This window comes from Vidua macroura, chromosome 11, assembly GCF_024509145.1.
Source record: "Vidua macroura isolate BioBank_ID:100142 chromosome 11, ASM2450914v1, whole genome shotgun sequence".
In the NCBI taxonomy this organism is placed as follows: Eukaryota; Metazoa; Chordata; class Aves; order Passeriformes; family Viduidae; genus Vidua; species Vidua macroura.
Window position 1 is genome coordinate 2,813,022 of NC_071581.1, and position 60,948 is coordinate 2,873,969.

Below are 60,948 nucleotides of genomic sequence, written 5' to 3' on the forward strand. Positions count from 1 at the left end.
AGGCACTTCATTTCCCAAGTCATCAAAGCTGCTTGTATTCAGGGAAAGACTCAGTGATCGTCCCATTCTCTGTTGCTAATGGAATTCAGCACATTTTTTTCATGGCATTGCTTTTCATGGCATTTTTCCATGTCACAGCTTTGGAAATGAGATCAGAATCAGGCCTCAACATTCTTTTCCCTCCCCTGCATTTACTCACAGCAGTAATTAATGTGAACCAGGCAAAGGTTTCCTCTCACGTTAAAAACATCAAGTGTGTGTCAGTCAGTCTCTGCCTGCTCATGTACCCGGCCATGGGGTGAAATGATCTTTATTCAACAATTAATGTCATAAAAGAATATGACATACACAGTAAATTGCTTTGCTGCAAAGCCTTTCTTTCACACTCAGCCCTTTCTTTCATATCTTTACAAGGGTTATAAATTTGCATCACTCCTCTGTTCAAGTACACCAGCTCCACCAGAATCATTCAGATGAATCTACAGCCTTCTAAGGTAACAGCAGAACGTAGCTAGGCAACAAAAAAGAATATAGTATTTTCCAGGAAGGAGGATTTTTCTGTATGATCTCATACAGATGCAGTGCTTTTTTGCCATATAAGAAGAAAATGGTTCATTGGAGAAATGACTCTGTCATCCTGGCACCATCAAGCCATGTTGATGTATAGGCTTCCCTTGATTAGCTGTGACAGAAAATAACAATGCAGTCTATACTGTTCCTGTTTATTTCTCCATATCTATTACATATTTGTGAGGTTTTTCTACAAAGACTAAAGCCAAAAAAGATTTTACGGCAGATTTCATTAACCATCACCCAGATTAAAATGGAATGCCTCAATAATTACCAAGTCAGCTGAAATAAATTGTATCTCAGTTCAGCTGAAACTGTGTCAGTTAAAAAAAAAAAAAAAAAAAAAAAAAAAAAAAAAAAAAAAAAAAAGAAAGAAAGAAAAAAAAAAAAAGAAAAAGAAAGGTTTTATGAATGGAAAAGACATCTTGTTGTAAGAACAGTCCATCACTGTATGTAGGGACAGAGCTGCTGTGGATGGTATACACTGATTTTTTGCTTGTGAAGATTTGGTCAAGTGCAAGTGGAAAAACCGATATGATCCAGCAGGATCATGCCTTAAAGCCCGGGATGAGGGTGATGAGCCCGGCCAAAGGGGCCGGCAGAGGTGCCCGGGCGGTGTCTGTGCCTCGGGGCTGTCCGTGCCCTGCAGGAGCCGCGAGGCCGGGCGGGACCCGCTCCCCGCTGCCAACCTGCGGCTCCCGGCCGAGAGCGCAGCTCCACCTGCCGGGGACCCATCCCCGTCCCCATATCCCCATTCCCATTTCCCCATTTCCCCACCCCCGTCCCCATTTCCCCCTCCCCATTTGCCCATTCCCATTTCCCCACCCCCATTCCCATTTCCCCATCCCCGTCCCCATTTCCCCATCCCCATTTCCCCACCCCCATTCCCATTTCCCCATCCCCGTCCCCATTTCCCCATCCCCATTTCCTCACCCCCATTCCCATTTCCCCATCCCCGTCCCCATTTCCCCATCCCCATTTCCCCATCCCCATTTCCCCGTCCCCGTCCCCTTTTGCCCACATTCCCTGCTCTCGGCTGGCCGGGCGTGTTCAGTCTGTCCGTGCCGTCCCACAGCGAGCCTGCGGCACTGCCGAGCGGGGTTTGCCAGGCTGGGCTGGCCCGGAGAGCTGCGGGAAGCCCGGACAAATCCCGTCCCGGAGCGTCCCGAGCTGTGCTGGCTCCGCCGCCCGGGCTCCGTGCGGGGCTGCTGTGGCGAGCGCTTTTCCTGATCCAGACCCGACTGCTGCTGATCGGGACCATTGCATCACAGCCTTGGCAGCTCTCCTCTCCTTGGCATCTTGTTTTATTTGTGTATTCCAGAGCCTGCTCCGTGGGCCGGCTTTCATTCTTCCCAGCTGGACCAAGGCGCGGTTTGAGTCTCGCCCATCCTGTCGAAGCAGGGATTGCCCAGGGAGCCGCGCCAGCCGGGAGAGAAAACACAATTCCTTTGCAGGCAGGGAAAGAAAGGCTCGAGCAGGATTAAGAGGCTGAAGCCTCCAGTCAGAGGAAGGTGCACCGGCTTCATGACGCTCCCAGCAAAATTCCTGCAGTTTTAAGGATTCCCAGAATATATTGCAAGGGCTAATCTAATATGATGCATTACCTGATATGTACAGAATTTGCATCTAAGCTGCAGTGTTTATTTATTCAGCCATAAAATGCAGAAAACCAGTTAATTGTGCAACTTGGTAAGTGCACAAGTGCTTCTCCTGTGCAGCCGAGTGCTTAAACTACAGATGAACTGAACTGTGTGCACCCAAACGACACTTGCACTTAAAGGAAGGCAGATATGACTGAAATTGAAGTTGATACAAGGTTTACCTTTTGCTTGAAAAAATAAATTCACTCTCTTGTTTTACTAGGAATGGTCCAATATTGTCCTTACAAACAAAGATAAATGTGATAAAACTTCATCACTTCTGTGTTAAAAATATAATCCAGGGTATGACCTCAGTTAAAGATCTTAAGTTTTCAGGATCAGACCTAAAATGATAAGTGGAAAGGGGAAGAAATTTTTTAAGCAACAGCTCCTGTTTCAGGCTCCTAGTCAATTTTGTCATTAGTAAGAAGCATTACTAAAGAATTTGACAGGCTCTTTACAATGTTGACTTCTGTTTCAAAAAACCCAGTACATAAATGTGTTGTTATGAAAATACATCAGTACAAATTTGAAGAGAAACAATTTATGTGACTCAGTCCTAATTATTTTCTTTCTGCCTAAAAAGCAATTTCTTTTTTCTTTTTTTTTTTTTTTAAGTTGGCTGTACTGTTAGTGAAACCGTTTTCTGATTTTCAGTAATAAAAAATAGTTTTGATATATTAAAACTGTTAGGGGAAAAGAATGGAATCTGTTGGCATTGACTGTTTTTCTCTGCAAGCATTTCAGATTACGTGGATGATTTATTTGCCACTTTGCAAGGGAAATAAAAAGTATTTTGCTGCTTGGATACCTTCATAACCCTTAGGCAGAGCATGTGCCAGCTCTCCCTTTAGCAAAGTGGGGAAATCAAACTTTAAGGGTTAAGCAAGCTCCTACCTCCTGAGGTTATTTCAGTCAAAGCCACATGTGGCACATCTGATGGGAACCCAGATGGAGCTAATTTGAGTAGATTAGGGGAAAAAGTGCTATGACAAACCATCATCTCCAGGTTACACCAAAATGACAGGGCGGGTCAGCTCCAGGAGGGTTTGGCAGTGATGCCTCGCCAGTCACTCAGGTTCTGCTCGGCTCAGCAGGGACACAGCTGTGCCCAAACCCTTTGGCCACTGCACTTGGAGCTGGCCAGTGGGCTCTTTGTCAACCCAAAGCACGGGGTTTCTGGGGCTAGGGGCTGTCCTGACCCTCCTGCCGCGCGTGACCCGCGCGCGGTGGGGCAGCGATGCCCTGCAGCAGCACGGGGCACTCCGCGATGTGCCACAGCCCAGCCAGGGAGGGCACGGGGCTGGGGCTGTGCCAGGAGCCTCCCCTCCAGGCAGGCAGCCTGCAGGGAAGGAGGAAAGCAGAGGGCGGGGAGCTGCTCGGCACGAGGGGATGGGAGCTCACATCTTCCCTGCCATCAGAAGGACAGAGCCCCGTGTGAGGGCAGTGGCAGCACAGGGAGGTGGGGCACATCCCTGCCACTTCTCTCTCTCTTCCCAAAGGTCCCTGGCAGCAGCTGCTCCTCATTCCCAGGTCATATTTTTCCCACTGATTTAGTGGAAATTACCTTCTGGCCTGTTCTCTCCCTCCTGTCCTGCTCTGGAAGCTGAGCCACAGCAGGAAGCAGAGTCTGTCTTAGCTCCTGCTCAAGAACCTTGCTGAATGAAGGGTGCAAGTGCTGCCATGAGGTGCTGCAAGGCACCAAACTGATGAGACAGCTGGTAAGAGACCCTGAGCAGTGGTAGGATTAAACTGGGAGAGCAGGGTTTCATCCATCCTAAGAATCAGGATGTCTTCATCACTGCAGACAGTGCTGTTCCCTAGATCCACGAAAGAGAAGTTAAGGAATGGAGAGAACTTGTGTGCAGCAGAATGCAAAAGCTCTTTAGAGGTAGGACATATAATAAATGTGTGAATTGATAATAAGAGATAAGTAAAAAGGTCTCAGAGCGTGACAGAATGTCTTCTGCAGATACTGCAGTGGGTTGGACAAAACGAGGGCTCTCTGCTATTTGTATTTTTGTAAAAGTGCCCTGTATATTTAGCATTTTGTGGAATGAAAATTTTGTGTGCTATTAAATGTTGCTGTCAAATGGCTGTGAGACCGGCAAACTCAAACCCACCTCAACTTTCCCTACTTTGGTTCTCTTTGCTGTTACTTAGTAACATCAGAGAGATTTTACTACAAACTTTTCTTTTGCCTATGGAAAAACGTTGACTCTGCCACTTCTTCAGTCTGTATTTATGCCAAACAGTGCATTTTGGTAAAGGAAGGGAAAGCGGTCCAGTTCTCAGCTTGACAGGCCAAAGGGAAATGCTTTTAATAGCTGTAAAAAATTTTGTAAAACACAGAGTTTATAAATCAAAGCTCCAGAGAGAGATCTTTATCAAAGCCCTCTACTGACGCAGATACATCACTCTTGAGCATGGCCAGAATACTGAAATAGCTTTTATTAATTAACATTTCCAGTGCGTGGCACACACTGCTCCACCCCAGGGCCAAAAGGAGTAATGCCATGCAAGGGTGAAGCTCTTCCATGGACAGTTCAGCTGCATCTTTGGACACAAAGCTGCTGAGCTGCTTCCCTGCCACTGCTGAAGCTGGGGAGGCAGGGGCTGCAGCAGGTTCAGACGCTGGCACCAGCAGGGACACGGTGGGAGCAGTGGGGCAGCAGAGGGCTCAGCCTGTGGGCTCAAACACCCTCCAGAGCAGGAACAGCACAGACAGCTGTCCTGGGACACACTGGCACTAGGGAATGCCATCCAGCTGCCCTGGGACACACTGGCACTGGGGAATGCCATCCAGCTGCCCTGGGACACACTGACACTGGGGAATGCCATCCAGCCACCCCTGGGACACACTGGCACTGGGGAATGCCCACTGGCACTGGGGAATGCCATCCAGCTGCCCTGGGACACACTGGCACTGGGGAATGCCCACTGGCACTGGGGAATGCCATCCAGCCACCCCTGGAAGACTCTGCCCAGAGCTCAGGAATGCAAAGCAGATGTCTGCTCCTGGCATTTTTCCTGGACTTAATGAGGCTGTATTCAACACAGCTGCTCCAAAGGGTCATAGTTTCTCATGGAATGTGTCCTATTACAAAGAATTCCAGAGGCTAAATTTAGGGGTGGCATTCTGGAATAATAAACATTTGAAAAGAATTATTTCTTATAAATTAGTGTTTTCTTCTCCCACTTTGTCTCCATGCAATAGGAACCAGCTAATGATCTCCAAAAGCAGGATGGAAGGTTTCCACCAGAACTGGTGGTACATTATCAGCAAGTACAGAGCTGAGGGAGCCTGGACTGGAGGGCCTGGGCCTTCAGCAAAGCCACTGTGGTTGGTTCTATCATAAATACAACATCCACATCACTTAAAACAAACACACCAGATCTGAAGTAATCAGATTCTCCATCCCTAAATAGCCGAAGTCAGACCTCTGCTTTGAAAACCCACAGCAGATTCCTCTTACAGAAAAGTCATCCCTCAACTATTAACTATAAATGTAAACCATCAAACACATTCTGCTGCTTCTCTGAGAAGGTAAACGGTCCAAAGTGCATCCCCAGGGCTGCTGTGCAGTGTGCTTCATAAGGCAAGTGCCAACATCCCAATAAATTATTTAACACTAGTATTATATAGTGATGAAAGCCAAGCAGAGAGCTTCAGCAAAGCACCATTTACTGATCCCTTGTCTGTTTGGAGTGCAGGTTGAAGCAATCTGTTGGCAGCTTAGTCATCCTCCTGTTTTCCCCTTGGCACATACTTGCATTTCTTTCTTCCCCAAAATCTGGAGGCAAAGTTTATTTTCTTTGTAAAAAGCCACTAAAAAACAGAAAACAAAATCAAACCACCCAAGCGTGGTGCCTGGGAGGTGCCTGCATGCATTACCATGCCTGGAGTTTCATCTGTGGTGCAAATGCTGGCAATGTCAGAACTAATCAGTTCAGTGATTCAATAAGAGAGGCAGAGCAAAGCTAGGTTGTTCTGTTCCTTGCCCAATATTAATATTACATAAATACTGTCTTTAGTTGCAGTTTCATTCATACATCCCAGCAGTGCTGCCCATTCAAAGGCTGCTGAGCCAAATGAGCAGAGTTGGCTTTCTGCAGCCTGTGCAGACAGGGAGGCTCAGCTCTCAACTGGGAAGGTCTGGCTTTGTTCCCCTCCTGCTTTGCTGTGTGACTTTGGATGTCACACTTGGAGCACTGGCTGGACTGCTAGGCTGAGCTTTCCACAATGGCCATAAGCTTCACCCTTTTCAAACAGCACCTGAGACCCTCCCAGGGAAAATGCTACTGGAGTACAAAGCACTGCCATCAAACTGGTGAGCACAACCTGTATTTTTAGAAAGTGTATTTCTTATTTTCCAGATAACTGATGGCAAAGAAGACAACATTGCAATGGGTGCATGTACCAAAATACCCAACAGGATTTCTCAACAGGTTGTTATTTTTCTGTGTGGTCCAGGACTAGAGACATCCTTTACAAAACTTCAAATTAATTCTTAATGAGTTTTTCTATTGTGAATGTCTGCCAAAGACAACAGTTTAGTGAATGCCACAGTTCCCAAACCAGAAGCATAGGTTGGGTTTTAGCATTAAATCTCAAAGCATTTAGAGCAAAACTTGTGCTTTAGCTGTCAAACACTGCCAGGACAGTCTTTCAGCAGAGCCTGCTGGGCTGTTCATGCCCACTGTGAGAACTGGTAATGTTCTCACTGTGAGAACTGGTAATGACTCTTGTATTGCAGGTGCACAAATAACACCTCCTTCAAAGATACTGCATTTCCTACCACAATGAAGCGTAATTTAAAAATAAATCACGTTTTACACAGGTCTAAAGAGCCCTCCACATTTGGCTAATCTAAGGTAAGATAATTAAAATCAGACATGTGATTTGGAAGTGTGGACACTTACTGCTAAATGTCCTCCAATTCTGCACACACCAGCTTGTACAACTTGTGATGTCTGAAAGTGAAACTGTATTAACAGTCTGAAACTGTCACAGGAGTGTAAAGATTTTAACTAAAAGTTACCTTGGTGTACTTGTGAAGTGCAGTGTGCCAAATCCACTTCTAAAATGCAGCTTATACCTTATTTTTATTAGTGAGAAACCAGTTAAAAACAGGTTGAAAAAAATGATTAATGGAAAATTGTACCTATGCAATGTCTCATACAATTTAAAAGCCAATTTTTATTATATTTTTGTAGCTGTCTGTAAGCTAACTTGCCACACAGTGTTTTTTAAAAGAGCAAAGAAACATTTCTTCAAGAGAATTTAAGTGATTTTATTTTTCTCACAGTTTTATGTAAATTGTAACATCAACACACATATAGAAAATTGGTTTAGTAGATCAGAACACCAGTGATTTCCTCACCAGGCAGTTATGACCGAGCAGACAAACACTGATTCACCACTTCCAGCAGGTGAGAGTTTTCCAAAGCAGCTGCCACACGCTCTTTATCAGCGAGCTGTTTATTAACTGTGCAGGAAAAAACCCACCAGAAACCACTCAGGCCACCGGGACTCGATGTCTTCACGCTGAGCCACACCATGCAGTTGCCATGGTGCTGCAGGGTGGGTGCCCAGGGCAGCCCCAAGCTGCTGTCTCAGGGCAGAGCCTCTCTGTCACAGCAGCTGTGCAGGAGCTGCCTGGGATTCAGCAGCAGGAGCTGCTCCACGGGCGTGACACAAAAAATCCCCGTTTCCTCCCCTGCTCCGAGTGCTCAGGCAAATCCCCAGTGAGTGACTGAGAGCACAGGCTGCCTGAGGAGACGTTCACAGAGCACTGCAGCACAATCTAAGTGACACTCCATGTTCCTGTTGTGGAACAGCCCCCAGAACCTGACCACAGAAAGTCCCAGACGCTGAGCAGCTGCTCTGCAGCTGTGGGAATCTCTCCCCTCGCTAATTTTCAAGATTAAAACAAGTATGAAGACCACACAAGAGAGGACCAAAAGCCTTACCTGCGTGCTCAGAGGCATGTGTTCCTGGCGTTATATGAACATCCAGCTGAAAAAGCAGCACAAAACAAACAGAGGATGAGCTCAACAAAACATTGGAAGATTAAGTTCAAACTAATAAAAATGAAATAGTAACAAAAAGAAGAGAGAAAGGACATTCTTGCCACTATCAGTTACTCTATATAACAGAATAAAACAGAAGTCTACAACTGCAGAGTATTCTGCATTTGCACATGCTTAAACCTGCTTCAGACAAGGGTGAGAGCTCCTCTCGTGCAGTGCAGCAGAGCAGTGACTGCCTCAGAAGCCCCTGGCCCACGACAACAGCACCAGGACCTCGGCAACCCCCCGAGCTGCGTGCCGGTATCACCCACTGCCCTCTCTGCTTCCTGCAGCGTCCCTCCCACGAAAAATAGAAAAACTCCACTTATTTTTCACTGCAAGCTGCTTAGCCTTTTTTTTTTTTTTTTAATGTTTCCAAACACAGCCCTGCTCTTTTGCTTTGACTCCTCACCTTGAACCTCTCGGGCAGCGAGCGGAGCAGCTTGACCTTGATGGAGAGGCCGATGAGGGTGGCCATGCTGCAGTGCGGGATGGTGGGCGTGAACTCCACCGACACCGTGCTCTCGGCGTCGTTCACCTGCGGGGCACCCCCAGCACCTGAGCCAAGCGCCACTGCTAGGCTCAGGTGCTGCTACAAATATAGTTAAATACCAAAAAATACTAGAGAGCGATTTAAATGGTATAAATTATTAATATATGAATGTGGTGTTAAATATATTAAATATTATATTAAAATATTATATTGTGGTAGTATTATAATTGAATTTGATTATATATAATTATAATAATTATTTCTTATACAATATTATTAAATATTGTAATTATTATAGTAATTCTAATATTATTGGAATAAGTATTCTAAATACCTTTAAATATTATCTATTTAAAAAATATTTATTTATTATATCGTCAAATATTATGATATTATGATATTATATTAATTATATTATATTATATTATATTATATTATATTATATTATATTATATTATATTATATTATATTATATTATATATTATCGGACGGCTGAGGCAGCCCAGCCCGGCGGGATCTCACTTTCACTCGCACTTGCTCGACGACGTTCAGCTCCTCCAGGGTGAGCGGGTGCTCGGGGTCATTGATGGAGCGGATGAGATGTGCGGGTTAAGGAAAGCGGCGCTGCCCGCCCCGGCCCGCCCCGCCCTGCCCGGCCCGGCCCCGCCCGCCGCTCCCGCAGGATATCGAAGATCTCCCGGTCGTCGATGGGGTCGGGCAGCTCGTCGTCCTCCTCGCGGGCGGTCACGGGGCGCTCCCCGGAGCGGCGGTAGATGAGGGGATTTGCGTTCTCCAGCGGAGCCGCGCCCGCGCCCGGGCCCACCATGGCGGCACCGGCAACGGCACCGGCACCGGAACCGGAACCAGCCCGGAGCGCGATCGGCGCCGCACGGGGCGGGAGCGGGGCGGGAGCGGGGCGAGCCCGGGGAGTGCCCGGGGAGTGCCCGGCTCCGCGGGCGCGTCCCGGAGCGGGGCGGGCTGCTGGGCTTCCCCGGAGCCGGGCGGGGCTGCTGGGCTTCCCCGGAGCCCGGATCGGACGGAGCAGCCGGCTGGACGCCAATGGAGTCGGCGGCGCGGTGCCCGCCAGGGCTCCGGGCTGGGCCTGCGCTGCCAAGGATGCTCCGATGCAAGTTGTTTATGTCATCTGTTCCCTGCTTTGAAAAGTCAAACAAAAGAACCCCACGCAAATTTAACCTGGAGTGGCAGAGTGTAGCAATGACATGCTTTGGCTTCATACACCCCTCTAAAAGGGGATTAAGGTATTAAAGTATTAACTATTTTGATTCGGTTTTCTTCTTTTTCTATTGTTACTTCTTAGTTACTTGTAATCTCTCGTCCCGGTTGTTGCGGGGCGGAGGGCGGATTAGGAGTTTTTGTTGCTTTGTTTTGCTCGTCGTGGTGTTTTGGTGATACTTTTGTTGTTTTAAGGGGGTTTTAGAGAACTGTACGGTATTTAAGCTCTGGAGTCTGTTCAGACTTGCCCTGTTTTCGCTGACAGCCGGTGAATGAGCTGCGACTGGGCCCTTGCTGGGACCGGGGAACGCGAGGTGGAGGCGATCGGGGCTGCGCCGGTGATCAGGGGCTGTATCGATAAGCAGGGGCTGTATCGATAACCAGGGGCTGTGCCGATAACCAGGGGCTGTGCCGGCTCTCGGGCTGTATCGATAACCAGGGGCTGTATCGATAACCAGGGGCTGTGCCGGTGATCAGGGGCTGTATCGATAAGCAGGGGCTGTATCGATAACCAGGGGCTGTGCCGGTGATCAGGGGCTGTATCGATAAGCAGGGGCTGTATCGATAACCAGGGGCTGTGCCGGCTCTCGGGCTGTATCGATAACCAGGGGCTGTGCCGGCTCTCGGGCTGTATCGATAACCAGGGGCTGTGCCGGTGATCAGGGGCTGTATCGATAACCAGGGGCTGTGCCGGTGATCAGGGGCTGTATCGATAACCAGGGGCTGTGCCGGTGATCAGGGGCTGTATCGATAACCAGGGGCTGTGCCGGTGATCAGGGGCTGTATCGATAACCAGGGGCTGTGCCGGTGATCAGGGGCTGTATCGATAAGCAGGGGCTGTATCGATAACCAGGGGCTGTGCCGGCTCTCGGGCTGTGTCCGTCTCCTGTTTGCATTTGGCGCTCTGGAGGCGTTCCCTGCAGGTCACACTCGCAGTTCAGCCGCGCTCCGTGCCCTGAGTGTCCTCGCTGGGACCTTTGTCCCCTTCTGTTCCGCATAAAAGCGGAAGGAGTCCCCGGGAGCCCGACCGGGGGTGAAAATGTCTCCTGCGAGCCCGATCGCGTCGCTTTGCGCCTTGTTTTGTAGCGTAGCGTTCCTCGTGTGCGGAGCAGAAGGTGAGCCCCGCGACTCCTTGTTGTCGCTGCTGCCGGGGAAGCCACTGCACCAACTTCCAGTGATTTTTACGAAGGCGGTAAATCTCTTGTGCTTTGGTTACCAATCTGCAAAAATGCCTTCATGATGCAAAAATTACTGATTTGGAAATGATTTAATGAAAATAAAGTTTTCTGCCTTTTTTAAAAAAGTAGAAAGTAGCAACATTTCTGAATTCTCTAAACAAAATATTTTTAAGATCTTGGTGAATGATAAATTTAGGAAACGTTAATGGTTTTGCTGTTTGCTCTGAAATTTGCTCTTGCATGGTGACAAAATCCTGCCCTTCATGGCTCCAGGTGTAACTGGCAGGAGGGTTTGGCAGGGAATGTCTGTCACTGCACCAAAGCAAAATGAAAACTGAACAAAATTGTAAGGAATAAATTGAAATGTTCTGAATTAAACAGTCAGTTAAAAATACTTAATGGAAAAGTCTGTGAGATAATTTTGAAGATGCAATTTAATTTATTATTTTTTTATCTTTTGTGTTACTTAGGACAGAGTGGTGCTGAGCCAGAAGTGACAATTGCATTCGGACGGCTCAAAGGAACACAGACAAGCGTGAAGGGCACAGACAAGCTTGTAAACGTTTTCCTTGGAATTCCTTTTGCAAAAGCCCCTCTTGGATCCTTGAGGTTTTCTCCACCTGAACCACCTGAACCCTGGACTGGTGTGAGAGATGCAACTTCTTACCCACCGCTGTGAGAGCAGTTCATTTGTGGCCAGAACCTGCCTGTGCTGGTCAGAGTTGTGTTCATTGGGGTGCCTGCTTCTGCTCAGGAGTTGATATTTGGTGGTGGATACACTGCCAGTACTGGAGTATTTCTAGTACAGGTGTGGAGATGTGCTTTTACAGGCTGCACCTCTCACTGAATATAGATAACACAAAATTCAAGCACCCTGTGGGGATTCAGCCGGGGGCAAAAGAAGTGTGTTTTCTCTACCCTTGTTACCTTGATGCTGTTGCAGGTTTAGTACTAATAATTGTGCTTTTTTTGTTGTTTTTATGGTGAAGCTGTCCTCAAGATCTGTCCCTGTTGAAAACAGCAGAAAAAAACTTTAAAGAAAAGCACCTTGCATTCCAAACTTCTGAGGACTGTTTGTATCTCAGTGTTTACAGCCCTGCTGGCTCAAGCAAGAAGGACAAGTTACCTGTATGTAAACCATCGAACAAGCTTGTGTTTTATAAAGCTTGCAAGTAAAGATTGCTCCTAAGAGAGTTAATTGCTTTTGAAAATGTGATGAAATAATATTAGCATGTAAAATTCCAAGACCACCAATCTGAAATTCAGCAGCCATCGTGCTTCAGTGATTTGGTGTTCCTAATTCTCTGACGTTGTTTTCCTTTTTCAAGTGAAATCTGCAAACCAGTGCATAAAGGCGTGTCTCACCCTTTTGTTTCCAAGGTAATGGTGTGGATCCATGGAGGCAATTTTATATTTGGTGGTGCTGCTCGGTATGATGGCTCTGCACTGTCTGCCTACGAGAATGTTGTGGTGGTATTAATTCAGTACAGACTGGGACTCCTTGGATACTTCAAGTAAGAACACCTATTTCACTTTTTACAAAGTACTTGCTGTCATGTTTAAAGCATGGGTAGTTCTGTTTGCCAAATGTGCTGAACTTCTATATAAGCTTCCCACTGTTAGAGTAGTTTAAATGTACAAAATTCACCGACATTAGGACTTCAGAACACCAAGAAATGTCTGTACATTCCATCTGCATGGTCATGTGATTGCAGCCTGCTATCAGATCATAGCTGGGCTTATTTGGTGCTGGACAGGAAATTTTTTTCTGGCCTTTGCTTCCATCCTCTGCTGTGTAAAGCAAAAACTCAGGTAGAGCAAAGGCCAGGGATCTACCTGAGCTGGGGTGAGCAGAGAGTGGAGGGAGTCAGGGGCTGAGGTGACCATGAGGGGCTGTAGGTCACTTTGCACCAAACACAGATTGCTGAGATGGCCTCTGTTGTGCTACTGTCACTGCTGCTGAGGGGTGGCTCTGCTGCTTTCCTTTCAGCACTGGTGACGAGCACGCCCGCGGGAACTGGGCGTACCTGGATCAAGTCGCTGCTCTGCGGTGGGTCCAAGGAAATATTGAGCACTTTGGTGGGGACCCAGCATCTGTCACTCTCTTTGGGATATCTGCAGGATCTTGCTCTGTTTTTGCACATGTAGGTATATAGTAGATAAAAATAAAAGTCTTTAAAAACTTAATTAAAGGAAAATTTCATGCTTAATCTGGTTTTTGACAGTAAGTTTAACAGCACATTGGGCTAAATGTGGAGATTTAGCAAATAAAGATGTGTAATTCCCAACTGAATCCAGGAGTTACTAGACTATAACTAGCATAAAGTTGTAAGGTAAGGATGTTAATGTAGAATAAATAATTTTGTTCTTCCCTTCTTGGCAGGTGTTATCTCCTTTATCTAAGGGTCTCTTTCATAAAGCAATATCAGAGAGTGGAATTCTAATTCCCCCCAGGAAAAATTTACATCTTTCAACAGATCTTGAGGTAAGCTCATCTTTTTTGCATTTTAAAGTCTTTATAGCCTAAAAAAGGCTTTTTCTATGGATAGAAGGATGCTAAATATCTATCTAGGATATATAAAGGATACTGAAGGATAAAGAATATATAAGGATATCTAAGGGATACTTCTATGTGATAATTTGTTTAAAAAAGAAAAGGGGAAAATGTCATTGTAAACTGTGCAACAAAGTTGATCCAGTTTATTGTTGCAGCACACCTGTTTAATTTTGGTCTGTTTGGTGTTAGAAATAGATTGGACAGCTGTATGATTGTAACAGCTGTGGGCTGACAAAGGCATTTTCAGTCACACAAATGCCAAGCTAGGCAAATGTCCGTTTTTATATCCACTGTACTCTACACAGTAACTGTGGCATTTATTATGGAAAATTTAACAAGACTCCAGAAGAAGAATTCAGTTTTTTATTGACCTACAGTCTTTTAGGGAGGGCCTTTATGTGAAGTAAATTAGTTAAATATAAAACAACAAAAAACCACCAAACTTAAAATAAAATCACTTTCTGTAAGTGCCTTTTAATATCTTTTTCTGTGATGGCAGATAGAAGTAATGTAAATGTTTCTGAGTTTTCTTTCCTCATTTGGTTTATGCTACAAGCTTGTATTATCTCTACAGCAAAGTTTGAAAAGACAGTGAGTGAGTGGAAATACAGCAAAAAAGTGAAGTACACCAGAATGATTTCACTTTGTGATCAAACTGTAGCATTTCTAGTAAAATAAAATACTCAAAGATCTATCAAGCTCACTTAAATCTGCCACTAACAAGCTATTAACAGCAGCATTTATAATGATTTTATAACAGTGCTTGTCTTTGTTGATAATTTTCAGAAAATTGCCAGTATCTTCAAGTGTGAGACAAGCAGTTCCCTCTCCCTGCTGAACTGCTTGAGGAAGCAGGAAGCAGAGCACATAGTCCTTAAAAGCAAGGTAGGTAACATGGCAACAGAACTTTTTAATGGCTCACTTGCAAAACTTTAGCTCAGCCTCTGATCAGAGTTCATTGATGGTCCGTTCCAAAGTTGATTTTTCTTATCTTTTGTCAAAATACTCCCTAAATGTTGAAGTAATTTCACACATCAGTTCTTTCTGGAAGTTTGGCAGTCCCACAGAACCTGTGAAGGTGTGAGCAAGGTCTGAGCATCCCTATGCTTTCATGTCAGAACAGCACAGGATCAGGAACCCATTACATTCCTCTACACCTTGACCCAGCCAGGCCTGCATTTTATAGTCCTGTGCCAAACTAAATTTATGTTACAGTGGCTGTAGATACTTGAATTTCTTAAAGCCCTTTTTTGCAACTAGGACAATTAATGTGGAGATCTTACATGATTTGAAGGAAAAATTGGAATTACTATTAACAACTAATTTGATCTTTTTTTTCTTTCCTCTCTTCCTTCAGGAAATCTCATTTCTACCCTTAGTTTTGGATGGAGTGTTTCTTCATAAGCCACCTGAAGAGATATTGGCTGGAAAAGAATTCAGTGCAGTCCCGTTCATGATAGGAGTCACCAACAATGAATTTGGCTGGAATATTAGATCGGTGATTTAATGTCTATTCTTTATTTTTAGTGTGTTTCTAATGTTTGTGTTAAGTGATAGGACAAGTCTTTGCATTGTTGGAAATACATACAAGGTAAACATTGCTTGCATCATGGCTCTGCAGTGACCCAGAACCACTGGATCACAAGAGGGTGAGAGAGGCTTCATCCTGCAGGTTAAACCGCATGGACACATCAGTTGGAACATCAGTTTTGTAGAGTGTTTTCTTATCCTACAATTTTAATCCCTTATCCAGGCAGAGAGAGGAAAAAGAATGCAACAATCAAGGACTTATTACTGAAAGGCAAATAAAGCCAATCCTTTCCCCCACAAAGCTCAGTAGTCAGGGTTGATACACAGTGTGCTTAAAAATGTGCCACTGATCACCTAGACCAGCTTCCCCTTGGTATCATTACCACCCTGCAGAAAGAGCTTTCATTTGAAAATCTCATCTGGGGCAGAGTGAGGGGACAATGCAGGTGTCCAGCCCATTCTCCTTTCTCGTGAGAACTCAATGGGTAACTCTAAAACATGAGAAAATGCTCTCGGAGCACAAAAACTGCAGGAGATGGATTTGTGTCCTCTCCTTTCTTGTCCCTTTCTTTTATTTTGTAAATATTCAGGTTCCTTTGTGTAGTACCAAGCATTTGTTCTGAATCTATGAAGCAACTGTCTCTGGTTGTAAGTCCCAGAAGAACGATGCAAAATGAAATCTGTTTGAATTTATTTTGCAGACAGAAGAGTTGTTTTATGTAATGCTGTAAAAGAGCATTAAAGAGAGGGAGAACATTTTAAAAGAGGAAGAACACCGCATTATCCTTATTTCAAAGGGCTCAAACAATTGGACTAGAGACAGACTGCCAATGACTTTTAAGATCTCCCCCAACAGAATGAACATAAGCCTATGAGACAGAAGCAGATTTGTGTTTCAATTCTGCTCTCATGTTTTCTAGTCTAACAAGTTGATTTAAGGATAAACTATGTATTAGGAGTGCTTTATGTAGAAACCTTCACCAAGACAACATTTACTTCAATAAATACAAGCTTTTCAAGACAGCTGCTGCATTGTGCTGCACTTCTGCATATGATATGATGCTTTAAAAATAAACACCAGTAGTAAGAATTAATGGAATGATGTAGTTTCAGTGTTTAAAATAATGGAGACATTGAAAGGTATGCTAATAACTAATGCTAATAACATTGTTGTTTTTTTTTTCCACTGTACAGACATCAAAAATGACAAGTTTGAGGGAAATAGGAGATAGAAAATCAATTGCCTCAACTGTAGAGGTTTTTCTACCAATGATTGTAAGTACTGCTGCACTAATCTCATTTCAGAAGTGAATTTTCTTTTTCATGTATGGAACAGATTTGGGTCTCACTGCTCGAGTTATAGTGTTACTGAGGGCTGAGGTCATGGTAGGCTTTGGGGATAATCCCAGCAAAGTTGACAGGACCAGGGTGTATGGAATTACACAGAAATAGGATTGAGTCGGGCCTGGGATTTGGGAAAATACTTTTTTCATTCTAGACCTCAAACAATACTTTTGTCTTACATATTTGTGGGATTACTGCAATAGCTTCCCTAATGTTAAGGTTTCTCATGGTTAATCTCCTGCTTAGGGAGTTTCAAGGTGTATTTTTCAGTATGTTTACATTAAATGTAGCTTTTAAAGTAGTTACTTTGCACTTCTAGTTTTGAGGTTCATCTTTCAAGCAGCAAATTCTAACCCTGAAAATTTACACTGTGTTTGGAGATCCCATTGGTTTTGTCCTCTTGTCTAATGGTCCATAAATCTTTCAAGGACTGAGAAAATTTACTTTTGTGATTCCCATCTCTCTTCTGATGAAAACAGAAGCTGAAGATATTGTCAGGAGAAATTGCTGGATCTACACTTATTCCTGTAGAGTTTTAACCCATATAAATTTGGTGCAAATTTCACCTGAGGTAGTTGGTTTGTATGGTATTTTTTCCCTACAAAAAGCATGAATAGGTTTTGTTTCCCATCAACATGGGTGCTGTTCTCGACATTTGTGTCTTTGCAGAATCTCTGAAGTTTAAAAATGGCAATTTTAGCTACTAATTCAGACAGTGGTTGTTTGTCTGTTTGTTTCTTGTCTCTTAGGATTTACCCTCAGATTTTCTGCCCATGATCTTAGATGAATATCTGGGAGACACAGAGGACCCTGCAGAGCTTCGGGATGGATTCCTGGACCTGCTGGGGGACATGGCAATTGTCATGCCAGCCATTAAAGCACTGAATTATCACAGGGGTAAGCTGATCAACAGCAGTGGGGACACTCAAACCTCCTGCTGCAGGCTGGGTCAAATGATGCAGACACAAATCCTGTCATATGTAGGCAACCCTTCTTGAGATTCCCACTGGGAACATGAGGAATGATACAGGTCTGCAGGGTTGTGTACAGTCCCTAATCTCTGTGTAAGTGTGCTCATAATCACAATATATTGAGAGCAGAGCATGATAACACAGGTAAATATTTGCTAACTGAAATATACAGGCTTAAAAATTAAAACATATCAAAGCAACCTTTGTCCTTTGGCCCATGGCTACTTGGGAAGTCAGCAGCTCTGTGGTCTGTAAATTTTCTGGTGTGTAGGTGTAGACAAGCCATGCCATGATACTCAAAAGTGGAAATAAATTGATATTTTGTTTTCTGTACATTATCTTAGGGTGGATCTTCCAATTTTTTGTTTTTGTGCAAGTGCTGAGTTCTTAATTTTGCATTAAAAGTAAAAGTACATATTTAAATGTAACAATTACACTAGAAATGTGCCCAGTAAAAAGCTTATTTTTTAAAGTTGTATTTTGAACAGCTGATGACAGCTGAAGTTTATGTATCTCTCCTGTAACTCCCTATATGTTATGTCTTGCAGAGTCTGGAGCTCCTACATACTTCTTCGAGTTCCAGCACCGGGCCAGTGCATACTGGGATAGCAAACCCGACTATGTGAAGGCTGACCATGGGGATGAAGTTGGTTTTGTCTTTGGGGGGCCATTTCTGGCTGGGGACATCCAGCTCCGCAGTAAGGAACAGACACCATTCACTCATGAATGAGACCTGTAACCCTGGCATTTTTCTATTCACTGTTTTATTAATTTTCATCAGATTAAGGTGCATATATTGGCAGTGAGACCAAGCCATAACCCTTTCTCCTGGCAGAATTGGTTTAATGCATTTAACCATCTTCTCCATCTTCTCTCCTTCACAGTTTGCTTGGTCTGAAGCACAGTCAGTTCCACATCTTGTCAGCAATTCAGCAAACAGGATATTTGCTAGAAAATTCACTGTCATTATCCCAGCACTCTGCATGGATTTGCCAAATGGTTTTGGCTGAAAATGAAATTGAAGGAAAGGTCAATTAAACTTCCAGAGTGCTTGGGAAGAGGAAATCCAGGATCTCTACTTTTCCTGAGGAGTTTAGGCCAGTGTCTCCTCCTCTCAGAAAATCCCATGGGCTGTCAGGCTCCAGAGAATGGGGGACTTGGTTTCTTTTGCAGGAAGTGATTCCAGCTGTGTTCAGAGCAAGGCTTGGAATTCCAGTGTTTCATTTTCTGTGTGAAGATCTAATGGTTAGGTCTGTTTTGCCTCACAATTCAATTAATACTTGAGCATTTATTCAAATGGAATAAGTCCACTGAGGGAGGATTAAGGGTGTACTCCCAAAATTTCCATGGGATTCTGGAAATTCCTTCTGGCAGAATCCCACATTGTTATATTCCCAATGAATCTGCCAATCACTGAACAGTTAAGAAACATGATGCCACTTCCTAAGGAACATTATTAATCCAGCAATGTCTTTTACTTACATGTGCCTAAGACAGTAATACTCAACATGAAGTATTTTCTTTCCTGTGGAACAGATTAGGAACAGTTCTTATTTTGACAGAGACACAAAAATTCTGCTTATTTTAAGTGAATTCACTATTTTTTTTCTGCTTTTATTTTTGTGATTTGCACTGTAGTTCATAGTCTGGTCAAAGCCAACATAAGTGAAAGTATTTCCTTTTACTTCATTGAACTTTGGAGCTATCCAACTATGTTGCAAAGCCCTTTGTTAACCTGTTACCACCAGAGCCTTTTTCTTTTGCTTTTTTTTCGGGTTCTTTTTTTTGGTTTTTTGTTTGTTTGTTTGTTTTTTGGTTTTGTGGTGGTTTTTTTTTAATTTTTTTGTTTGGTTGGTTTTTTTTGTGTGTGTTTTTTGGTGGTTTTTTGTGGTTTTTTTTTGTTGTTGGGGTTTTTTTGTTTTGGTTTGGTTTTTTTGGTTGGGTTTTTTTTGTTTGTTTGTTTGTTTTTTGTTTTTTTTTTTTCTTACATACCTTTGGCCTAGGAAACACTGAACAACTCTTTTCCTCTTTGCCTGAATTTATCAAGGGCTTTAAGATACCAAACATTTTTCTTAGTGTATTGAGATGCATTTATAATGAAAAACACACAGGAACTGAAATAATTCTCACCTAGTGATACAGTGAGCTTATGTGTAACTGTATTTAAAGAAATGCTCTTGAAGTGCTGAGAAATGGAATGCACCATCTTGTGTGAGAATGAAGAAATCTTTGCCTAGTCATGCTCTGAATAATAGGGAGAATTTCAGTCCCACAAAACTAGAATGGGATCCAGGAAACAAAGCCATGTGGCCCATTCCTGGAGTTGTACTGGGATGCAGGACACATGGGGTTTTTTTGTCCTGCTCTGATTTCCTGGAAGGTTACAGGCACATCACCTTATTTCATTGTTCCCAAATTCCCTGATTTCTGCAGTGGGGTGATGATGCAAGTCATTCACGAGGAGTGCTGAAATCCCCTGATGCTTGCTGTAGTAGTGATGTTGGCCAGTGGTGTGTTTCTGTTGCAATTGCCAAACTGTTACAGCATATTCACACACAGAAATGGTGCTGCTGTAGTAGCAATATCTTGATTTCTGCCACACAGAGTAACAATTCTGTATTTTGTCTTTCAGGTGAAGTTACAGAGGAAGAGAAGACCCTCAGCAGAACTCTAATGAAGTACTGGGCTAACTTTGCTCGAAATGGGTAAGAATCATAAAATTCATGACAGATATTGCTGCTTTGCACTGACTCCATGGGGAATTGGCTGGTTTATTGATTCAGTCTTAACTTGTGTGATTGAATTCCCCTGTGACTGAAATGGGCACTCACTCTTCTTTCCTCTTGCTTACAGAAATCCTAATGGAGAGGGTCTGGTTGAATGGCCATCTTACAATCTTAATGAAGAATACTTGCAGATAAATCTACAACAAAAGAAAGACAGAAAGTTGAAAGAAAAGAAGGTAGAATTCTGGAAAAAAGTAATCCTTGAAAAGGCAAATAACAAAAGCACGCAAAACAAGAAGTTTAAATTAGAGTTATAGTTTACAGTCTAAACATGCACATAATATGCAAACTATCAGGATATTTTAAAAATTAATTGAAGTATATTTGAGGATAAAATTGCATTTCCCTCACCTTTTCTTCATCGTTGTCATACCTGCAATTATTCACTGTAATAATTCCAGTTTATCCTCATTTGTCAAATACAGCTACCAAATTTCCCCAATGCTCAGGTTCTTCTGACACTCCCCCATGACTGAAGACAGAATGTAGCAGCAACGTTGCTTTAATAAAGTGAAATCAATGAAGACCCAATTTATGAGTAAGACTCTCTTGATGCCAAGTTTATTGGTGGTACAGAAACTTTGGTGTGGTGTAGATACAGAAATGTCCTCTGTGGAAAGAAGATGAAACTACAGAATGTTCTGCTTTGTCAGTTGGTTTTACAACTGAGACACAGTTCTGACTGTTGTGGTACTTAATCTGTAATAGTAGTGCTGGAATTAAGACTCCTCCCAAATGTTAGAAAAGGGAGAAAGATTCTCCAGTACCCACAATTCTCTGCTTTTGAATTTAGTTGTAGATCCCCTACAAGGATTAACATTTCTGTCTTTTCCTCAGAAAAGGGGAATGCTTCTCTCTGTGCTCCAGGCTGTCCCCTGTGCCACCAGACAGTGCCACTGTCCCTGTTTGCACTGGCTCACAGCCTCACTGCCAGCACTGAGGCTGTCCCAGGGCCACTCCAGGGCCCTCACCTTGGTGCTTGGGCTGCCAAGAACAAGGCTAGGACTCTTCATGGCAGACTTGTCAATCACTTCTCTGCCATGTCTTTGTCTCCTGTACCTGGCTCCTAGGCTGCTCCAGCTATCCCAGACACATTCCTGGTCACACTGGTGCCTCACAGCAGTGATGTAGCTCCACAGATCCTACAGGGCAATGAACATCACCTCCCTTCAGCTCCCCTCTATATCTCTGGAAGAATTTGAAATTGTTCATGGTTAATAATGTCCTACAGCAACTAGCTACCCGTCCCCTCTTTCTAAATTACTTTACTCGAAGGAGTAGGGTGGGATTTTCTACATCTTCTTGCCCAAGTTCTGTTGCCAGGCAGAACTCAGGAGCTGGGCGAGACTGTTTTGGTAAGCAGAACTGCAGTTTTGGTAAGCAGAACTTTCTCCTAAGCATCTATCCTCACTTCTTTGGTTTACCTCCTTTGTTGTGTGAGAGGAATACAATTTCAAAATAGTCGTGCTAAATCTTCATTGCACAAACCCTTGAAGTGCTGTGTCACTTCCTTTAAAAGGAGATAAATAGGCAGTGTTGTATGGGTGTGCACAGAATACATGCTCCTCTTGTGTATGCAGACAAGTGCAGTTGAATTGACTTCCTAGCACAGGCCAGCACTAAAAATAAATCACAGTGGAAAATGTCAGAAGATCTTACTCATTTCCATGTAGAGAGAAGTACTGTGATGCTCTTGTCTGTTAGAACCCAAGGTGTCCCTCAGACACTCTTGGATGTTCCGGGTCCAGGGCAGAAGCCTCTGAGACCCTGGCAGGCAGCCGGAAACCCCTGTGGTTTTGAATCTGACCCATGGAACAATTTACCAACCTTGCAGGAAGAACAAGAAATCACAAAAGTTTAGATATTATAATGGAAGTAGTTACAAAGTGAAAGGAAGGATTTTTGAGTGCTGTACAGGGGGGTTTTAAGCCTTGTACAGAGGGGTCTGAGTTTTGTACATGGGGGTCAGAAGTTCTAAGATGGAGGGATTTCGGTGTGCCCTGTCCTCCTTCTTTCTCCTTCCTATCCTTCATGTTCTTGGTGATGTTGGCACTCACAGATTGGTTTAGAGTAGAAAGTCACTGTTCAACATAGGTAACAGGCATTGGGGAAAAACTATAAACATTTAATACGTAATGTGTGATATAAAAGATGGCACCAGCCCCTTGGGCGGGAGAGACGAAGAGAGACGCAGCTGTTAAGATTTTACTGTTAAGTTCTCTCTCTTTAGAGAGTGCCTGAGACTAGAGATCTTTGCAGCTTGTGTAGAGTGGTTCTGCAGCTGGAATTGAACACTAAAGACTAAAGAAAAACGAAAGACTATCTATGAAACTAATCTTGACACGGCCCAGCCGCAGTTTCTACTGCAAGTTACTGGTGGGTTAGGTGACTATTAGTAAGTTTTAAGTGTAATGTTAATTCTTTTAGTGCTTTGATCTTCACTCGAGTGAAAGAAAGGAACAAGATACAAACATATAAAAGAACAACATGAAGACATTAAAGTCAGTGAAGAAAAAGTTAAGTCTCAGATAAGAGAAAGGAGAAGATGCCTTGATCTTAAGGCTGAAATCCTCTTGTAAGCTATAGAGAAAAAACTCTTTTTTTCCTGTAACACATGAAACTATAGGGAGATGAAAGTGTTCAAGTTAATATCAAGCAAAGACCTCCATGCTAAGATAAGCAGATCTTAAAAGTAACTGTAATCCCATGAGAAGTTTGAACAGAGAAAAATAAAAAAGTAGCCCTGTGCTTCCAAGAGAAGAAGAAGATCTCTGTTCCCAGGGATAAAGATGATTTTAAAACTAGATAATAAGAACTTTTACCTTTAAACAGTGCATCTTTAAAACAATACCCCATAAGGCAACATAGCCCATCAACAAGCTGTAAAAAGACTTGTAAAAATAGGAAAGTCTTCACAGGGTAGCAGATAGTAGGGTTCCCCAGGTGGCTGCTATTCGTGACAAAATTAAGAGCCATGACAGAACTGGTTTTTCCTCTTGTGGAGAAGTCTCCATAACCTTAAAAAGAGAGACATCTCTCCCTAAGTAAACTAAAGAAAAACTATTTTAAAGGTAGTAAACTAACTAGAAATTTTAAGTTTTGTTTCTTTACATTATCAGTAAAAAAGAAAAAGTTGTGAGGGGAGAAGTGTTCTAAAAAGTTTGTTTTGATTCTTACTATTTTTTTTCTTTAGTTACTTTTAATAAAATTTTCTTTATACGCTTTTAAAGTTTTAAACCTGCTTTACCTTTCTCTTAATCCTATCTCACAGCAAGAAGTACCTTAGTAATTAACCACACTCATCAACACATTAGTTAAGAAATCTCAAAAATAAAAAATTCTAAAATTAACAAACCAAAACCATTACACTGAGGTAAGAGTCTCCACATTTGCAAAGCATATAGGCCATGCTTGCAGATCCACCAAAGTATCTTCAGACAAGGCTGTAGGGACCTAAAGTCCCATTTTTTGTTACCTTACTGTGAGTAGGATCGGCAGAGTTTGCAGAAACTGGTCAGCACGCATACTGCTTTCAGAATGGCTGCTTCTCAGGCCTGTGGATGGAATAGGGGCTCAGACTTGTTGCAGAGTGGGTACTTGAGAGAAAAGTAGTGAGTAGAATAAAGATTGAAGATAAAAGCTTGGAAATTAAAATAGCAATGAAGGGGGGAAATAAAAGGAAAGTAAATGGGAAAATACAGAGTCTAGTAAAATCAGCAAAGATCAGGTCATAGAAGATAAATTGGTTTTGGAAATCAAGTTTGTTACAACAAAAGGAGAGAGCAGCAGGTGCTGTACTCTACTGTACTTCTATCCTAGTACAGGATATTTGGCTTTGCAGCAAAGGACCCCTCCTGTAGCTTGTGGGTCATGAGTGAGCTGAGGCTTGAATGCCCACCAGTGTGGGAGCTGAGCCACAAGGAGGAATTCCTGCAGTTCCACCTTGCATGGAAACAGTTTTCCCTTGCCAGGAACCAAAACAGTCCCAGGTAAGAGGAGACAGTGAGAGAATTCACAGCAGCACACAAGCAGGCAAACAGTTTGCCTGTACAGAGTATACTCCTGGGCAGTCTTCTGAGGTGTCTCAGAAATCTTCATCACACAGATAGAGGTAAAAGATAACTTATTCTCAGCTCCATTACTGGTACCCCAGGCTCCTGTGCCATTAATTGTATTAGACAATGCACACTTTTATCATTACTGTAAAGACTGTATATTCAAACAGTGCAAAATACTCCCAGACCAGTTTTATTGACCTTTAGTGTCACTCCTGAGAATCAAGGCAAAAGGTCTGACAGGGAACACCTATAGGGCCAAAATACATTGTCATTCTGCAGCAAAGTTTTTGTCCTCATTGTTTTCTTCACAGTGCTCCCCATCTGCCAGAGCACAGTGATCACTGGCCGTGCCCTCAGCCTCAGGAGCTGCACCCTAGCACAGCCTGGCAGGGCGTGCAGGGCACTGGGGCAGAGCTCAGGAGGCACCACAATCACAGCACAGGCTGCAGACACAGCCAGCACTGCTTGGGCTCAGCTGCAGGGCCTGCCAGCAGTTTGCTCTGGGAGCAGCCAGGGTAAAGGTGACTGAGGTTTATCTGCAGGGGCTGTAAATCACACCTGGGCACATAGACGGGGGAAGATCTGGAGTAAGGTACACAAGGAGCATTTGGAGTAAAGTGCCCAAGCACAGCCACAGCACTCAGGGTTAACAGGAGCATAACAGATGTGCTAAACTAATTTAAAGACTGTGGGTCTTGTAAGCCACTGAGCTGTAAAGAGAGGTGTGAGCAAGGAATGGATCTGGAGAAATGGAGCACCTCTCCTGTGGAGGCAGGCTGAGAGAGCTGGGTTGTTCAGCCTGGGCAGGAGAAGCCTCTGGGGACACCTTAGAGCCCCTTGCAGTAGCCCAAGGCAGCCTGCGAGAAAAATGGAGGGGCATTTGCCAAGGGCATGTAGCAGCAGGACAAGGGGCAATGGCTTCAAGCCAACTAAGGTAGCTTTAAATCACACAGACAGAAGAAATTCCTTCCTCTGAGGGTGCTGAGGTCTGGCACAAGCTGCCCAGAGCAGCTGCGGCTGGCCCATCCCTGGCAGTGCCCAAGGCCAGCTTGGACAGGAAGGTGTCCCTGCCCATGGCAGAGGTGGCATGAGTAGAGCTTTGAGGTTTCTTCCAACCCAAACCATTCTGTCATCGTATCCTCTGATTCTTTGAAATGCTGTTTCTGACAACTGAGAATTCCCATGATCTGACATTGCACAACTCCTTTCTGGGGCAAGAGCTACTGAGGCAGGAAAAAAAAAGTAAGAAAAAGGCAGAGCCTAATACTTGCATAAAACAAACACAACCTCTTAGTTAATGTGAGCAGAAAATCTCTACTCAGCTATTCTCTTCTCTCCTTTTCATATCATCCTTCAGTTATGGATGTGAACTGTATTGAAATAAATCCTCTGGTTTTCTCAGAGGCATTAGATATAGAGTTACCACCCAAATACCACCCTTTAATATTGCTCCCACTTTACAAAAGCTGATTAATCTCTTTGTTGTTGCTACTGTATTGCAACACTCCATTGCAACATTCCAACCAACCCTGAGCCCACAGAACTGAGTGACAGGTGTCTCCTGCACCCTGCAGGAAAAGCTGGGATTTTTCTAGTATTGGTTATTTTGTCAGAAAATAGGCTTTTCTGAGAATAAAAATCGCTCAATTTTCCTTCAGTAAAAGTACACTTTTCAGGGGTATTGGTTTGGTCTTGGCTATATTGTGTTTCTCACACGGAGACTTTAATACCAAAGTGAAGCAAATGTAAGAAGGTAGAGCCGAGGTGCCTCGCAGGTGTGTGCAGTGCAGGGTGAGGAAACCCTGCCCCGGTGTCGCAGCCGGAGGTGCTGCAGCAGCAGGACACCGCTGCCGGGAATGCGAGGCTGCTCCCGAAGCATTTGGAGCCCGGGATTCTGGGAGTCACATTCGAAAGGAGCGGCGGGGAGGCAGCAGAAGCCCCGTGGGGCAGGAGGGCTCCCCGTTCCCGGCCCGAGCCCGGCAGTCCCGTCCTGGCTCGCAGCCCGAGCACTCCCTCGCCTCACCCGTGTTTGCCTTTTGCAAGGTGGCCCAGGGCGAGCCTATAAAGGCCCGGCCTGAGGGCTTGGGGCCAGTGGCACCATGGCAGCTGCGAGGGACACGGCGCTGCTGGCCTGGGTCCTCTTCTTCGGGGGCACGGCGCTGGTGGCCACAGGTAAACACTGCGGCTACAGCCCCTCGGGTCCTGGAGGGCGAGAGGGCACCTGCAGCTGCCTCCCGGGGCCACCCGAGAGCAGGGCTCAAACCCTGGGCTGAGCTGGGCACAAACCATGGGCAGGGATGGGCACAACCCCTGGGCAGAGATGGGCACAAACCATGGGCAGAGATGGGCTCAAACCCTGGGCAGACACGGGCACAAACCATGGGCAGAGATGGGCTCAAACCCTGGGCAGACACGGGCACAAACCATGGGCAGAGATGGGCTCAAACCCTGGGCAGACACGGGCACAAACCATGGGCAGAGATGGGCTCAAACCCTGGGCAGACACGGGCACAAACCATGGGCAGAGATGGGCTCACACCCTGGGCTGAGCTGGGCACAGACCCTGGGCAGGGCTAGGCACACAAACTGAGCTGGAGTAACAAAAAATCATTTCATTTTTAATCTGCCATTTGACTTACTTGCCTTCTTTGCAAATAGCAAAATCAAATCCCTGTCCCAAAATCTTGCCTGCTGAGGCCAAACAGCCACAGTACCACAGCTGTAATTTGATGTTTGAACTTCCACACAGAGGAAAAAATCTTAAAATGAGTATTGCTTAAATGTTAACAGGATTTGTTTGTGCCAGACTATTTTAGGTATGTTAGAAGCTTTTTCTTTTGGCTGTACATACTATCAAGGGTCTGGAATATATTTTCTCTATTATTGTCTTTTCTTAAATGAGAGCAACCTATCAGGGTTTTATGTAACAACCCAGAGCAAAAGAAAACATGAAGATCTATATGCAACCACTAAAGTGTGTGTGGTAAGACAATACAAATTACATACCTGAAGGAGATGTACATACAGACGAATCAAAATGAAGGCTGAAATAATGTCAGCCACAATGATTTAATAAAAGGTATAATAAAGGTGCGTTAGAATAAATTAGTAAATCTAAAATTTAAATGAGTAAATACTAGTAATCAAATTAGTAACATAAAAGAGTTAAATAAAATAGCAGATTAGAACAGTGTACTGTTAAATCTGATGAGAGTTTGTTGAAGCTTTACATATAAAAACGACTTGTTTCAGTGAACAAAAGGTGCATATTTAAGTAGCAAATCTAGCAATTGCTTACAAACGGAGCAATGATGTGATTTTGTGCTGCTGTCCCACAGAAGAACCAGAAGCGGAGACCAAATATGGGAGAGTCCGAGGCTACCAATTCACAGTGGACACAGCTGAGAGGACTGTAAATGTCTTTTTGGGACTTCCTTTTGCTAAGCCTCCGCTTGGATCCCTGAGGTTTTCTGAACCCCAGCCACCTGAGCCATGGGAAGGTGTCAGAGATGCCACTTCCTACCCACCAATGTAAGGCAATGATCAAAGCACTGAACCTTTCATGATGTTATACTCTGTGCACTTCCACGGCACTGATGTGCACACAGGGCCATCCATGAAGACAGATTCCTTGGTGCCCTCTCGTTGCACCTGCAGCTGTTCCAGTGGATGCATTTCTAAAGACACTCTGTGAGCTGCTCCCTTTACCAAAGGCTGCTCTTTCACAGGCATCAGTGATGAACTGAGATGGAGCAGCCCTTTGCAGACAATGCTCTGGCTTGGGAGCACTTGGCCTTCACTTACCAGTCACTATAAACCTTTGGAGCAGAGACAGAAGGAAGCTGAGGAAAGGTTGGAATACAACATTAGGGGGAAAATGCTGAATCAAGAGCTTAAGAGGGCCATAAGAAATGCACAGCAATCCTAACCTACCTTGTAAATGTCTCACTCCTGTTGTCCTACTGCCCTTGTTGTGTGACTCAAGCTTAATATCTACCATTGCAACATAAAAAGCTATTGGAGATGTGAAATGATTAATTTACATTTTCATATATATTTCACATACCAATCTACAAATGTGTTCACATACCAATCTAGATCAGTTTCTGGTTGGCACTTTGTTGTGGAAGTGCAAAAGAGCTTCTCTTCACAGCTTACTGGTTTTAGTGAATTCTCTTGCTTGTAACTTTTTTCATTTATTCAGGTGTCTACAGGACCAAGTACAAGGACAGATTATTTCAGACATGATTACCAACAGAAAAGAGAAAGTTCCTCTGCAAGTGTCTGAGGATTGTCTGTACCTAAATGTGTACACCCCCGTTTCTACAGGAAAACAGGAGAAACTGCCTGTAAGCAAAATCCTTAGAACACCTTGAGCAAAATTATCTGACAGCAAACAATCAGCCTGTGCCATGAGCAGACATGTAGAGGCACTTTTGTAGTGATGATCAACTTCCATGCTTTGCCCCAGCAAATATGAGCTGAAATTGAAAAGAGACACCAAATCCTATTTTACAAGTAAAAATGTACTGGCATTTTAGCTAAGCAGTGCTTGATTTAATCTAAATGATCTGTCCAAGGTCACAGGGCACTGACACAGTGTAGGCACTTAACAAAATCAGTGCCATTTTGTAGACCTGCAGGCCTTAGATTTGAAAGATTTCTGCAATATGTGAAATGTAATCTGAAAGAAGTAGGAGTGAAATAACACAAAATATTCTATCTTGGGCTAAATTTAGCTTTGATCACCGGGGGCTCTTACCTGTGCTGGGTTGATCCTGTTTTTCTCTTCCCAGGTCTTAGTATGGATCCATGGAGGTGGATTAGTTGTTGGAGCAGCTTCATCATATGATGGCTCAGCAATAGCAGCCTTTGACAACGTGGTGGTTGTAACAATTCAGTACAGACTAGGTATTGCTGGATATTTTAGGTAAGTTGGTCAATCTCAGCTTTTCCAAAGTGATTTCCAAAAGGATGTGTGCAAAGCCTTTGTAAAGGGAAGTGCAGAAGAACTTGCTTATGCAAAGAAACATTTCTGAACTGCACCTGCAAGCGTTGGGGATAATTTCCAGTCCCAAGGCAGCTTCCAGATCTGTTCTTGTGGGGCTGCTGCTCCAGTCTCAGGGCTTCCCGAGCCATTCATTTATCAGTTCTGTAGAGAAGCTCTGTGTAGAGAATGGCAGATGATTGCTCACACCACAGATTGTATTTTCCTCTTTGCTTGCATTGAGCATTTGAACAAAGCTGTTCTGTCCCTGCAGCACTGGTGATGAGCATGCCCGAGGTAACTGGGGATATTTAGACCAAGTAGCGGCTCTTCAGTGGATTCAGGAGAATATCATGCATTTTGGAGGAGATCCAGGATCTGTCACCATCTTTGGAGAATCTGCAGGAGGAATCAGTGTTTCTGCTCTTGTAAGTTCACAGTAATATGGAATTTTCATTACTTAGAGGATAAAACCCCCTCCATCCATTTTCAGTATCTGCATGAGAAGTCAGTGAGAGAAAAGGGACGGTGACACATCCCCTGGGTCTTTGATACAAAAACGAGGCAGCAGTACAGCAATACAGATTTTGAATGATAAAAAGGTGCCATTTTCATACTCAAAGGTTGTAGTTAAGTAACAGCATGTTATCACTCAGCTGCTGAACTGGATTCTGCTTGGTTTGGGGTTTTTTTTGTTTTTTTTTTTTCCAATGAAAAAAACCCTCAAAGTCTAATCTCCTGTGAAAAGTCCTTTAAGAGGAGTTGTGGACTTGCCCATTTTCTGTTTGCTTTGACAGCCACTTGTGCAAAGTGATGGAGGTGAACAGTCCTGGTAGCTGATGCAGGCCTGCAGCTTGTGACCCAGTGATTGTGTAAAATCTTTACTCCAGCACAGAGCACACTGGCAGTGACGCTCTCCTTCTCCAGTCCCTCCCACTTTGGTACAGATCACACAGCCCAGCCAGGCTTCATTGTACATGGCAGGCAAATCCCTGTTTCCTCTGGCCAAAAGCTCTTTCCTGCCCTTCTGCAGCAGAGCCAGACTGCCTTGGGCACGTTTCATCTGTACCTGCCTTGCAGTGTGGTGCCAGGAAGCGTTGGAAGCAAAGTGCAGAGGGAGGGGAAAGTCACTGAACTCCTCATCCCTGCGAGCGCTGCCAAAGCACTTTGCACAGCTGGACTATGGTCAGAGGCTACACAAGGACACTCTTAGCACATGGGCTTTCAAAATGCTCCACATGGCCACTGCTGATACTGAAATCCAAAATCCCTGGCTAGAACACAGTGCTTGTCATGCTTCTTCTTGCTTTTTCACAGGTCTTATCTCCCCTGGCCAAGGGCTTGTTCCACAAGGCCATTTCAGAGAGTGGCACTGCAACCCTGGGCTTGTTCACTGACCAGCCTAAGGAGGATGCACAAGTGGGTATTTGTGGTAATTTTAATTCTTTTTCCAGGTAGTTCTGCATATCTTAAATTGTTCAGTCCAAAACATAGAAACATGGTTTCTTTCTTGTGAATCAAAGCAGTCACTAAAGACAGTATTTCTGTGTGCAAACAGTACATGTCTAATGATCTGTTGCTTTTCAAATCCCCAACTATCCTCAAAGAGAAAAGAATGAAATGCAAATGAAAAATGTAACATGTAGTGTCTTCAAGAAGAAACAATTTACACCTTTTGGCTGGAAAATTGTATCAGATTCTCAATACTCTTCTCTTCCCTCCTGTTTGATGCCTGTAGTGTGCCAATAAACAAGTAATTTTTTTTTTTTTTTTTAATTTGAGAAGTACAGGCTTTCACCCCTTTCTTTTTTCTTCAACTACAAGAAACAATTTCCAGAAGCTGGAAGCTGGGATATAAGAGATAGCTCTCTGTAATGACAGCTCTTGCTGCAGCCAAAAACACATCACCAAGAGTGGCAGAATGTGCTCTCTGTTACCCTGCAGATGGTTTATTCTCTAACTCCTTTATGTCACCCAGCCTTCTCAGCCCAGCCTGTTATTTACCAGAATGGTGCTAGAATATTTCTGTATCAAAAAACCTGAAGGAAGAGGTTTTCCCCTTCTGCCCAGCCTGTGGTGTGAAGGACTGTGAGGCCTTCCAGTGCCCTCCCTCTGGAGCTGGGACAAGCCGGGCTCCAGCAACCTTTGCCTGCTCCTGCTGGACTCGCTGTCTCCTATTGCCAGACACAGGAAATGTGTCCAAAACTGTTTGCTCTTGCTGCTTGCAGAAAATTGCTGCTGCCTCTGGCTGTGAAAAATCCAGTTCAGCTGCAATGGTTGAATGCTTGAGAGGAAAAACAGAAGAAGAACTACTACAGATCACACTGAAAATGGTAGGTGAAAGGATACTTCTTGCATTTAAATGACACCTCAGTCTTTTTCATCCCAGAGAATACTCTTTGTGGGCTGTAATATTAGGAGTACTTGGTGTGGATGTAAAATGTGACTTTCTTGATTTTTCAGGACAGGACAGCACTGCAGGTCTGCAATGACACCTCACCTGAAAAGTGCAAACAGGTTCCTGCCCTTCCATTCTGCATGCACTTGGAATTACCTGTGGTTTGCTGTTGTGCTCTACCGGGGCAAGGAAAAGAAAATGGCACAGATGATTCTGCAGAACCTGAAAATCAAATCATATATTATGTCCTACTTAAAAGTTCTTATCACAATGCTTATGTTCCTTTGAAATTTCAATACAGAAGCGGTTTTTACCCACTGTTCCACTCATCCTTGGCCATATTGAACTAAGAAAAGATGTAAATTCAACATAATGACTTCTGCTTCACAAACATTAGAAATATCTTCACAAAGTCTTCTGCCTAGTGCAGAAAACCAGTCACAAAAGTATTTAACATGGTTTGGATAATATTATTAGTTGCATTTTCATTTGGCTTCTCTTTGGAACTGCAGTAAAAATCTGAACTTCTTTAAGAAGCAAATTGAATGTTTTAATGAAGCTTTCTTTTCCTTTTTTCTCTTTTTGTTCAGGATTTCTATTTCAGCAGTGCATGTGTAGATGGTGCGTTTTTTCCAAAAAGTCCCATGGAATTACTAGCTGAAAAATCAATCAATAAAGTCCCATACATAATAGGAGTAAATAACTGTGAATTTGGATGGGTTCTTCCTATGGTAAGAGAATGAAAATGTTGTTATTTAAACATCATTTTGTAAAGAGAGGCTGTTTTATTAAATCTGATTCTCTGCATCACACAGGCGATGAAATATCCTCCTTTTGTGGATGGTTTGGATAAAGATGTTGCACGTCAAGTTTTACAGAGCAACTTAGCAATATTCATTAAGGTAAGAGACCAGTTTCAGAATAATCCAGTGTTGTTGCTCCGCTGGTCTGGCTGCTATTAGCCCTGGAGGGACACATTCCACAGGGAAAAGCCATTGTGCTGGACAGCTCCCTGAATTGGGGCAGAAATGGGCACAGTAGTGATGCATTCCTGTTACCTGTAGTGACTGGAAATACTCTCTGCATTTCCAGCCTAAATGCCCCTCTTCTTAAAAAGGAGTTCAGTGGCAATCCAGGAGTGATGCAGGTACCTAAAGACAGGTCTCCTGGGACGTTTTAGATAGCCCCAGGCTATGCAAGACGTGCAGAGTACCAGCACGTACAGGTGTGGCAGGAGACCTATGGGACACGACCTCCTAAAGCAGCAGCAGGGCACTGCAAAGGAAAGCCCGAGAGGTTTGTGGTGCACTGACACCTTTGTTCAGGTTTCTTGAGGTTTTGCTTCCCTGTAATTTACAAATCTCTTGGCTTTGTGGTGCCTTTGTGCTCTCTGGAAACTGCTATGTAGAGAAATAGAGATTAAGAGGCAAGAATTAAGGACTCTAGAAGCAGGGCCACTATGTGCAAGGAACATTCAATGACACAAACCTCCACCATGAACTTGGACATGCAAAGCCCAGGCTTGTTCTGAACGGGAGAAATTATGGTCATCTACAACAATCAATGGATTTTATGAAATCCAGCAGGATTTCTGTGCTGTTATGAAGAGAGAACAATCAGCATCACTGACTGCTGTTTATCTGAAGGTGGTTGATCCTTTGACCTTGCATCCCTCTTTTCCCTGAGATCACCTGTATCCACAGCTGTGTAACTCCAGTCCTGAGCTCCGAGCCACACTCTGACACAGCTGAGGATTTTCTCTGAAAGCTGTTGCTTGGGGATTTGCCAGGGATGTGCAGATGCCATACTCACTCACTGCGGTTACTCCTTATAATACTCATCATCATTACAAGTGCATTTCATTGCTGTTTCAGGGCCTTACATCTGAAGTTGTTGACAGAGTGTACAAGGAGTACATGGGGGATGCAGAAAGCCCTGCTCAGGTCCGAGATGGCCTCCTGGATGCAATGGGAGATGTCTACTTTGTCATCTCAGCTGTGGAAGTGGCCAGATACCACAGAGGTAACCCAGCAGCTTCAGAACAGCTGTAGAACTCTATCTGGGGCTGGTTTGCCCAGTGTGCAGCACTTTTCACTATCCAGGGAACTGGTAGTGTTTTCATTTAACCAAAACGGTTTTTCATGGAAGTGTATCATCTCTGGAGCAGGTATTTTCAGCTCTCAAGCCAGCACTTTTCTGTATCCTCTAGATGCCGGCAACCCAGTCTACTTTTATGAATTCCAACATCGATCGAGTTCACTGGAAGGTGTGGTACCAGAGTTTGTAAAAGCAGATCATGGAGCTGAGATTGCCTTTGTCTTTGGAAAGCCATTCTTAGCGGGTGATGTACCCATGCTTACTCTTTATTCCTTTTAGAACCTCATTAGTACTCATAATTACTGCAGGGCTTTAGAACAGAATTTCTCTCTTTGAAGCATTATAAACAATAAATTTATATAAACATAACTTATATATCATAAGCATTAGAATGAGCATAAACATTTTCTGTCTTCAGTAGTAGATACTTGCAATTGGTATAGCTGATACTATTTTCTTTCTAATGTGTCTGTTTCATCTCTCCCTTTGCAGGAGGTGCTACAACAGAAGAAAATAAACTGAGCAGAACTGTTATGAGATACTGGACCAACTTTGCTAAAAACGGGTGAGAATCACAATGCTAATTACAGCTCAAGTTTAGTCTCTGCTGCCCAGAACATACTTACCTGCCTGAGGCAGTACTTATATGGTGGTTCCTAGAAATTTGGCAGAACTTAAGTTAAATATTGAAGCAATTTCTCTTCTTAATGGTCTTTTCAAAGAACCTGCAGACACGAGGAAATAAAAAAATCTAAGAGCAGTTACTCCATCTGCAATGGAGTTTTAGATCTAAAATTAATGGCAACTCTTACACTTTTGCTGTTCCACTGATGAGCATTTTCATCAAATACCGTCCATTTATTCAGGTACCAGAATCACATCATCTGGGCTCATCTGCTGGTTTTCTGAAATGCTCTGAACCTGAGCAGTCAGAGAGCAATGGATTGGCAGAGAGCTAACTTTTCCTTCTATTATTTCCAGAAATCCCAACGGAGAGGGCTTGGTCCATTGGCCCCTGTATGACCTGGAGGAAAAATACCTGGGAATAGACCTGGAGCAAAAGGCAGCAGAGAAACTGAAAGAACACAGAATAGAGTTTTGGGCACAGCTCATGAAACAAAGCCAAACTGGATGGAGACAACACACAGATTTATAAGAGCTGTGGAGGGTACAGTTTCCTTTTAAAACCCAATGGAAAGTCAAACAAACTGAGTTTCTCAGGATACAAAGTAAAAATCACCTTCAGACTCACTGTTGTGTAATCTGTTGTCCTAATCACAGTGAAGGGAGAGAAACAAGGGGCATTTGGAATGTTTGTCAGACTGAAAATCACTATTTGATGAAGCAAGCAGAAGACGACCCCCACAATGTTTCCAGGTCCAGACAGACCATGGTACCTACTCATGGCATATCAAAACTGAATAATGATGTGGGAATGGGCAAATGAGTTGAAATCTGTAAGAAATAATCGATACAGAACATATCATAAGTGTCAGACTATTTTATATGCTTATTCCCTTCTTCTTTCAATTGGAGCATGGTCAGTTGCCTTCCCAGAGACTCTTTCTGCTTTCTTTAACTGGAAATAGCCTGAAGGCAGCAGAGCATCCATCAAATTACTTCTGCATGTTGTTGGCTCAGCACCACCAGGGAGAAGATCTGCTGACATGCAGAGTGTGCACCCCCAGCCTCCCACAGCTGGGCAATGGGTCAGGGCACACAGGGAGGGAAGTGGCTTTTTTGCCAAGTTACATGGCAAGCGGCATACAGAGGAACAATGTGGGAATCCAGGAAGCCAGGAGAGCTCTCCTCATGACCATGAACAAACCAACAGCCCTACTCCAACTACCCCTTTAACTGGTGCCCAGCTCCCACATCCCACAGCACCCAGGGGGCTCTCACAGGGACAGCCCAAGCTCCTGCTGCAGGTGTTGACCCTTTGTAGGTGTCTTCTTCTTCTTCCTCGCCTCTGGCTTCACTTGCTTTTGCACACCTGTGGATCTCAAGCAGTGTCATCTGCACTACCCTGGCCACCCCCTTTTCTGCATTTTCCATAACTTGTGAAAAACACCAGTTGTGGCAATTAGTAACATTGCAGCAACCATACTGCCAGTTCTGTCACACATTTCTTACCCCTTCCCTTGTCTTGGTCTGACACAGCCTTTCTGTCCATTAGTGGTGTGTTTGTTGGATCAATGTGTCTGTCCCTGTACATTCACAAAAATCATTATCCTAACAAGACGGAAGAAATGCTGTGTCTTTGGGAATGCAAAGCCATAAGTGTAACTCCTGGGTAGAAGGGAGGTCTCTTATTAGGCACACATGATAACAAAGTAGTTTCTGACTGTGTGAGAGGAAGTGTTCTGTCCATCTCTGGATTTCAAACCCCAAATATAAAGACTGGTACACTGTCAAAGAGCTGAGAAAGGAATAACACCATGGCCACAGTGAATAGGCTACGTTTAAAGAGCAGATACTTCCATTATGTTCCAAACCTCATTTTATTTCATGGCTTTAGTATTCATGGTCACTTGGTTCAGATGCCCAGCTGCACCTATAGTTGAAGAAATTGTTAGCACTATATTTACTGATACTATTCAGCAAGCACTGCTGCTGTTCTGTTTTTCACATTCCGTCAATAAAAGCCTTAATCTTTTTTTGAAGTTTATTTCTCTTGTCCATAATTACTATGATTGCCTTTCCAAGGTGGTCACCAAGTATGTTTGTTCTGTGCCAGTCCTGCTTCTCAGATCATCTTGTTGCCAATTGCAAAATATGTAAACTTTAATTGAGCTAGGATGTTCTTTGCTGTCTGATCTTTGTAACTTGCAAACCCGATCAACAAGGAGGGAGATTTAATCTGTGAAACAGAGCGGCCAACAAGCTCTAGGTGATGTCCAGCTGTTAGAAACACAAATTCCTGGCCAGCAGAATTGCCCTGTTGAGGTTTGGGGCTGGACGTGTTCCAATGATCTCAGCCCTGGGGAGAAGGGCTCGGGGAGAAGGATTTCCACCGATACTCGAGGAATGCAGAATTCAGGGGCCACGGGGACATTAGGCAGAACCCCCAGATAAGGAAGAAACAAATCTAGGCAACTCAGCAACTCTGTGGAATCAGCTCCGAGTGGGTAAAGGGGAATTCCGGCAGGGGCAGGTCAGGAGCACCAGCTCCTGGAGCAGCCCTCAGGAAAGCACCGAGCCAAAGGAGGAGAAAGGGAGAGCGTGGCAGCAATTAGCAGGAGGAGCGAGAGACTCATTAACCAACAGAAGAGAGAATACTAATTAATGAGGGAACCACGTACCTTGTAACCAATGCACATTCCTATCTTTGTTTGCTAAAAGGTGTAAAGAGTGGAAAGTTTTGCCGGTCGTGCTGCTCACTTCGTGGATTTCCCGTCCAGTGCCTTTAAGCGCAGAGGTGTGGGTGAATCAGTGCCGGGACTCCGGCAGGGAAGGGCCGGTTCGGGGCCAGCCCCGCGTCTCCCGTCCGGGGCTCTGCGCCTCGCCCCTGCCGGGCCGGGAGCGGGGACGGAGCCGCCGTGAGGGGAACGCCCGGCCCGCGGGCGCGCGCGGCGGTCGGGCGAGCGCGCGCACGGCGGGTTAGGCGCGCGCACGCAGGCGCGCGCGTCGAGGCCATGGCGGGCGGGCCGCCCGTGCTGCTGGGGCTGCGCGACGCCGCCATGGCGGGGCCGGGCCCGGCCGGGCCGCTCCCGGCGTGGGCCACCAACAAGCTGGGCGGCACCGCGGTAGGGCCGGGGCGGGCCGGGGCTGGCGGGGCCCGGCCGGGGCGCGGGGCGGCCCCGGCCGGGCCTGAGCGGGGTTGTCGGTATTGCAGGACTGGGTGCCGGCCGTGCGGGCGGGCCCGCCGCGGTGCGCGCGGTGCGGGCGGGCGCTGCTGCTGCTGGTGCAGGTGTACTGCCCGCTGGAGCGCGGCCCCGCGCACCGCGCCCTCCACGTGTTCGCCTGCGCCGCGCCGCGCTGCCCGGGAGCCGCCCGCAGGTGAGCGCGGGGCGCGTCGCTTACCGCTATTGTTGTTGTTCCTGCCGGTGGTCAGTTGTCCCCTCACGCTGTGTTTCTCTTTGCCCGGCACATGGAAGCTGGAAGGTGCTGCGCTCCCACTACTCGCAGGCCCAGGACAAACACACCCGAGCTCTCGGCGCCCAACAGGTACAGCTCAGCTCTGCCCGCCCGGCTGGGCCGGGGCTGCAGCGGGGACGCTCTGCCCCGGAGCCGCAGCTCAGCCGCAGCTCAGCCGAATGAGTTGCACACCTTGCCTCTCCTCGTTTAAATAACTGTGACCTTCCTCCGGAAGCTGCACTCTGTGATGGTTTCCAGTCACGTTCTGTGGCTGTGTGGAGAAGTCGTGGGCACGGAGTTTTTGTCACTGCGCTACACTGTTTACTATAAGACAGTTAAATAGTATTTAAGCTACTGTTTGTGATCTATGCCAGGCTGGTTTTAAAGGGGATATTGCAGTCTGGCTGTATGGCCAAAACTGATACTTAATATTTTAGTTAGTTCAGCTGACGAAACTTTATTTTTCAACTTCAGGTGGATTGGGCCATACTGTTTAGGTTTGGATCTTTAACCTGTTTTCATTGTCTTCTGTTTTAAATTGTTGTCTTTAAATTTAAAGCTTTTGAATTAATGTGACTCATTAATATACTTGTGAGGAAAAACGACCTGTTGGCTAAAGCAGGTTGGAAGAGTAGAGTGGCACCAAACAAGTGGAGGTGGGCGGGGAGGGTTTATTCAGTTGGTGCATTTGCAATGTGGAATCTTGGCCTGCGGTAAATGGGCTTTTACTGTGGTAAAATGATGGTGGTGTTATTATTATTTCCTTGTGTGTTCTGCCCTTTGGGTGCAGAATTCCTGTTGAGTGCAGTAAGCTGCTTCAGCTGGAGCTGCCCCCGCAGCTGGCAGGGGCTGTGCCACATCCAGGGCATGGCAGCAGGAGCCACAAGGGCCACTCAAAGGGCTGATGAATTCCTGCTCAGATTCTCCTGTGTGAGGTGTTTTTGCCATAACTGCTGGTGTGGGAAGGAAACGTGGGTGTGTTGGGAAGTACCATGGTGAGGAGAGTAGGTGAGTAACATTGAGCTTTAGGTTAAGGTCTGAGTCTTCCCATCTGTGAGAAGCTGTATTTGAAGTGCATCAGGGTGGCAGACCTTGGATGATCTCTTCCTCTTTTTTATTTGATTCTCAGAAACAAGAATCAAACTTTGCTGCAAAGGACTGGTGTGAAGATGCAGATGACTGGGGAGCCTGTGATGGAGCAGAGGCTCCTACATGTGCTTCCCTTGAGCTGCTTGGCCTAAAGGAAGCTGTGAGCAGTGAGGTGGAGTGTGCATCCCAGCTCCAGCAGCTCCACCTGTCAGAGCCTGCCCATGGCCCGGGTGCCCAGGACAGCCATCCTGCAGCCAGTGAGGACATGGTGATGGCAGTGGCTGGTTCAGCTCCTGTGTTCCAGCCCTTCTACATTAATGTTGTGGATGAGGAAGACTACATGGGTTTCCTTGATACAGATCATGCAGATAAGCTACTGAAGGAGTATCAGCAGAGAGAGTGTGTTGACTTGGAACAGATGATGTCAGAAAGGTGAGAACAGGTCTGGATTTCATGGTGAAACAGAAGGAATTGTGTGGTTTCCTGTCTGCTGACTGAGACTCTAAATGGGCCTCTCACTAAACCTGAATGATGTTGTCTGGAAGCTCCTTTAGGAACCGTTGGGGTGCTGTGCAGGAAGGACAGAAGAGTGTGCCCAGAGCTGCCAAATCTGCAGTTACTCAAAGATGGTTTCAGCTCAGCTGTTTCTGAGGGACTGAGCAGTGTTCATGGGCTCCAGGTGGTGCAATGGACGGTTAATCTCTGATACAAGATCTGTGCCAAATAGCATGACTTTATATTGTGACATTTCACCCTTTTTTCTTTACAGGGCTAAAGCTTTTCTTACATTTCAGTTGCATTTTAGGGAGTTTAATTTTTTAGGCATTTTGGCTAGAGAGCTGGCTGAGTGCAAGACACCTGAAGGTTTAGTAAAGGTTGCCTGAAGAACAGTTGTTGAGCGTGGTTACTGAAAATATTTTCTTAGTAAAATATTTAACTTAGGGGGTCACAGTGAGGACTTTCAGCCACTTGTGCCTGGATTGTGGACAGCATTGAATTTGTTTCTAGCTAAAGCTGCTGTCAGCTGTGGAATCTGCATAGAAGGCTTCTCAGCAGTGGTGGTCCTGCTGATTTTGAATGACCTTTATAAAATTGTAGGACTTTAACTATGCTTGATTCAAAATTGAAAAAAACAACATCATAATTATAAAAGCACAGAAATGTTTGAGAAATTATTGTGGTTTTTGATGGAATACAGCAGGTATCTGGCGGATTTGAGTCCCATGTGATAGTTGCAAACACTGTTAGTAATTGTAAGTCACCAGAAACCAAAGAACTAGAAGCAAAATGTTCACTTGCAATCTCTAACAGGAATTTTCTCTTAGCTTGTATATCTTTTTTTCATGTATTTAGGATAATTTGTGTTTATAGTAACTATTTCTTATTTAAAACATTTATGTCATATTGAAAACCTTACTGGACAGTTTGTTTCTTGTTTTCATACAGTTATGCAGGTGAAGATGGTAATGAAAAATACGAGAAGAGTGAAGTCAAAAACTGGGACCATACATTCCATAAATTCATGAAAAGAATATCTGTATGTCCTGAACAGATTCTAAGGTATGTTGATAATCTGGTTGTAACAGGGAGATACAAATCATTGGCATGGATGGTTGATACATCAAAATAAATTCTTTAATTGGAAATATGTTTTTGAAACCTCACTGAAATCCAGGCACAGAGGTTTCCAAGACACAGTGTTGAGGTGTAAGTGTAACACAGTGGTATGCTTTTTTGATACATTTCCAAGGCTATCTGCACCTCTGTAATTTTGTGATCTATTTGGAATTTCTAATGTCTGTCCTGCAAGGAATTTCTTATTTTAAAGCCCCAGGGCTGCAGGTCATTGTGGCTCAGCACTCAGCAGTCTTCAGGTCTTGTAAATCTGCTGGTTTTCCTAGAGCAGAAGCAGGTGTAACCTCAGAGTAGCTGCTCTTCCTGAGAGAGGAGTTAATTCTGGATGGGAGTATAGCAAAGAGTAAATCATAAGTCATTCATAGTACCAGAAAATACAGGTTTTCATGGATCACACCAACTGTTCCAGGGAGTCCATTGCTGCCTGTCTGGTCAGGCTGTCTCAGTGCAGTCACAGGGCTTTTATTCACCAATTTTCTGGTACTAGGTGGAACTAACTGGGCCCTTTTTGATGAGGAGTTAAAAGTCCAAGTGGCTGCTTAGACAGAAAAGAAACATGAGAAACTTTCATTAATTGTCAAAGGTTATACAGGAGATTTTCTCAAGCAGAGTGCAAGTAGCATTTTCAGACAGCTTTTCACTGGATCTGTCACTTTGCAGTATTGTGCTCTTTTGAATTTGCCATTCCTCTAAAATATCAGCTTTGGTGCTCCCTGGGCTGTCCCTGGTTACAATCTTTCCCTGGCCTCCCTTTGCCCTCCCTGGGGACTCTCAGTGTGCTCTTAGACTCCCATTTCCCCTGCCTGCAGAGCACAGAATCTCCTGCTTGGCAGTCAGTGGAAACCATCCTTGGTCTTTGTTTCTTGCTGGCTGTGAAGCTCTGATAGCTCTTACAAATTAACCATCACTTCTGAGCCATGGCTACAGTGGTTTTGGGACCAATTTGGTGTTAAATCTTGTTTAATTTTATCTTTTATTGCTACCATTTAGGATTCCATTTTTCAGGAAAGTGTAGTTTACTTAATGAAATTATTCTGGTACAGCATATTTTGGAGGTGTCCATTCAAAGCATTTGTCTCCTCTAAATCCAGCTCTTTCCTTAAGATTTTCCAAGCATTAACCTACCAAGTTAATCTACCCTCCCTGTCTTTATTTTTTGGTTCATGACTCCTTTGAAGCTTCTGACTCACAACCATGTTTTTTACTTGAAGCAGGTTCAGATATTTCAGCAACTCCTGAACACTGTTGCCGACACGTAAGATTTCCTATCAAATTTAGATATTTTAAAAATGATCATTTCTTCCTCCCTGTCTTCTCTCAGATACTCTTGGGGTGGCCAGCCTTTATTCATCACGTGTCCTCCAGCCAACCTGGACCAGGCTATTCCAGCCTGCAGTACCTGTGGAAGCAGCAGAGTGTTTGAGTTCCAGCTGATGCCCACACTGGTCAGCATGCTCCAGAGTGACTCAGGTGCTTGGCTTGCCTGAATCAATATTTCTAACAGTCTCCTTTTTGGGAAAGTGCAGTGAACTGCAATTTGAGTTGTTTCCAGCTACCCACAGTTGTTTCCAGCTGCTTAACCACAGTTCAAAGAATCTGCTGTCTCCATTACAGATTTCAGTGACCAAAGGGAGAATTCTTCTTCATGGAGACTCTCTGATTACAGCTTGAGTTGTTTACTAGTGAACTTTAATAACTGCAGTAGGGATAATTCCATGGCCGTGGGAGTATTTGTCTTTATTGCCTCTTAAAGGAGGCCTTGAAAGATAATAAATACTGTGAGATAAGATTGCAGACACTTAAAAATCCCTTTGAAAATTCTGATTGGGCTGCCTTTAAAATGTTTAACGTTAGAAAATGCTGTTTACAGAGGAGACTGAATTAATTTGTGCAAAGACTGAAGTCTAGTGGTAAGCACTAATCCCTGATTATGTCACTTTTCATACCCTTATGTACCTGTGTTGCTTTGTTTTTAGATCTGTCAGTGGAATTTGGAACTGTTATAGTTTACACATGTGAGAGAAGCTGTTGGCCGACAAATCATCAAACTCCTCTTGAAGAATTTCTTTTTGTACAAGAAGACCCAGATCAGAGATTTTTTAAATAAATTGTATTTCTCTGTGTAGATCAAAAGTCTGGGGTGTTTTGGTTTCTTTTACTACTAGTGTGTAATTACATAACAGAATTTTCCTCAGATGTGGTAAAAAATTAAATTTGTTTGATGTCATTGTGCTTATTTCCAAGAATAACTGATTGAAAGATAGTAGCATGCCTCTGAAATGTGGTGGCAAAATTTGCATACTTCGGTTACACATGGAAACTGAAGTGTAGAGATTGTTTCACAGCTCTAGTTACTCTTAGCATTTGGGAAAGAAATAAAGGAGAAAACCTTTCCTATATACTATTAGTATCCATCAGCCACTTAGAATGCAGTTTTTAGAGTTCTCCCTTAGCAGTGGACAACTAAATGCCAGCCTGATTTTAGAAAGCAATTCTGCTTTGGTTTGTCCTCAGATTGGAAATCAGGAGGGGAGTGGCTGAATTGCCTTGCTGTCTCTGCAGCCTTCCAACATGAAGCTTTCCTGTGTTTTTCCAGTGAAAGAAAGATTCCATTTGTGTGGTAGAATGAGCTGTGGCAGTGCCATGGGTTTGTGTGGGGAGAAGGTGCAGGGGTGAGTTAACCCTTGTGTTCTCACAGGTGCAGGGGGATTGTGCAGCCTTAGTTAAAACTATCTGCATTCTCCTGTGCCTTCCCTGTTGGCTTAGGCTGAACTGCAGTATCTTCACTGGTTGAAGGAAAATAATTTGAGTTGCCTTAGAGCATTCTGTACAGGTTTAATGCTGCAACATAAATTAATGCACTAAAAGTGTGGATTTCAAATAAGGGAGGTGGACAGGAGAGGAAATGACACATGAGTGATGGAATGCGGGCAAAACTGTGTTTTTAAGGAAGTACTGTAGCTTACCATGTCAACTTCTGGAGGCAAGTTAGTTCACTTAGGTGAAGTCATAAAAATAAATATAAAAATAAAAATACATTATAAATAAATATATTAAAAATACCATAGAATATACTGAGTTGGAGGGGGACCCATCAGGATCTTTGAGACTTGGCCCTGCTCAGGACACCTCACAACTCCCACTGTGTGCTTGGGAACATTGTCCAAATCCTACTTGAGCTCTCTTTATAATAATATTTTATTATTAAAAAATCTTAAACATATAAATATATTAAATATGTATATTTGAACTATAAATGTATTAAAAATTAGCACAACAACTAAGAATCTCCTGTTGCACCCGGAGTGCGGGGCCTGTCCGGCGGCAGCGGGGCTCGAACCCGCGGCTCTCCGGCCCCGCCCCGCCGCGGCTTTCCCGGGCAGCGCGGGCTCCTCCGGGGCGGCAGGGGGCGCTGCGCGCGCGCGGGCGGCGCTCTGCCCCGGCGGGCCCGTGAGGAGGCGCGCGGAGCCGCCGCCGTGTCCGTCATGGCGGCGGCGCTGTCGGGGCCGCTGCGCCCCGAGCTGGCCCAGGCCGTGTCCCAGGCGCGGGTCCTGGTGGTGGGGGCCGGCGGCATCGGCTGCGAGCTGCTCAAGAACCTGGTGCTCACCGGCTTCAGCAGCATTTACGTGGTGCGGGTCGATGCCGGGGAGGGGGCCGGGGCGCTCCGGGGCGGGCGGGGGGAGGCCGAGCCCGGGGCCGCGGGTGCCGCTCGGCGGAGGCGCGGTGCCGGCGGGGCCGCTCCGCCGCCGCGGTGTGCGCGCGGTTTCAGAGCGCCCGGGCCCGCCAAAGCCGCCGCGGGGCCGCCGGGCCGGGGCGCCACAAAGGGGCCGAGGCCTGCGCGCCATCGCCGCCCCCCCTCAGCCCGGGCTCCCGCCGGGCGCGGGAGCTCCTCCTTCCCCCGCCGAGGTCAGGCCGCCTTCCTGGCAAGGCCGTGCATCTCCGCGAGCCCGCGGATGGAACCGCCCGGGAGGCCGCGCTGTGCCGCGCTTGCTGCCCGGCGATATCCTGAAAGTCTTTAGTTTTGCCGAGTGCCGCCTTTGCCCGTGCTGGGGGTGATGGGCCGGTGATGAATTGCAGGAGAAACCCCCGGGAGAGGTGAACTGTGCTTTCAGAGCCCGGGCTGTAAAGCCGTCAGTGCGGGCGCTTCCCGCGGGCTCGTGCTTTCACTTTTGCTTCCAGATATTAATCTGTGAATGCGTACGGGAGGGGCAGATGTGAGAGAGCAGTAATGAAAAAGAGGTAGAGAGAAATACTGTTGGTGAAACTATGATTGCCTGGTGTCCAGACCCTTATTGGCTTCTTATTGTAGTAAAGAAGAGCATATGGTTTTAAATCCAGCTAGAGCATAGGTCTGTTTCCTTCAGTACCTTTTTACTGGCGTGCCCAGGAGTCCCATCTGAGAGTTTTGAGTGACAGGTTGTGAGGAGTTTGGGTCTGCAGTCAGACTTGTGGAGCAGAGCAGCTCATATCTAAAATCGTATCAGCTTCTAGAAGAAAACAGTTACTGGTTTCCCTTGTTATTCTTACAGCTTGGGCTTTCCTACTGGAATGCTTTTTAAACTTGTAGAATATGTTTAATTCCAAATTTTCCTTTTGGTTTGAGAGCTATCCAATTTGAACATTGCACCAGGGAAATAAATAACTGCAGAGGAGTGGAAGCCTTTTTGGCACTGGTGCTCTCTTTTTCCCCCCCTACTTTGCTGTGTCAGTTATGTATTCCTGCAGTCCATTATAGCAGAGCTTAAAGCTCCTGATTTTCCACTTAGTCATTAGGCATAAATCTCATCGGGGTGTGCTTATTGTTTCCCTTGTTATAGTTTGGGGGTTGGCTTTGCCTTTCCAGGATGACTTGGGGGAGCTCCATTAACTTCAATACATGTTGGGTCTATCTTCATATGACAGTTGGCAGTTGCTGGCAGTGTTTTATGCAAGACATAATGTTTTGATAACATAGGGAACCGGTGGGTACAAGACAGGGTGAGCGCAAAAGAAGACTTGTTACACAAAGAGGGAATTTGCTATTTACAAAATAAATTGGTTTTGTCAACATTTGTGATATTGTTGAATTTTCCTCGGTTATTAAATATTAACAAACTTGAACGTCTGAAAATACTTTTTATAAGTAAGTTGTGATTTCTTTAAAATAATATGAATACTAAAATAAAATCAGTAGTTTTGAATACCAGACAACTAACTAATATGACTTATGTATAGTGTTGAAAGGCATACCCTTGCCCTATGAATGAAGAACAAAACTATGTTTTTTCAGGATCCAGGTCTGAATTAAGAACATGAGTAAATGTTGTTAAGCTATGATGCCTTTTCTTCCAGGTTACCAAAATGGGAACAGTGTAGTTGTCTGATAAGTGAGCTGTTAAATTCTCATCATTCTTAGGTAGACTGAAGCTTCTGTTGAGGTCTAGTGGTTTCAGGTTTTCTCTCTGGAGAACTCTCTTTGCTCCCTTTAATGCTGTAATTCTTGTTCTCAGCAGGAGCTGATGTTGCTTGTCATCCTCTCCAGTTGAAATAGTCAAAGCTTTCTAGGTAGTGAAGGTTTTAACAGAGTTTTGCACTTTATTGTTTTCCCTTGAAGTTCTTGGGCTTTCTGGCTTTGGACTGAGCAAGCTTTCTGTGTGTGTCTTTTGAGGAAGGAACAGAGGTAGAAATGTGAATGATGCAAATACTATTTTCATGAAAAGAGACAAGGCCATGGGTAGTTACTGTGATACAGTGGTAGGAATGTTTAACAGCTCTATAATATATTTTCAAAATGTTGTATCTTTTGTTTGCTTTATATCCACTGGTGTTTTTTTTTTTAACTGTTTAAATAAAACTCTGTAGCTATTGCAGTTTTTAGTATGTTAAAACTTAGTCCTTCAATTGAAAATATTCCCTTCAGAGAAGAGGTGATTAATCCTGGGGTTTAGATCTCTCATGCAGAGGATGTTCACTGAGTGTGTACCATGCTTTTTTTCGTAATTCAGGTTTGGTTAATGAAGTCAGAAGCGTGTGACAACACTCTGAGTACATCACATTTAAACTTCACACTGCACAGTCAGTCTGAGAGTGCTCTCTGGGTAGCTGAACGTGCTGCTGTGCTGAGTATTTCAGCATTACCTGGGGGAATTTGGGAGAAATATTTCATATATCTCTGAAATAGCTCAGAAAAACTCTCACTCTCCTCATTAAAATGTTAAAGATGGGAGAAGACTTCTAAGAAGAGTTGTTGATCAAAGAAACTTTAATTGCACAAAAAGTAGTGGTAACAAAGCTAGGAATAAATGTCAAAGTTGTGGTTAAATCTTGTTAATTCTTGTGGGGGCTAAAGATACTGGAATTTAGGCTATGACTGTGTATATAATAATAAATAGAAACAGCTGTTAGGGGAATTGCAGTCATGGCATCCTTTGTGCTCTGTGCTGTATGTTTTTAAACATTTTGATTGTGTGATTTGATTTCTATTTTTATCAGTGGACTTCACAATTTGTTAATGTGCACTTAGGCAGTTAGTCCTGGGGACAGGCAGTAAAAGCTTTTCCCCTGCAGTGTGTGTGTAAGATGGCTGTGCAGCCCTTGATTTACTGATTCAGGTGCTTAAAGCCATGCTCTGTAAAGTGGAAGGACCAGTTGGTTTGGAGCAGCCTTTCCTGGGCCTGGGGGAAGCAGGAGCCAGGGCTCAGGGTGGGCGGTGCAGGGAGAGGCTGGCTGGACCTGTCTCGATGGATTTCTGCATTTTCCCACCTGAGCTTGTGCTGTGCTCCTCAGGAATTGCTGCTAAAATCTTCATCCTGCGCAAGCAGAAGCATTGGTGTTGACTTTCTGCTCGCTGCTGTGGGGGTGCATTTTCAGCAGGGGCTCTCTGCAGAAAGTTTGTTCTCATGTAGCCCTGCACTTTTGTCATGGTCAGCAATCATTGATAACGTGTGGATTCCTGAAGATAATTAGGTGACCACTTGTGCCTCTTCAGTTGCTGTAGGTCTGATGTGACACCTGAAAGGTCCGAGAAGGGGTCTGTAAAGTTTCTGCATTTTGGCCAACTGTCTTTTCTTCAAACTGTGTTAATGGTTTTGTTCCTTTTTTTCCTATGAAAGTAAAATGCCTCTCTTGTGTGTTTATAGATTGATTTGGATACTATTGATGTCAGCAATCTCAACAGACAGTTTCTGTTTCAGAAGAAACATGTTGGAAGATCAAAATCACAGGTGAGGAAAAAGTCAAAGCTCAAGCCTCATTACTCAGTATTATTTTATGGATAGTGCTAGAAGCATGTCACAATTTATTTTCTGCTGGGAGGAGGTAAGTGTTGGTTGGCTGATCATGGCTATCCACAACATTTCATTATTAAAGTATTTAAATCTCTTAAGGTAGTCAACTTACTCGATACACAGCTGGTATCAAGTCTGTCTTTCAGAAGGAAGGAAGAAATAATAAGTCTTTTTTTTGTTTTCTTTTTTTTTTTGTTTTGTTTCTAGGTTGCCAAGGAAAGCGTGTTACAGTTTTGTCCAGAAGCTAATATTATAGCTTACCATGATAGCATCATGAAGTATGTTTGGTTTTAAGCTCTAATTACATGTTTGATTTGCAAGTACTGTGTTATTTAAATGCTATAATGGTGTGCTTTAAGGTATTTTACAAAGCTTCCTCAGTAAGGAGAAGTAGCTGTAAATGTGAACTACCACACACTTGAGTGGGAGTGTGGCTTTTGCATGGGTTTTAAGCTCTGGTAGTAAGCTGTAGTTATTTGTTTGTGTCTGTTTTTCATTTTATTGGCAACATTTGCCATATGACTTTCTACTCTGTAAGGATGTCCTCATGTCTTGAGCAATAATTAAATTAAGAGACATGTGACTCTTGAGTCTGTGATTTAAAAAATTAAGTCTTTTGTGTGTGTGGAGGTAACTGTCATTTATATATGCCCCAAGCTGGTGAAATTTAGTCTTTATGATCTGCAACCAATGAGTAAGTAGAGTACAAGATTATGTAGAGTTCCATTAGCAGTTCCCCATGTTTTCATTTATATTTGCCCCAGTTTCTAAAAAAATGAATATTCTGTACCATGGAGGTTTGAATTCTGATGTTGCTATTAGCCAGTGAAACACTGACTCACTGCATCCTCCTCCTGAAACTGTTAATCCTGTTTCCTCTTTTCTCTCTCTTCTCATCCACCTTCTTCTTTAAGTCAGAAGAATGCAACATAAAGATAACTGAAGTGTCAGGATTTAAGGTCCCATGTGCTGGCTCCTCAGGGTATGGCCACACAGTCAAACCAATGGAGCTAACACAGCACAATGAATTACGCACAGTCTGATGAGCTGTGGTAATTACAGTGTGCATGTTTTAGCTACAGCTGATGGTTTTTAAGGTCAGTTACCACAGCTCAGCCAATTTGCTCATTAGGTCAGAGTAGTTTAATCACTTTCCCTTGTCTGCTCGTTTCATTGGTCAAATTAGTACTAATTGCAGTAGCTTCCTTCCAGCAGCATAAAATTCATGCTTTCACCCAGCTTTAAAGTGGGCAGAAGACAAATGGGGCAGTTAAAGAGTAGCTAAATTGATAAGATGTGTCATTTATCACACGAACATCGGTTGCATGTGTAGAGTTTCTGTTGTGCAGTAATAACCAACAGTTGGATGTGCCATTTGAAATGTTGTTTTTGTTTTCCATAGCCCTGACTATAACGTAGAGTTCTTCCGCCAGTTTACGTTGGTTATGAATGCTCTGGATAACAGAGGTGAAGTTTCCACTACGATTTTATATTGCAGATATTGCTTGTTCCTTGCTGCAGTGTTGTTCGAATAACAAGTATCCTCCTAACCCATCTGCAGTTGGACTAAGCCTCGTGTGCTTTGCTAGAAACTTGAAGGGGTGGTTAGTGCTTCTGCAGGTGTCCTGAAAGGAAATGTGCACTGTTAATTGCTGCTCCATGGGAACTGCTGGGTACGGTGTAGCTGTAGTCAGCTGAGTTTGCTGTGTTTATTAATGTCCATGTATCTTGTGAGAATGGGAAACTGGGCTTTGTGAAAATGGTGTAGTGCTCTATAGAGAAACAAGGTATATTAAAGATAAGTTCATACGATGCTAGTTTGAATTTGGAGATGGAAAACTTTTTTTTTCTTAACTATTCAATTTTTTTCTTTTAAACCCTCTTGATTTGCAGCTGCCCGTAACCATGTGAACAGGATGTGTCTGGCCGCTGATATTCCTCTTATAGAGAGTGGAACTGCAGGCTACCTTGGACAAGTAACTGTTATCAAAAAGGTTAGGTGGGGTGTCACTCTTGTCATTGGCTATTTTAGACAACAGGGAGTGGGTGTTTGGAGATAGAGTTGCAGTTCATCCGTTAATAGCCCAAACGATCAGTAGCCTTCTCAGAGTGACAAGTAAATGCTTCATTTTTCACCAGGGAGTGACAGAATGCTATGAATGTCAGCCTAAACCAACTCAGAAAACTTTCCCAGGCTGCACAATCCGAAATACGCCCTCAGAGCCTATCCATTGCATTGTGTGGGCCAAGTATTTGTTCAAGTAAGTGACTTTTTTAAAGAAACAGGTACTGTGGTTCATTCTTTTGGTTTCTAAACATACAGAGAAAGAAAGAAAATTGACACACTTTAAAAAATTATTATAATGGATTTTTAATTCATTTTAAATTGATTTAGATGGATTATGGTGAAAACCTCCAGTTCCTTGACCTGGGTTCTGGGGTGGTTATAAAGATGGAAGGTTGATTCGTATTGAGGCCTTGCTCTAATAGCACAAAAAATCTGGCAGAGTAGTTTGGCACAGCAGTGTAGGTTGAGGTTGCTTTATTCTTCATCTTTGTATGAAGTAAGCACATTTTTCAGTTTAATGCATGTTTTAACAAGTTTGTTGGAATCTTGGATATCCCAGAGGTTCTAAAAATGCATTTAGTACTGCAGTGTAAATATTAGGCTGAATATTGGGTGAGCTACTGAGTGAGTTATACAGAAAACTGTTTTGCTGAATTCATTTTTGTATTGGGCATTTTGTGTTGTCCATGTAAGTCCACCTGTGATGAATCTCAGCATTTTAAAAAGCAATGTATGAAGTGGCAATCTGTCTGAAAGCAAGAATCATAAAATGATCATAAAAGAATCATTAGCAAATATATGACTCTTTAACCACATATGCTGTTGTTGTTCTTAATTGTTATATAGCCAGTTGTTTGGAGAAGAAGATGCTGATCAAGAAGTCTCACCTGACAGAGCTGATCCTGAAGCTGCCTGTGAGTGTGATATAAGCTGGTGGCTTACCCTGTTGCTGAAATGTTCTGTTTCAGAGATTACAACTCCTTTCTGTACATTTCTTAAGGTTAGAGAGTTCAGATCAATTTTCTTTAAGGAAGATTCTGTTTCTGGCCTCTGGGAGGCTTTTATTTTGAACAGAGTACTGAGTGATACTTGTAGTCACTCTGCATTTCCCACTCCTAGCTGAGGGTTTGCAAGGAACTTCAGGAATTGTGTGTGAGCTCTTCTAGGCTGCAACACTTTAGCATTAATCTGCATAGGAAATATGTCCATTTTGAGTTATATTTTTATAGCTACTCAGTATTTTTCTGTAAGGACAGTAATCATAGTTATTATGAGGTGAATAAGCATCATTGTTGGTTGCTTCTTTTGGATCCTTTGATAGATGAATGGACTTGGGAGGGGGAGCTTAGAGGATCCTCCGACTCTTCAAATTCTTTGAACATCAGATAGTAATCACTGGACAGATTGTTCCTACAGGAAGTGCAGAATGAAATAGATGAGTCTTAAAAAGAGTGGCGATATAAAGTCACTTCAAACAATGGCTGCTGAAGTAGTTGACAGGTAGCAAATGCAATGCCACTTATTGAAGTAAGGACAGCAGGGCAGTTACAGGAGTGCTGAGCTGGAGCCCGGTGTCTGCAGTGACAGACTGCCCATGGTCAGGGGCTGCAGTCACACGGGGGTGGCAGTGTCCAGGTTTGACCCCAGCTGGCAGCTCGGCACCGCACAGCTCTCGCTCATTGCCCTGCCCAGAGCAGGGAGAGCCACACAAAAAGTGAACCTCACAGGCTGGGGTAAGAACAGCTAATAATGGAAACAAATATGTTATACTATTGATCATAACTGGAATAAAGAGAGGGGAAATAAAACTCCAGACAAACAAGTGACGCAGTTGCTGACTGCCTGCTGGCCAGTGGATGCTCAGCCAGTCCCCAGGCTGAGATCAGCCCCTCCCAGCCAACTCCCCCAGTTTATGTGCTGAGTAGGATGTTCTGAGGTCTGGAATATCCCTGTGGCCAGTTCAGGTCAGCTGTCCTGGCTCTGCTCCGTCCCAGCTCCTTGTGCTCCTGCTCACTGGCAGAGCACAGGAAACTGAAAAGTCCTTAACTTGGAGTAACCTCTTGGCAACAGCTGAAACATCAGCAGTGTGTTACCAACATTATTCTCATGCAGAATCCCAACCACAGCACCAGATCACCTACTAGAAAGAAAATGAACTCTTTCCCAGCCCAAACCAGGACATCCAGGGGAGAGTTAATGCAACATTTATAAGGGAAGTCATGCCCAGCACGGTTCTGTGGGTTTGTGGAAGGAATCAGCAAGCCTGTGCAGAGTGTGTCTGGTTTAGGCTGTTCTGAATGTCCAGGGGGCAGATCCAAAAACTGTTGAGTGGAACCTGAGGGACATAAACAGCCAAGGGGACAAAAAAAGGCTGAAGATCCTGAAGTGGATAAACTACTTGAATGATAAAGATAAATGGTGATTAGAGGAATCTCAGATGGGAGATGTGTATTGTTCAGCACAGATGATTAGGCAAAGTCACTCAGAGTAAAAAAGATGAGGACTAACTGCAAAAAGTAGTAGAAAGCTTCACAGAACAGAATGACTGGGCAATGATAGATGAGGCAGATAAATATGAAATAATGCAAATGATGCATTGGTGAAAGGGGGGAAACATTCCCAAATTTACGCATAAAGTGCTGCTCTCTGAGTTGATTTTTCTCAATGAGTTAGTCAAGACGTTAATAGATAGTTCTGTAAAAACATCAACCTGATTATTAGAAATCTTGATAGCAATTGTTGGATATGACTGGGAAAGAAAGAAAATTATTAGCATCTTTATAGAGGATTTGTTCGTTTAAAAAGAAACAGAGATAGGAAACTGATTTTTTTTGTTGCTGTTGATTGTTTTCAAATCCCAACCAAACTAAGACTCTTTAGCCAGAAAAGAGACTATACAAGGGGGTGTTAAGACATTTCTGAAGTAGCAATATTATGTGGAGAAAATTAGTGGGAAGCAATTGTTCATTTTTCTGCCAATAAAGGAGTCGGGTGATACCAAGTTAAATCTGTGAGTTGCAGTTTCAGAGGCAAAGAGGAGCAAGCACACTGTGCCTAATTCAGCTTTTGTCAGGTGCAATAAAGCCATTTTATGCTACCTGCATAATTTTGGTAATTTACTCTGGGGGTAATATTTGGATGGGATTCTTTTTTTTATTTTCTTTTTTTATTTTTTTTTTCTATTTTTTTTTTCTTTTTTTTTTTTTTTATTTAAAATATTGGTTGCCACTTTGTTAATAGGGGAGCCAGCAGAAGCAGAAGCCAGAGCACTAGCATCCAATGAAGATGGTGAGATTAAACGTGTTTCAACTAAGGAGTGGGCTAAATCCACTGGCTATGATCCAGTTAAACTTTTTACTAAGGTATCTTCTTTACCCCACATAAATGTCTTTATTTGAAATGTATGAGGTGCTGTAAGGTTAAATCAAACTCGAGCTTGGACATTTAATGCTAGCCATCAATTATGTGATTGTGTTGTGACATCCACCAGTTTTGCTGTTGTGTTGGTCTCTTGCAACATTTGCTTGTTTTAAGGATTCCATCTGCATCTGTGGAGATGGCTGCAGCAGCCTGGCCACTCTGTGCAGACAAAACTCCATTGCAATTACTTTTAATGGGAAAGGACCTCTGGAATTGCACTGGGCATAATCAGAGCCAAACTGAGGACCTAAAAGCTGTCAGTCATCTGTGCATTATCAGGCTCTGGCATAAGAAAAAACAAACTGATTTAGGAGTTTTTGTTCTAAATACTGAAAGTGGATAAATAGAGGAAATGAGCTTGAATGTAATGTTCATAGATAGTAATAACTTCTTTGGAAATTCATTGGCATGTTCATTCACTTGTCTCAGAGAGGGCATACAAAGAACTGTAGGGGTGGCTTCAGTAGACAGGTAAACCACTGTTAGAGCTACTGTTTCTTTATTTTTCACTTTACTCATCCCCAGATTAATCAGAGCTATATCTGCTCTATGCAGTGAGTGTTAGAGAGTAGGGAATAAGATTGTAGAATCTGTTTTTATGTAGTTGAAAATACTGTCAAGGAGAAAATCAAAACCTCATCAATGTAATGCTGATTTTTCAGTGTCTTTTTTCCCCCCCTTTCATTTGATTTTTTTTTTTTTCATATTTCCTAGCTTTTCAAAGATGACATTAGATATCTGCTGACAATGGATAAGCTGTGGAGGAAAAGAAAGCCTCCAGTGCCATTGGACTGGGCTGAGGTACAAAAGCAAGGTAACTGTCCCTCCTTCTACTGTACATTTGTAAATAATACCTGCTTTTTATTAATGCATCTCTGTGATATGTACATTTTTTTACTGCCACAGTTGAGATCTGATAATGAACATACTAATTCTTTACACTTCATGAAGATTTCAAATTTTTCTGTATATAGACAACGCTTTTTCTAAGACTGTTTTGCAGTTGTTGTTTTAGATGCTCAGTATTGGCTGTAGAAAATACACATTTAACCAAATTATGTCAGTTTATTCTAGGACACCTTACTGTAAGCACTTATAAGATTTATCTCTGAAAGTTGTTTGATTGAAAATTTACGTTTGCTGTAATTTGTGCATGTTTATGATATCATAGCTATAGTTGCAGTTTTAAATGCAGATTTGTTATAAAATGTTTGGGCTGCTGTAGGTTAAGGATATTGTTCTTCAATTTGGAAAATACTGAATTCTGCTGAAATTGGAAAGTTATTTGAGAGAACTTCTGTGGAACTTACAAATATTCCTGATCTTACTTTTTTTCTCTTTTTCCCCAAAGAGCAAAAAATACCTGACCAGCAGAATGAGAGCTCTGCAGTGCTGAAGGATCAGCAGGTTCTCAATGTCAGGAGCTATGCAGACCTGTTTTCAAAGAGTGTTAAAACCCTGAGTCTTCACCTGGCTGAGAAGGCTGATGGAGAAGCACTTATATGGGATAAGGTTAGTTTGCCATTTATAAACTCTACGTGTGTAATACAAGTATTAGTTGAGCTAATTCAGTTTCCTTCCAAAATGATACTACTTAGAACAAAACTATCTGGCACCTTATGGAAACAGTTTCCATATGTAAACATATATATTCTTTAAACACTATATTGTGTAACTCACTGAGGGTAAGGATTAACTGCTGGTGTGAATAACTTAATTCAACAAATTCTCCAGCTCCTAAAAGCACAAATTCACAAGTATTTGTTGTGTTTTGATTTTTTAAAATATTTAAATAATGCAACTTCATTTTTCTCTTCTTATCTGTCTCCAAAACATGCTCTTAGCCAGGTGTCAGTAGCTGGGGTTTTACTGAGGTTATGAGCAATCAGCTGATGATGGGTATGCAATACAAGTTCTGTTGAAGAAGACAGTAATTTTCTCTTTTATCCCCATACACTTCCAGTCACTTCCAGTCAGTTGTCATTCGACACAAGAAAAAGTAGTCTGTAAATGGGGGGGGGGGGGGCAAAATATTAAAATATTGCTATGACTAATAGTACAAATACTTCTCTCTAAAACACCCAGTGTTTGAAACTGATGCAGAGTTAAAATTCAATGTAGAAAATGTTTGAAACATTGTAAGACTTAGGATTTAAACATTTTTATAATGTACAAGGCATTTTATTAGTATGCATATACTAATTTGCTACTAAAATACATGTTTAGAAACTGTAGTTAGTATTTAAAGTACTACTGCTCTGAGTACATCATCTGAAAGAGGAAGCATATTGACTTTGAAATGGAATTTTGTACAGAATTTTTTTTTTAAATTCTGTTTTTTATGGTCTTAGGAAGCATGTGTTGCAAACTCATTCCAATGAGTAATCTGATTTTTAAATGCTTCTTGTATTAACTTCTTTTTAGGATGACCCTTCTGCCATGGATTTTGTCACTGCTGCTGCAAACCTCAGGATGCATGTTTTTGGAATGAATATGAAGAGCAAATTTGATATCAAGTGTAAGGATAAAATGTAACATTGTTTTATTTAAGTGCAATCTTCTTGTTTTCGTCTGCTGTTAAAAATCTGCATACTGGTTTGTTTTGCAGCAATGGCAGGAAATATTATCCCAGCTATAGCTACTACCAATGCAGTGATAGCTGGGCTGATAGTGCTGGAGGGTTTGAAGATTTTATCGGGGAAAATAGATCAGTGTAGAACGGTAAGTGGGAATAAAATACTTTTGCTTTCTTGCTATTTATTATTTGTTTTAAAGTTACATTTAACATTTTTTCACTATTGTGTAGTTTTACTGTCCCTCACTTGTTGCTTCAGTAGATTCTGAATATGCTGGGAACTTTCAGTCACAATGAAGAGAGAAGTGCAGGTCTTAAGGAGCAATACATTCCTATGAGTTAATAAAAATTTGCTGCTGGATGTGAGAGAGAAGCAGGCTGCCATCCCTTGCAGTGTGGTTGTTTGGTGTTAGAGCTGTTGGCAGGAGATGCTCAGTCAGCACGGGCTGCACTGGTTGTGTGAGACTCCTGCTCAGCAGGCACAGCAGAGAGGATTAGGAAAGAGGACAGCCTGTCAGACCAGGACAAGAAATCTGCAGGAAAACAGGCTTTAGACATGCTGGTAACTACAGAATAACCTGATTTCCTCTTGTCTGTCCTCAAGATTTTTCTGAACAAGCAGCCAAATCCCAGGAAGAAGCTATTGGTTCCTTGTGCTTTGGATCCACCAAATCCCAATTGTTATGTATGTGCAAGTAAGCCAGAAGTGACTGTGAAACTTAACACACACAAAGTTACTGTGTTGACACTCCAGGATAAGGTAAATCTTGAGCTACAGTTACAGCTTTCATTTTGAATCTAATACTGCAAATTATTAAAATTAGGTATTTGCTGTATATTATATATGTATAGTATAGTATAGTATATATGTATAGTATACTATACAATATATACAGTATATTTTGACCTAGCATCTCCTATTTATATTTACTCTACATTTCTCTCAGCTACAAGAGGATATGATTAGCCAATATGCTTCTTGCCCATGTGTGTTCTATGTCTTGTGAAAGAATGTTTGCATTTTGTGAATTTTGGTGGTTTTAAAGCCTATTCATATCTGAGAGCATAAAAACAAAATTTGCATTTCAGTTGAAAGTTCAGTAGCTACATTACAGTTGTCACAATTGATTTGTAATTCTGTCATTTTATGAAGTATTCTAAAAAAGTTTCTAGCTTATATGAACCTCTAAGTATCAGACCTCAAAAATATAATAATTTTGTTTGTGGAAATGAACAAAAAAGTATAGGCTTTCAGTAGATGCCTGAAAATGAGCCAGAATAATTAAATCAACATAATTAAGGGTTCTTTTTTTAATAAATCTTTTTAAGTCAGAGATCGAATATATTTTAATATATTTGTATTTTCAGATACTGAAGGAAAAATTTGCTATGGTAGCACCAGATGTACAAATAGATGATGGAAAGGGAACTATCCTGATCTCTTCAGAAGAAGGTGAAACAGAAGGTATGTATGCTCCTGAGGGTTTGGGATAAGAGTACATAAACCCTTGGAAGAGACTCTACAGAGTAGGTGTATAGCAGATGTTGCAGTGCTCACCCTGTGGACAAGTATTTGAAGAGGACTGGGTTTGCAAGTGTTTTGAGTGGCTTGAGGATAGCCAGGGGTATTGTGTGCAAGCTGCATGTGCTGCTCAGCTTGCCTGCACACAGCACTGCTCAGCTGGGGTGTCAGGATTCCTTTCAGGAATAGATACCTGCCTGCAAGCCCCCTGCATTTGCTGGCTTGTAGACAGTGCTCTGTTCATGATGACAGAAAGCATCTCCAAAATGGTCCCAAATGCAGTAATTGTGAAGTGCTTGAACGTGATGGCATGAGGAGTAAATAAACATCATAAGCAGCTTTAACTCCTAATAGGCTTAAATATCAGCTTTTAATTTAAATATAGCTAACATGTGTTAATCCTGTGTTCCTACATAAAAGTTCTGGAGTACTCCATATTTATTCAGGTGTAAAGATCTTTCTATAAATAGCTCTTTACACTGCAGGTTTTTACTGTTTTTGTAGCAAATAACCACAGGAAATTATCAGACTTTGGAATTCGAAATGGCACTCGACTACAAGCAGATGATTTCCTCCAGGACTATACTCTGTTAATCAATGTGCTTCATAGGTAAGGATTCTGAAATAGAGATATTTTGTGTATATACACAGAATCGTTCCACGGGGAGTTTTTCACTCACAATTTAAATACATTAATGAAGTTCAAAGATGAAGCTGCTGAAAGGAAATATAGAGGCAAAAGAGGAATGGTTATTTTTTATGAAATTAAGTCGTTTGTTTGGTTTTGTTTTGTGTCTATTTTGTTGTAGTCTTGTTTTATGGGGTTTTGTTTTTTACAACAACAACTGAAAGAGGTTTATTTCAGTAATTTGTTGTTACACAACATAAGAATACATTGCAAAAACAAATTAATCTTTGGGACAACCAACAAGCAAGAAACTGGCATTTAAAAAAAAACCCTTACATTTAGAAAGGCAAAAAAACCCCAGCCTGCTAGGATAATAGATCCTCTGCCTGACTACCTGTGTTCAGAAGTCCCTCTGAGCTCGCTGGGGTGTGTATTTACCCCAGGTAAGTAATAGACATACACAGAAACTCAAACTGCATGTTCAGTGCAAGTAGGGCTGTGCTGTTAAGATAGAAAGGTAAGCTCAGGCAGTGGTTTTTCTCATTTCTAAGCATTTGGAGTTTGTAGCACTGGCTGGAATAGGGTTTAGGAACAGACAAAGCATAAATTATAAACGAGGATTGAACAGGACTTCCCTCTTTTTCGGTATGTTTTCTCATTCTGTCACAGATGCAGGGTGCTCTAATACTTGAATGGGTTTTTTTGTGTAAAAGACAGGATTTTATTTTCTGGCTGTTTAAAAGCACGTGTGTTTTTCTGCAGTGAAGATCTAGAAAAAGATGTAGAATTTGAAGTTGTTGGTGATACCCCTGAAAGAATTGGCCCTAAACCATCAGAACCAACATCCAGGAACATTAGCAATGGTAGTGATGATGGAGCACAACCCTCAACATCAACAGGTAATCAACAGTAATCAATATTAAACAAAACAGTCTTTCTCTAGTGCAGTCCTGTTAAAAGTTTTCCGTTGGGTGATATAACTTGGCCAATACACAGTAAAAGGCATTTAAGTTGCCTCTGTATATAACTAATACTAAATAGAAAAACGTATATTTACAATTTTTACAAAGAGCACAAAAACCACAGAAGTTTATAGTACATACACCTTGAAATTGTTATTTACCTGGTGTTCCTTTGCCTGTAAGATACGTGCACAGATTTAAGATGCAAAGTATGTAGTCCATTGCCTCCTGTTTGAGGGAAAACTAAATTTTAAGAGTATTGCTAAAATTTCCTCTGAATTGTATTAAAAATTGCATAATTTAACGTAATTAATAGTTTTTACAGTGAATTTGAGTTTAAGACCAAACAAAATCCACTAGATGTCTTGAAAGTTCACATTTGGTTCTCCCCTTTTTCATACTACCACTGTTATCCTTTAGCTCTGTAAGTCTGCTCACCCTTCACCTTCTCCCTCTCTTTGAGACTTCTCTCTCCTGGAATGTGGCCTCTCCTGGCATTCTGCTGAGTGCAGTAGGGAAAGGAAAGGCTGCTCTAGAGCTTGGTGTGTGCAAAACTTCTTTTCCCAACAACTGCTGCAGAGAGCAGCAATTCTTCTGCTTTGTACATGCAAAAAAAAAAAAGTCCTGCTAACTAATGCATTTCCCATTTTTTTGGCTTATTGCAGTATTTTCCACACCTGTAGTGAAGAAGGAATACCACTGTGAAAACCATATTTTATAGTAATTTCAGGGACATTTAAGATACACTTGTGTGGCTGTGGCAGTCTGGTCAGAGAAAGAGAAAGCTAGATAAGCTTTCCCATGAATTGGTCTGAGGGAGCTGGAGAGAAAGGATTGTAAACAGTCCACAGGTGTTTTTTAACAAGCTGTTTTCCCATAAGGATGTTTACCAAAAGGGTGGTTTCTTAATTAACCAATGGTGATGATGTTTTATTAAAGGACCAGTCAGGTCCACCTGTAGTGAACTAGAGTATAGAAAGGAATGGGTTCCTAATAAAATTATTATTAACCTTCTGAGAATGCATGGAGTGTGCATGCACTCATTCATCAGTGTCATTTCTGACTCAACGGTGACACTCTTGCAGTTGCATGGCAAAGAATGTGGATAAAGAACGCTCCAATTTTTACGTAGGGAAACTGGTTTGAGAGTAGACTGGATCCATTGCAGGATCCATTTGAGTCCCAAACACCTCTTTTGCAGCTCCAGAGCAGGAAGACGTGGTGATTGTTGACTCTGAGGACGAAGGTACTTCCAGCAACGCTGATGATGTGGAGAGCAAGAGCCGCAAGAGGAAGCTGGAGAAGGGCTGTGAGTGCGTGGGGGCCAAGAGATCGTGCACTGAGCAGGAGCAGGACGACCTCATGATTGTGGAGTCTGAGGATGAGGGGGCTTCCAGCAGCCTCGGGTAGGAGGAGAGCAGGAGCCACAAGAGGAAACTTGAAGAGAAAGGGTGCGAGTGCATCGGGGCGAAGAGCGTGTGCTGAGCTAAGAGCAAGATGAAGAGCATTTGGGGGAACCACCAAAGGCCCCTTGACAAAGTGATTCACATAATGTCATATGTCACATAATGTCACAGCAAATTGTGGTGGGATGTGAAAAATGTCCAGAACTAGACTAACTCTAAGGCCTTGGTTCAAAGTGGATACCAAATCGCTGGCTTAAATAATTTGTGTCTGTTTCTCTTGATGATAAATCTCTCGTATCAATAGACTCAAAGTTTTTTCCGTATTCCATATATTAAATGTAGTGGAAACATAGTCTATGAATACCTACAGATAAGTATTTACCTAAA

At 43.2% G+C, this 60,948-nt stretch overlaps 5 protein-coding genes across 7 annotated transcripts; 4 read left to right on the plus strand and 1 right to left on the minus strand.

The window, feature by feature from the left end:
* Nucleotides 1–7,479: 7,479 nt before the first annotated feature.
* CIAO2B (cytosolic iron-sulfur assembly component 2B) lies at nt 7,480–9,661 on the minus strand. The gene is made up of 5 exons (XM_053987391.1): nt 9,463–9,661; nt 9,298–9,377; nt 8,695–8,820; nt 8,184–8,229; nt 7,480–7,699 (listed from the first exon to the last, which is right to left on the minus strand). Exons 1-5 carry the CDS (start codon nt 9,599–9,601, stop codon nt 7,602–7,604), a joined length of 489 nt encoding a protein of 162 aa, XP_053843366.1. The 5' UTR covers nt 9,602–9,661; the 3' UTR covers nt 7,480–7,601.
* A 1,162-nt stretch (nt 9,662–10,823) lies between these two features.
* CES2 (carboxylesterase 2) lies at nt 10,824–20,905 on the plus strand. 2 transcript variants are annotated; one of them, XM_053987440.1, is made up of 13 exons: nt 10,824–11,123; nt 11,657–11,861; nt 12,176–12,314; nt 12,567–12,700; nt 13,177–13,330; nt 13,570–13,671; nt 14,530–14,628; nt 15,101–15,241; nt 16,468–16,548; nt 17,367–17,514; nt 18,137–18,286; nt 20,221–20,293; nt 20,442–20,905. In XM_053987440.1, the coding sequence occupies exons 1-13, from the start codon at nt 11,048–11,050 to the stop codon at nt 20,629–20,631; spliced, it is 1,692 nt and encodes a 563-aa protein (XP_053843415.1). In that variant the 5' UTR covers nt 10,824–11,047; the 3' UTR covers nt 20,632–20,905. The 2 variants fall into 2 exon arrangements, with proteins under 2 accessions (XP_053843415.1, XP_053843416.1); XM_053987441.1 differs by lacking the exon at nt 10,824–11,123 and having other exon boundaries at nt 11,755–11,901.
* Nucleotides 20,906–26,497: 5,592 nt separating this feature from the next.
* On the plus strand, nt 26,498–35,165 carry LOC128812671 (fatty acyl-CoA hydrolase precursor, medium chain-like). Its single transcript, XM_053987196.1, has 14 exons — nt 26,498–26,604; nt 27,771–27,963; nt 28,637–28,781; nt 29,229–29,362; nt 29,694–29,847; nt 30,737–30,838; nt 31,648–31,752; nt 31,883–31,936; nt 32,408–32,548; nt 32,633–32,719; nt 33,692–33,839; nt 34,027–34,158; nt 34,407–34,479; nt 34,896–35,165. The coding sequence occupies exons 1-14, from the start codon at nt 26,532–26,534 to the stop codon at nt 35,068–35,070; spliced, it is 1,716 nt and encodes a 571-aa protein (XP_053843171.1). The 5' UTR covers nt 26,498–26,531; the 3' UTR covers nt 35,071–35,165.
* Nucleotides 35,166–37,549: 2,384 nt separating this feature from the next.
* PDCD2L (programmed cell death 2 like) lies at nt 37,550–42,848 on the plus strand. Its single transcript, XM_053987197.1, has 7 exons — nt 37,550–37,660; nt 37,750–37,913; nt 38,012–38,081; nt 39,121–39,512; nt 40,527–40,640; nt 42,037–42,185; nt 42,692–42,848. Exons 1-7 carry the CDS (start codon nt 37,550–37,552, stop codon nt 42,820–42,822), a joined length of 1,131 nt encoding a protein of 376 aa, XP_053843172.1. The 3' UTR covers nt 42,823–42,848.
* Nucleotides 42,849–44,184: 1,336 nt separating this feature from the next.
* On the plus strand, nt 44,185–60,708 carry UBA2 (ubiquitin like modifier activating enzyme 2). 2 transcript variants are annotated; one of them, XM_053987435.1, is made up of 17 exons: nt 44,185–44,344; nt 47,834–47,917; nt 48,188–48,258; nt 49,383–49,447; nt 49,874–49,974; nt 50,120–50,241; nt 50,895–50,962; nt 53,289–53,410; nt 54,183–54,282; nt 54,820–54,980; nt 55,893–55,986; nt 56,077–56,189; nt 56,648–56,803; nt 57,412–57,508; nt 58,070–58,175; nt 58,956–59,092; nt 60,357–60,708. In XM_053987435.1, exons 1-17 carry the CDS (start codon nt 44,201–44,203, stop codon nt 60,563–60,565), a joined length of 1,950 nt encoding a protein of 649 aa, XP_053843410.1. In that variant the 5' UTR covers nt 44,185–44,200; the 3' UTR covers nt 60,566–60,708. The 2 variants fall into 2 exon arrangements, with proteins under 2 accessions (XP_053843410.1, XP_053843411.1); XM_053987436.1 differs by lacking the exon at nt 44,185–44,344 and adding an exon at nt 44,772–44,810.
* Nucleotides 60,709–60,948: the final 240 nt, after the last annotated feature.

Bases quoted from the DNA above. Each gene is read 5' to 3' on its own strand.
- LOC128812671 (XM_053987196.1), top strand. From the start codon at position 26,532: ATGGCAGCTGCGAGGGACACGGCGCTGCTGGCCTGGGTCCTCTTCTTC. The intron at 26,605-27,770 runs GTAAACACTGCG...GCTGTCCCACAG, and splicing joins CACGGCGCTGGTGGCCACAG to AAGAACCAGAAGCGGAGACC. The intron at 34,480-34,895 runs GTGAGAATCACA...TATTATTTCCAG, and splicing joins ACCAACTTTGCTAAAAACGG to AAATCCCAACGGAGAGGGCT.
- PDCD2L (XM_053987197.1), top strand. From the start codon at position 37,550: ATGGCGGGCGGGCCGCCCGTGCTGCTGGGGCTGCGCGACGCCGCCATG. The intron at 37,914-38,011 runs GTGAGCGCGGGG...GGCACATGGAAG, and splicing joins TGCCCGGGAGCCGCCCGCAG to CTGGAAGGTGCTGCGCTCCC. The intron at 40,641-42,036 runs GTATGTTGATAA...GTCTTCTCTCAG, and splicing joins TGTCCTGAACAGATTCTAAG to ATACTCTTGGGGTGGCCAGC.
- UBA2 (XM_053987435.1), top strand. From the start codon at position 44,201: ATGGCGGCGGCGCTGTCGGGGCCGCTGCGCCCCGAGCTGGCCCAGGCC. The intron at 49,975-50,119 runs GTTAGGTGGGGT...ATTTTTCACCAG, and splicing joins AAGTAACTGTTATCAAAAAG to GGAGTGACAGAATGCTATGA. The intron at 54,981-55,892 runs GTTAGTTTGCCA...ACTTCTTTTTAG, and splicing joins AAGCACTTATATGGGATAAG to GATGACCCTTCTGCCATGGA.
- CES2 (XM_053987440.1), top strand. From the start codon at position 11,048: ATGTCTCCTGCGAGCCCGATCGCGTCGCTTTGCGCCTTGTTTTGTAGC. The intron at 11,124-11,656 runs GTGAGCCCCGCG...TGTGTTACTTAG, and splicing joins CCTCGTGTGCGGAGCAGAAG to GACAGAGTGGTGCTGAGCCA. The intron at 16,549-17,366 runs GTAAGTACTGCT...CTTGTCTCTTAG, and splicing joins AGGTTTTTCTACCAATGATT to GATTTACCCTCAGATTTTCT.
- CIAO2B (XM_053987391.1), bottom strand. From the start codon at position 9,601: ATGGTGGGCCCGGGCGCGGGCGCGGCTCCGCTGGAGAACGCAAATCCC. The intron at 8,821-9,297 runs GTGAGATCCCGC...GGTGCCCCGCAG, and splicing joins TCGAGCAAGTGCGAGTGAAA to GTGAACGACGCCGAGAGCAC. The intron at 7,700-8,183 runs GTAAGGCTTTTG...TTTCCTGCACAG, and splicing joins ACATGCCTCTGAGCACGCAG to TTAATAAACAGCTCGCTGAT.